This window comes from Scomber japonicus, chromosome 24 (genome assembly GCF_027409825.1).
Source record: "Scomber japonicus isolate fScoJap1 chromosome 24, fScoJap1.pri, whole genome shotgun sequence".
In the NCBI taxonomy this organism is placed as follows: Eukaryota; Metazoa; Chordata; class Actinopteri; order Scombriformes; family Scombridae; genus Scomber; species Scomber japonicus.
This window is the reverse complement of record NC_070601.1, coordinates 13,789,964-13,860,991: the sequence shown is the minus strand read 5'-3', so window position 1 is coordinate 13,860,991 and position 71,028 is coordinate 13,789,964. Positions and strand designations below refer to the sequence as shown.

At 40.5% G+C, this 71,028-nt stretch overlaps 6 protein-coding genes across 6 annotated transcripts in view; 3 read left to right on the top strand and 3 right to left on the bottom strand.

Annotated features, from left to right (window-relative positions):
* ical1 (islet cell autoantigen 1-like) overlaps nt 1–1,037 on the bottom strand; it is an 11,995-nt gene extending 10,958 nt beyond the window's left edge. Inside the window, exon 1 of the mRNA XM_053314323.1 lies at nt 986–1,037. The gene's annotated coding sequence lies outside the window, so the exon portion shown is untranslated. The remainder of the gene's footprint in view (nt 1–985) is intronic.
* Nucleotides 1,038–2,571: 1,534 nt separating this feature from the next.
* Nucleotides 2,572–7,766, bottom strand: wdr12 (WD repeat domain 12). Its single transcript, XM_053314310.1, has 13 exons — nt 7,625–7,766; nt 7,295–7,389; nt 6,934–7,028; nt 6,686–6,792; nt 6,197–6,312; nt 5,944–6,098; nt 5,810–5,855; nt 5,637–5,722; nt 5,411–5,551; nt 4,667–4,772; nt 4,456–4,588; nt 2,981–3,053; nt 2,572–2,882 (listed from the first exon to the last, which is right to left on the bottom strand). The coding sequence occupies exons 1-13, from the start codon at nt 7,663–7,665 to the stop codon at nt 2,805–2,807; spliced, it is 1,272 nt and encodes a 423-aa protein (XP_053170285.1). The 5' UTR covers nt 7,666–7,766; the 3' UTR covers nt 2,572–2,804.
* A 2,526-nt stretch (nt 7,767–10,292) lies between these two features.
* On the top strand, nt 10,293–12,318 carry sap18 (Sin3A-associated protein). The gene is made up of 4 exons (XM_053314319.1): nt 10,293–10,452; nt 11,569–11,678; nt 11,774–11,896; nt 11,982–12,318. The coding sequence occupies exons 1-4, from the start codon at nt 10,381–10,383 to the stop codon at nt 12,136–12,138; spliced, it is 462 nt and encodes a 153-aa protein (XP_053170294.1). The 5' UTR covers nt 10,293–10,380; the 3' UTR covers nt 12,139–12,318.
* Nucleotides 12,319–12,840: 522 nt separating this feature from the next.
* Nucleotides 12,841–16,454, top strand: rtraf (RNA transcription, translation and transport factor). Its single transcript, XM_053314315.1, has 8 exons — nt 12,841–12,985; nt 14,098–14,222; nt 14,388–14,487; nt 14,743–14,823; nt 14,953–15,041; nt 15,164–15,232; nt 15,327–15,375; nt 15,502–16,454. The coding sequence occupies exons 1-8, from the start codon at nt 12,925–12,927 to the stop codon at nt 15,654–15,656; spliced, it is 729 nt and encodes a 242-aa protein (XP_053170290.1). The 5' UTR covers nt 12,841–12,924; the 3' UTR covers nt 15,657–16,454.
* A 674-nt stretch (nt 16,455–17,128) lies between these two features.
* nid2a (nidogen 2a (osteonidogen)) lies at nt 17,129–57,983 on the bottom strand. The gene is made up of 41 exons (XM_053314321.1): nt 57,777–57,983; nt 56,063–56,248; nt 55,627–55,743; nt 44,702–44,803; nt 44,471–44,610; nt 44,265–44,397; nt 43,868–44,164; nt 43,212–43,317; nt 41,349–41,388; nt 40,832–40,941; nt 40,552–40,685; nt 40,345–40,456; nt 39,519–39,719; nt 39,195–39,425; nt 33,931–34,077; nt 32,949–33,077; nt 30,671–30,807; nt 30,472–30,577; nt 30,149–30,282; nt 29,936–30,041; nt 29,279–29,412; nt 29,058–29,163; nt 28,168–28,295; nt 27,912–28,017; nt 27,575–27,708; nt 27,393–27,498; nt 26,673–26,806; nt 26,456–26,561; nt 26,145–26,278; nt 25,954–26,059; nt 25,190–25,302; nt 24,958–25,063; nt 23,080–23,209; nt 22,881–22,981; nt 22,617–22,789; nt 22,361–22,490; nt 22,096–22,267; nt 19,935–20,092; nt 19,257–19,380; nt 19,013–19,125; nt 17,129–17,362 (listed from the first exon to the last, which is right to left on the bottom strand). Exons 1-41 carry the CDS (start codon nt 57,981–57,983, stop codon nt 17,352–17,354), a joined length of 5,400 nt encoding a protein of 1,799 aa, XP_053170296.1. The 3' UTR covers nt 17,129–17,351.
* Nucleotides 57,984–65,028: 7,045 nt separating this feature from the next.
* The window catches only part of ptger2a (prostaglandin E receptor 2a (subtype EP2)), a 9,983-nt gene continuing 3,983 nt past the window's right edge, over nt 65,029–71,028 (top strand). The window contains exon 1 of the mRNA XM_053314313.1: nt 65,029–65,868. Within this exon, the coding sequence (XP_053170288.1) occupies nt 65,029–65,868 (840 nt within the window). The remainder of the gene's footprint in view (nt 65,869–71,028) is intronic.

The following is a 71,028-nucleotide window of genomic DNA, read 5'->3' as shown; positions in this document are numbered from 1 at the left end:
GGGGACATTACACACATTAATTTCCCCTAACCTTAACAACTGACCCCAAGTAACTGGCTCTAATTTGAAATGTGTCCCCAAATATAGCTCATGAGAGACCACATACACATATATACACTCAACAATAATAATAATTATAATATTAATAATAATAATAATAATAATAATAATAGAGGAATTATAGAAAAAAATCAATAAAAAGAAAAATAGTCCAGCTACAGTACACACACTGAGGTAAGAAACCAGTCAGTCATAAGCTTGAAAAAAAACCAAAGGATTTAAGAGATGAAGAACACACAGATGAAGATTAGACAAAGGAAGAATGTGGATGAATGCATATGACCCATAAAAGTTGCATTAATGTATAAAATAAAGCAGTATGTGGTGGTAATGATTGTCTATCAGGCTGCATGTGTTTGCTTGTCAGAAAAAACATGAGGAAACAGTGAAGGCAGCAGACTGACAGGTTGAGTCTGTTATAGATAAAGCAACAGTCTCAGCGTGCAATAATGAATGAAACAAATACTACAAAGGACTGCAGATGGTTCTCCTGTTGACTTTCACTGTGATACAGTCACACAACACAACAAGAAGCCACAGCAGCGGGCTGACAGCTGTTCCCCGGTCACTTCTTATGAGGTTTAACATGAGAGACACTTGAAGCAGTCAGGACAACTGAGAGCCAGGTGTTCAGTTACAACTAACGCTACATGCTAATACGGAGGAAAAAACTACATACAGTCATTCTGACGTGTGGATAAATTCATTTGAAGGTGTATAAAAAATAGTAAGAAATAAACGTAGCGGTAGTAGAGTTGCCAGGAAACGTCAGCCAGAGGGGCTTGTGTGCTAGCAGCAGGTTTAGCTTGTAGCAAAGTGCCGTGGCTATAATATTTGAAATAGCTTTTTAAACCTTTAACCGAGCGACAGTTCGTCACGTCCGGGTTTTATCTCACAGTTGGATATTTAATACGTTAATTCAAACCTTGCTTTTGTTTTTTATCCGGCAGTCTGAGCATCTATGCAGCGCAGGTCGGCTAGCCTCCTCTCCTGATAGCCGTCATCATCTGAGTCAGAGAAACAGGATATGCAAAGCAGCTGTAGCGCTGTGTGGACACAGGGGGGCGCTGCAGCTCAGGTCACACCAAAGATCGTCTATTAAAAATGATGAGCAATCCGCAGCTGCAGAAGTAGATGTTACATAGCCTAAAATAGTGATTCCCAAACTTTCCTTAAAGGACCCCGTCAATGAGTAAACTAAGACGAGAAATTAATGAAATGCTGATATGTTAGTTTTCTTACACCCCTTAAAACCAAGAAAGCCTTGTGACTCTCTTGAGGCTTTGGTGACCTCTAGTGGGGTCATAGACTGGGAACCACTGGCCTAAACCAGCCAACTGCAAATTCAACGTGTTTCTAGAACAGAGGAATAATTTAGATTTGATGCTTATGAGGTGTTGAATATGTAAGAAATCTTTAAGAAATTTGGATACACATTACTATTGAGTCTACTGTGCATTAAATACCACCATACTTCACTCTGACATTTTTGTCACGTCAGGTTATCAACTTCACTAGTTGTATATAAAGCAGCAATACTGACATATATCAGGTTTTCCAATAAAAGTATGTCACCCCACTTGTGATGTATTGTAGTGCAAAATGAATCAAGGGTGAGAACTCTTCATTCTCAATCGTATCTGCACAAACCAGTTTGAGGAGGAACAAGTCTGTTATCCTTAAGACAACAGGTTTTTCTTTGTTATCCAAGAACATGAGGAAGTTAACCATGTGCAACAGCTGCAAATTGTAAATGCAGAATGTGACGTGCATGAGAACAAAAATGTATGGAAAAACCCAAATATGATCGCACAATACCTCATTTCTTACTTCATCACTAACCTAGCCAGCCAAACTGGCAAAGTAGCTAAACTTACTTTAATAAGACTGAATTTTCATGACTTTACTGAGTTTCTTGAATCCTTACATTACTTTATTCTTGGTTATAAAACTAAGAACCACCATCAAAATATCACAAATGTAAGGGCCATTAAAAGGACCCACACAAGCTCGTACTAGCTTTTACATCTTTATTAGCACGTCGTTGTCTTCTACTCCTGTGGAAATCAGATCGCGCCCCTTCAATCTCTCAATGGCTTCAGGATGTCATGTTTTCCCTAAAACTGGAAAAGATCAGAGATGACCCTAAAGGTAACTCTGATCAATTCTATGGGAAATGGCAGCCCTCTATAACATATGTCAACTCACTTTAAAGTCCTACCACCTGACTGATCACTTTATCCCTTTGTCCTGTATTTATTTGTCTATTGGTTTGTTTACTTATTTATCTCTGGTTAACTTTTTGCTTGTAGCTTTATTTGCTCCTTAATAGAGAGTGTTTTCTGTTAGAGACAAGGAATCAGGAGATACATGCAGTTTACTGTGGGGTGGGGGGTTAGAACAGGAAAATGAGGGGAGGTACTACATTATATGTGTGTTCTTAATACCTGCAATATCCTCAATAGAGAAATGAACATTAAAAAAAAATCACAATCACATCATGTGTCACAAAAGAGACAAAATTAATTTATATTTTCTTGGGTTACAGGAAAACAAAGACAAATATGAAAATATGTGTAAAAATTGAGGAACCAGCAGAGAATAAAGCGGGCAACTTTTTGTACAGCACAAAATTTAAAAATCACTGCAGCTGTCATCAGCCTATTAGCATGTCTGTCTGTCCGTTCTGTGTGTCTGTGGTGATGGATGTGGCTGATCTCTGCAGTCGGTGCAGCCTGGTGAGCCTATGCCCCCGCATCTGTCTGACAGGCTGAGTATTTGTAGGTGTACAACTTGTTATCTGCGCCTCCACTCAACATCAGCTGCAAATAGAGAAAACAGAAAGAGATAGTTATACACTGATTTCAAGTTTCATATGTTTGTATAGACTTAAAATCTTAGATGCTGCATCTTGTCTTACCCCGCTTTCTGTCCAGTCCACACAAAACACTTTGTCCTCATGGGCCGCCAGGTCATACAGAGGAGCCTTACAGCTGCAAGACAATACAGCAACATTCACATCTCAACTCTATTCACTGAATACCTTTAAAAACACACGTTCACCCCAAAACTGTCAGCGTGCCCAGACAGATTACGAAGAAACTGCTCCAAAGTTTGATAAACTGACAGCATTTAATTCTGACAAAGACAGGAAGTTGGTTCCAGACAGGCGTCACTGGCAGAGAGCTGTGGAGTGAACAGGATGTCCTGCTCTACATGTCTGCATGAGTGAGAATAATCCACTTTATGCTCTCATTCACAACTGAAAATTAAATAAAAGTGAACGTTTTGTTGATGCAGCAAAAACACAAAAGAAGACTTGAGTTTTATTCAGTGCAGAGTAAAGACCGACAGGTTGGTAAATACGGCATCAGCTGTCTGCTGTGAGTGAGGAACGCTGGAGAAACGCCTGCAAAAATAGCACCTGTAGTCATGGCAACCACCTGTGACAGTCACACATTTTATAGATCACACAATGCCGTTTAATGAGTGTATCTATTTCTGCCTGACATTTTGGATGACATTTCTCTCTCTCTCCCTCTCTTTTTTTTCCTCCACACATTTTACCGGTTGAAGGTGAATAGAGGCCAAAGTAAAGGTGCATATTACATATCACTGCTGCAATTACATATTTAACTAATCTACTTCTAAACTATATATTTGAATAACAATAGAACTATGACAATTTTTAAAGACAGATAGTAGTAATTATTTTTCTACATAAAGGAGAATAAGAAATACCTAAACATATGACAAAGATCACATCAATTCTGGGTTACAGTCGATACTCTTTAAAGCAATGGTCACCACACTTGCATGTATCTCCCCACTCTAACACATCTGATTCTAATTATTAGCTCGTTATCAAGATGCTGAAGCTTGTCAAGAGGTTTGATAACAAGTTAATGATTACAATCAGGTGTGTAAAAATGAGGAGCTACCTAAAACATGCAGGGTAGTAGCTCTCCAGCAGCAGAGTTGGTGAACACTGCTTTAAACAATGAGTCTGATGATATTCTATATTTTTCTTATTGTTAGCAAATAATAAAAAGACTCAAAGCAACATGTTCTGAACTACACTGACCAGCTGTATTACTGAGCCTGTTAAAATTATTCAAAAGATTTGTGAGCACATACTTGTTTTATGGTATTTTGGGGAAAATTATTGGCAATATTAATATAGAAAAACATAGAAAAGAGTGTGATTTGGGTCACGACGATATATAGACGATAGAGCCAAATATGAAACACTAGACGTTTTTCTTGCATCATGTGATATTTATGGTCATATTGCATAGCTCTGATTTAAATCTCAGTTGGAATGTGAGCCTGACTCTGACTTGGAACACAACTTGCGCATAATATCCACCAGTGCCAATTAAGAGCTTTACAAACCTTCTGGTGTCCCACAATTTGACCAGGTTGTCAAGGGAACCGGAGACCAGCTGGTGATCATGTGAAGGCGCCCACTTGACGGCGGTGACCCAGCCCTGGTGGGAGGTCAGAGACAGCAGCACCAGAGACCCGTCTGCAGAGCGAAAGAAGGTTTTATTAGAGATCTGATGTGAAGACGTTTATGTGTGTGGTATTTAGAGCTCAGCGGTACCTTTGGTGCGAGGGTCCCACAGTCTGATGTGTCTGTCGGTGCTGCCTGAGGCCAGCCGTCGACACAGAGGTGAGTAGGAAATACAGTTAAACACCTTACTGCCGGTCTGTAGAGAGGAAAAAGACCACACACACACAATTGCTGACAATTTTACTGTTGTTGTTGACTGATGTTGGAGATTAAAGGCATTTTAGAGGACTCAAAAGCAGAGCATTCATGAAAATACTTATATAATACTGTTTCTCCACAGAAATGAGGATAGTCCAGATGTTTTTTTCCACAGCAAAGGATGGTAAGGTAAATTAATGTGTGCTGGCTCTTACAAACCCACCTAACATCTCACTGTGGCTGTTTCAGTTTGTACTATTTTCTCCTATAGAATATTTAAAATTGATCTTATTAACATATAATGCAAAAGATCAACACTTCCTCTGCTTTTATTGAAAGCATCAGTGCCAATAAAGTTCTCCTACACACACATTGCATTTCCTACAGTTTGCTTCACTATAAAAGCCTTGTGGTGGCTTGCAGGCAGGAATTATAGAGGCAGCAGGAAATGTTGCAGTACATTACAGTACAAATTTAAACTTATTTTCACCCAGATTTGTGAACCAATTTCCATCCTCTTACTTCAGAGAACTCAGTGTCCTAATATCCTTAATGGACATAAGAACATGATGTCATAATAAGCAAAAAAAAGTCAATTTCAGAGCACAGTTTTTGCCCAACTACAGTCTATCTCACCAGTGTAGTCTTCATCTCTCCAGTCTCGATGTCCCACATGCGGATGGTGTGGTCCCATGATGCACTGCAAACCTCCTCGCTGTCGCTCCACAGGACGGAGGACACTGCCTCGTTGTGTCCAGATAACGTCATCAGCGGAGTCTGTGTTGGGTGTAAGAACATGGATGTTTTGATATGCTTAAGATGTGAACTTTGACTAATGAGCCGAGCCATACTCTGCACTCACTCTGGTCAGGCCCAGCTGTTGAGTCTTCTGTTTCTTCCTCGGTCTGTCGGCAGGCTCCTCCACCTCGTCCGCCTCATCTGTGGGCACTGACAGCACAACAGAACGTTACATTTAAAGAGACAAGCTTTGTTTATAGTGCTTAAACATCCTTCTATCACTCAGTGGGAACATACCTGCTGACCAAATCTTCAACATTTTGTCCCAGGAGCCGCTGCAGAACTGAAAGGAAGCAACACGAACATTTTAACACAAATTAAAGCTTGTTTGTTATTCTTCTACACTTTTTTAAAATTCCCTCTAACTGTACCTTTGTGCCTGTGGGGTCTGTAGAAAGAGTGTCCACGCTCCCTGTGTGTCCCCTACAGCAATGTCTGGCTTTCACCTTGTTCCTCTCAGAGTTCCACTCCCACAGCAGGATGGTTTGGTCCAGAGAGGCAGTCAGAAGTAGTGAGGTCAGACCATCTGCACACACACACACACAAAAAAAAAAAAAAAAAATCACACTCACAGGTTTTAAGAAAGCGTGAGGTTATGAATGACAGACATTTTGTTTTGCTTACCTCTTTTGGCCCAGACTGCATCTTTGACCACATCAGTGTGTCCTGCCACCGTCATCACTGCCTTTCCCTCCACAGACCAGATCCTGGCTGTCTTGTCATATGATCCTGTCAGGATCCTGCAAAAATACAGGACCAAAACAAGGTTGAAGGGAGGCTGTAGAGTGTCTGAAGCTCCCAATAAGACCAAAAACCTAACCCTAACCCTTAAAATAAAGGCATTTTATTTTTTCCAAGATGAGTGCTTTGGTGTTTTCCTATTTTTTTTTTTTTTTGTTTCAGCCCTTAGCCAAAGAGCACCATCTTTACAATTTATTTAATAGTACCAGGTAGCACTCCTACTCTTCTGTTTTTGAAAATCAAAACTGTGTGGTATATTTCCAGTACAGAGATACAGATGTTAGAAATTGTTAATCAGACACAGAAGAAAAAAAGATCTAGGTGGCAAAATAACATCCTTTGTGTAGCTGGGAAATAACAGCAGTATCTTACCATTCAGCATCTGCATTTATGGAGCTAATCCAGTCATCATGCATCATACACTCCTCGGGCTCTGGGGCTGTGATTCTTTCCACATATTCTATTTCCACAACTTCTTCCTGAAACACACACACACACACACACACACACGAATAAATATCAAATGATGTCCCCATTCATCCCCCATGTCCTTGTATCATCTGCACACAAACATGTACACAGTGTATGTCTTCAGGTATCAGAACTGAGGCCAGTCATACCGTTGATATGCCTTCTGTCTCCATGTGAGTGGACAGCGCAGACCGCAGGAACTGACCCCTGACCAGGAAGTCAAACTCCACTTGGGTGTGAGATGCTGTGGAAACAACATAAGCATTCAAATATTGTGATCAATTGATATAAACAATTAAAAACAGACAGTATATAGAAAATAAGCCAACATGCTTCAAGCTGTAAGTATGAGGTTTTTTTAATACCAACTGCATTTTTTCCCACAACATGATTCTTCAAAAAAAAAGTAGGTTTTTACAGCCTAACTACAAATGATGAACTTATTGGAAAGTGCATTTGCTAGCAGTAGTAAAACATGCTTGATAATGTTTCTAATATCACATATTTTACCATTTTTGGCCTCCAGCAGCTTGTTGATGACATTGCTGAGGTCCTGCACTTCAGAGCCAGCTGGGATGGAGAAGGGGACATCATCTACAACATACCTGCACACACATGGATACTTCATTAATATCATATGTTAGCCCAAACAACCAAATACACACCGATATGATATATATTTAATACATTCACGTGTCATTGTGTTGTATAATAGGTATACAGATATTGAAGAAAGCGGGACCATTTCACATAGTTACTCAATAAGCTACAAGCAGCCTGCTAGCTATTCTTGTCCTCTTTAGTTCTCTTGTGTTTCGTTAAAGTGACTCATGTTCTTACCTTTTGTCCTCTGTGAAGAACCTCGCCTGTAACTGCGACATGTTTATAAAGTGTGTATTTCTCTTACAGACTTTTATCTGTAGGTATTTAACACGTAGCTGTAAAGTTAATCTGCTCCTTCATAACACATCTGACTCGTGCAATGCCATGTGGTACAAGCCCAGGCATTCCAGCGGAGCGCAGATGAAGTCGATCGATGCTCCTGAACGGTGCTCATCTAGTAATGCCTGATCCCATTTTGCCTCTGGGTTCTGTAATCTGGTTTCATTGGCTTTCATAGCAAAGACTCACTGTGTATGTAATGTTATTTTACATAAAACACAGACTAATAAAAGGCTGTGCAGATAAGATTTGAATTATGGTTGTAAGACTTGATCATATCTCTCAAAACCTCAGCGTATATTCTTAAAGCTAGAGATGAGAAGGAAATGAGGCAATTGAACATCTGTTGACTACAGCTGTGGCCACAAGGTGAAAAGTAGAGAATCTCTGTTCATTCAATGTGAAATCTGTATTTGTGACATGATAAATAAAGCAGCACAAGTAGATAGTGGTAGTAGTAGTAGCAGTAGTAGTAGTTGTTGTAGTAGTATTAGTAGCAGTAGTAGTAGCAGCTGTAGTAGCAGCAGTAGTAGTAGTAGCAGTACTAGTAAAGCAAGGCAAGGCAGTTTTATTTATATAGTGCATTTCATACACAATGGCAACTCAATGTGCTTTACATAAAATAGAAAAACATGTAATTTGAGAAACATTAAAACATACACTTAACACCCCCCCCCCCCCCCCCCTTCCCCTTCATAGAGTGCAAATGAAAGATTAAAATGTAAAGTGCTTTAAAAGAGCTCAATCATAAGCACAGGAGAAGAGAAGTGTTTTTAACCTGGATTTAAAAATGTTCACAGTTGGGGCTGATTTCAGTTCTGCTGGTAGTTTGTTCCAGTTGTGTGCAGCATAACAGCTAAAAGCTGCTTCACCATGTTTAGTTTGAACTCTGGGCTCAACTATCTGACCTGAGTCAGTAGATCTCAGAGCTCTACTGGGTTTATATTCTTCTAACATGTCATTCATGTATTCTGGACCTAAACCATTCAGTGATTTGTAGACCAGTAGCAGAACTTTACAATCTATTCTATAGCTGACTGGGAGCTAGTGTAAAGACTTTAGAACTGGAGTAATGTGCTCTGATCTCTTTGTTCTGGTTAAAACTCAAGCTGCAGCGTTCTGAATGAGCTGCAGCTGTTTAATGCTTTTTTGTGGGAGTCCAGTCAGAAGACTGTTACAGTAGTCGAGTCTACTCGAGATGAAAGCATGAATCAACTTCTCCTGGTCTGTTTGAGACATAAAACCCTTCACTCTGGATATGTTCTTAAGCTGATAGAAGGCTGTTTTGGTGATTGATTTGATATGACTGCTGAAAGTCAGATCTGAGTATCAGCACGCCAAGGTTTCGGACTTGGTCCCTAGTTTTTAGAGAGAGTGACTCGAGATGTTTACTGACAGCAATCCTCTTCTCTTTATTGCCAAAAACAATGACCTCAGTTTTGTCCTGATTTAACTGAAGGAAATGTTGGTTCATCCAATTAGTTACTTGCTCTAAACAGTGACACAATGACTGTATTGGACTGTAGTCATCTGGAGACAGTGCTAGGTATATCTGCGTGTCATCTACATAACTGTGATAGTCTACATTAGAGTTCTGCAGGATTTGACTCAAGGGCAGCATATATACACTGAACAGAAGGGGTCCAAGAACTGACCCCTGAGGAACTCCACATGTCATAGCCACTCGATCAGATTCATAACTTCCAATGGTCACAAAATAGCTCTGCACTTCCAAGTAGGACCTGAACCAGTCTAGGACTGTTCTGCTGAGTAGCAGTAGTAGTAGGAGTAGTAGCAGTAGTAGTAGTAGTAGTAGTAGTTGTAGTAGCAGTAGTAGTAGTAGTAGCAGTAATAGTAGTAGTAGTAGTAGTAGTAGTTGTAGTAGTAGCAGTAATAGTAGTAGTAGTAGTAGCAGTAGTAGTAGTAGTAGTAGTAGTTGTAGTAGCAGTAGTAGTAGTAGTAGCAGTAATAGTAGTAGTAGTAGTAGTAGTAGTTGTAGTAGTAGCAGTAATAGTAGTAGTAGTAGTAGCAGTAGTAGTAGTAGTAGTAGTAATAGTAGCAGTAATAGTAAGGCCTACTACTACTGCTACTACTACTACTACTACTGCTACTGCTACTACTACTACTACTAATACTACTACTGCTACTACTACAACTACTACTACTAATACTATAACTACTGCTACTACTACTGCTACAACTACTACTACTACTTCTACTACTACTACTAGGCTAATCCTGCTACTTCTACTAATAATAATGATACATTTCATTTGTAACGCACTTAACATCTGAAAACAAATCTTAAAGTGCTACAAAATATCATAAAACAAAAAACAAAATACAATGTTACCCAACTATTATTATTATTATTATTATTATTAGTAGTAGTAGTAGTAGTAGTAGTATTAGTATTATTATTACAAAAAGTATCAAACAATGAATAATGTACATATCATTAGTGAATGAGTCGCTTTCTGTGTAAAATAAATGCAGAGTGACTCCGGAGCAGCAGGGGGCGATAAAATACCGCTCAGTCAGAGAAAAGGAAACGGAAACCGTCTCAGTTTATGCTGCTGTAGCTACGAGAAAGTATCCAGACAAGGTGGTGCAAGCTGCTACCAAACTGCTCCATATATCACTGAAATATAACAATGGCTCTCGAATCACGGATCACACAGGAAGAAATCAAGAAGGAGCCAGAGAAGCCCATTGACAGAGAAAAGGTAGATACAGCATGCTCTAACTGTTTACCTGTTAGCACCAAGCTAACCTGTTAGCTAACAGTTAGCCTCTTTTCAAGAGAAACGCAGTGATGTTATTTGCAACACTGGTTGCTCAGTTTAGTCATTTAAGTTGTTTTTATGGTGCTACTGTTGAAGCTGATGGTAATTTACATTTTGCATGAATCAAAAAGACGACGGGAAGCAACGTTAGTTTCTCAAACGAGCTAGTGCTAGCCAGCCTGCTAATCATCAATCAGACTTGATTTATATTACACATTTTATACAAGTCAGTGCAACTCAATAGATTAATTAAAAACAACAATAATAATATTATAATAATAAAAACTACAAAAAAGTCGACTAACAGACAAAAAAGCGTTTCTAAATGTGATATAACTATATTATATACATGTATACATATTATTCATATTTGTACTAACATGACTAATAATCCCTTATAACACGTCTAATGATAACAGTAATAAGTCATCAGTATTAATATCAACAGTTTATATTTCAGGTTTGGTATTTTATTATCATTCTATGAACTCATCTTTTGCATTTCATTAGTTTCTATATGTGGTTTTTTATTTTAAAATTCACTTACTTTATATGAGTTTGTCTTTAATCTGCATTTAACTTTTTATATGAGCTTATTTCTTTTGTTTTGCACTTTTATCTATTTCATGTGTTTAATGTATGGGCTCAGTGTTGCTTGATATTATTCCTCATTCTTTAATGTCATAATGAATCTGGAAAGCGCTTTATTCTTAAGCTTGAAAAGGAAAGTACTATATAAATAAAAGTATTATTATTAGCAGCATATTTGCAATTAAAAAATGTCAGATTGTAATTACCCGACGTGGCCCCTAGATGGCAGTGATGGTCCAACTCCACTACTGTATCTTCTCCTCAAATTAAACATTAAAAAAAACAGTATGGATGTGACCTCATTTATTTGTAGGTCTGTGTGTAAGATAGCAGTCTAACATTATAAAACACACTCTATAAACTATACATAAAATATAAAATGCATTGCCACAAAATTTAATTATCAGTATGTGTTGCTGTTTGTCCTTGTTATTTATCTCTATATTGATGATATTTGTGTTGCAGACCTGCCCCCTCCTGCTGCGAGTATTCACCACCAACAGTGGCCGACACCACAGAGCAGATGAGTTCGCCCGCGGCAACGTTCCCTCCAGTGAACTGCAGATATACACATGGTGAGATCATGTTGTGTTATAAGTGAGTGGACAAGGCAACAAAAAGCAGCTGTGAATGTGTGTTCTGATCCTGTGTGTGTGTTTGTCTGTTTCAGGATGGATGCTACTCTGAAGGAGCTGACCAGCCTGGTGAAGGAGGTGTATCCAGAAGCCAGGAAAAAGGGGACCCACTTCAGCTTTGCCATCGTCTACCCTGACCCCCGAGGGAAAGTGTACAGGTTGGTATCGCACACAGTGAGTGTGTGTGTGTGTGTGTGTGTGTGCGCGCGCACCGATATTGACACATGTCGTTTTCTTCTCCAGGTTGAAAGACATCGGCAGCACCATATCTGGCAGGAAGGGCGCAGATGATTCCATGACGCTGCAGTCTCAGCGCTTCCAGATCGGAGACTATCTAGATATCGCCATCACACCACCAAACAGAGCCCCGCCCATTAACACACGCATGAGGCCTTTCTAAACACACAGATACACACACACACACACACACATACGAACACACACACATACATACCAACATGCACACATAAACTAAAACATTGTGAACTGAAGTTTTTTGTTTGTTGTTTTGCATCATCTTGAATGGTTTTTGCCTCATTTTATAAAACGTGAAGTGTAATAAAGTTGTCGGTTTTTCCAAAGTTTTCGCCTCTTTGTGTTTTTTAATAGTAGGTGATGCGTGAGAATTCATTCTTAATCTGTCAGTTTTTCTGTGTGTGTATATATATATATATATATATATATATATATATATATATATATATATATATGTATTAGTATATATATGTATTAGTATTGGAGGTCCAAGTTAAACTAAATCATATTTTTTCAGTCAAAATATGAAGTTAATGTAAACTTGTATAATGCAGTGAATTGTAACTGCTCTGGGAGTCTTCAGTTCAGTAATAAGTATCATCAGATCAGCTTTTTAAATGACAGCAATGGCCATATGAGTTTAACACTAGTCAGTAATGTTATATCACATTGAATCTGGCCTCTGGAGCCATAAAACAGCAGCTTGTATTAAACAGCAGAGTTGTAAACAAGCTGTCTGCTCACATTAACACTGATCCATGTGAGCTCACTGAGGAGACATTCATGTTGATAGTTTGAACTGGAAGTTGAAACCAGTCCCGCACATGCGCAGTGCCGCACACTGACAGCTGAGCTAGCAGAAGAAGCAGCAGAGCTAGCCGACTTGTTAGCCACAGAAAGCTGTCTGTCTGCGCACAAAACACTCGTAGAAATGTTCCGGAGGAAACTAACAGCTCTGGATTATCACAATCCCAGCGGGTTCGACTGCACAGGTAAGAAACACCACGTTAAAGAGCTTTAGAGTTGGATAGTGGAGTTGAATGTGGAGCCGGTGTTTCATTTTAACTGGTGACCGTGTTAACTGGTGACGCTCACGTAGCTGTCCTCCTAAACGCCGTTACATGTACATGAATCGTTTTAAAATACATTGTGTTTAATATCTACGCTAACCAATTACGTACATTAAATAGTGCTTAGTCAGACTCATCCACCTCTTTTATCGTATCATGTAATTTGAGAAACAAACAGTAACTTATACATTGGCAGTGCAGCTGTTGCCCATCCGATTTATATAGCCTAGTTATCCACAATCAGAAAAATGTTCATATTTAACCAATTGTTTGTTTAAGAATGTTAAATTAATCATTAGACGGTCACTGTTTTGCTTCTCTATGTTTTTGACCATATTTAAAGAAATGTGGATGCTTCCTGTTGACGACAGCGTTTACTTTACACACTGCAAGACGAAAAGCACCAGACATATAGCTGAACATTCAATTTCAACATTATTTAAGGCTTTTCGACAGCCGCCGTCACCACGACAACCACGGACGCATTCGGCTGGAAAGAGTCACCAGTTAACACGGTCTCCATTTAAAGCGAAACGCCGGCTAACGTGCATGGAGACTACGCAGCCAAACTCCACTTATAAAAATACTAGTTTCTTTCTGTTTTTACTCAATAAAAAAACGTGTCTGCTTGTTAAAACACGACATAAAATCTCTTACAACCTCTTTACACAGCACATTTGTATTCGGCGCAGTTAATTTTAAGTAAACGCTCAATTTTACTACTTGCGTCCATAATGACATTTCAACAAATGAGTTAACGTCGTGCTTAAAATTGAGAAGACGCAATTGAGCAAGCATGTATATATCACAATTTGAGCAATGGCATTTTATCAGGCTCATTTGTGTGCTGTAAATATCAGTTTAACACTGTCAAACCCAGACTCCAATGCAATAAGTAGCTGAGTAACACATATGAATGTATTTATTTGTGTGTATTTGTGTATTATATATGATGTTAAATCATTGTGTCCAGCTGCAGAGATGTTTGTATTTGTACAGTGTTGTTCTCGTGTGTGTGTCTCCTCTCTGCTCAGATGAGACACAATTTAGAAACTGCATTGTGTGGCTGGAGGATCAGAAGATTCGACACTATAAGATAGAGGACAGAGGTAACCTGAGGAACATCCCCAGCTCTGACTGGCCCAAAGCCTACGAGAAGGTGAAGCCTACCAGCACACTGCTTCTTTATATGTTACTGCTGAGCTGACATGAATAGGATTTATCAAATATATCAATATTTGCTGATGCCACACATTTGTTCTATTGTTTTGGAAATGTTTGCACATGCATGAAGTGTGTTTGAGCTTCCTGTTCCTGTGTGTAGTACCTGCAGGATGTGAACAGTCCATTTGGAGTACAGGAGAAGCAGGAGGCTTTGGATTGGTTGCTGGGCCTGGCTGTAAGATATGAATATGGAGATAATGGTATGATGGCAGCACACATGCATCTGTTCTGAGTATTGTAGCTTTCATTTCATTTTAGTCTTTTTTTATCAGAACTCCAAACCAACAAAATGTGTTGTAATACCAATGATGACCAGTAGATGGAGATGTTTTCATAGGTATAATGTTTTCTGGTGTCAGCTCTCCAGTCCTCCAGGTTGTTTTTAGAGTTTTAACAGAAACGTTTCCTCCAGAGTCAAATGTGTCATTCATGATTAAAATGTGTGTCTCTTTCAGTGGAAAAGTATAAGAACTGTCAGCCGCTAGCAGCCTCGGGCAACAGCGACAAGGCGGTGGACCCTCTCGTCAACCTTGACAGTGAGTCCAAACACGCTCGTCCTTGCACTTTGCTTCTTCATGTTCTTTCTTCTCTCCTTTCTTTTTCATCTTCTCATCTCAGAAGAAAGGAGGCAATTATGACATGTTTTTTTTTTTTTTTTTTTTTAGGTAATTCACCAGATTTCAAAGCAGGAGTGATGGCTCTGTCTAACATCCTCAAGATACAACGGCATGACGACTACCTGGTGATGCTCAAGGTGAGAGTGAGGACATACTGACATACATGACTGACTGTTTATACTTTATGTAATGCTTATTTATTACGTCAACTTTACTTATTTAGGAGAGAATTGTTAATCGGTTTGTTTATTCCTGTCAGGGTATTCGTATTCTCATCCAAGACAGACTTTCTCCAGAAGCTATTACTAAAGCCAGCCAGAACAAAGAGGTAAGATGAAGATACACACATGCACATGGATTTGAATAGTTCAGTAGTTCTCATATTGTGTCTAAGCTGTATATGTTTTCCTCTTGTTCTCCAGGGTATCCCAGTAGCTTTAGATAAGCACATCTTGGGTTTTGATACTGGAGGTGAGTGCTGCTTTTTTCCAACATCATGCTGTAGAACGTACAGGAAGTGCAACTGATGCAGGACGGTTTGTTTGGATGTTTTCAGCAAAGTAGAATTAAATTTGTCTCTCTGTCTACTCTACTCAGACGCCACTCTGAACGAAGCGGCTCAGATCCTGCGCCTGCTCCACATCGAGGAGCTGAGGGAGCTGCAGACAAAGATCAACGAGGCCATCGTAGCCGTTCAGGCCATCATTGCCGACCCCAAGACCGACCACAGGCTGGGCAAGGTCGGCAGATGAGAGCGAGGACGGAGAGGAGGATGAGGAGGACGAGGAGTGGCGGCAGAAGAAAGGGAAAGACTGAACGGCGGGAGATTTTACGTTGATTTTGGAGAAGAAAAAGCCAGTTTTTTGTTTTGAGTTGAACAGAAATGAGTTTTTTTTTCTCTTTGTTGCATGACATCAGACTGTGTTCAAATTGGGAGTTTGGTGCCAAAATGAGCTGATGCCAGATTTTCAGTAGCTTTTTCAAATTTTTGTACAATGGGAAGGTTAACTTAAGCACTATTATGTTTCTGGCCATGTTGTAATAGTTTTCGGTCACATGTTAAATCATTTATTTTTTCAGAGTGTGAGGTCGAACCTTCTGATAAACTCCTGGTTCACCATCTGCCTCAATAGAAACCACAAAGAAGCTCCTGTAATATTCAAACTGACAGTTCTATCTCTACTTTTTGGACCTTTTTTTTTTTTTTTTTTCCTGTTGAAAGACAGAGCGGGTTTGAGAAGGTTGAAAGTGAAGCTGTATGAGGAAGTCCATAAATACAGTTGAACAGACTTTTGGCTCCTGTGCTGTGATCATTTTTCATGTGAAGCAATAACCTCCAAACAATCTGTCAAGTACCAAATCACATTTTTTATTGTTATAAATATCACATCTTATAAAAAGATAAAAAGATTTCAAAAAGTAGTAGTAGTGAAAATATTTGGCAAAAAAAAGAAAGAAAGAATGTAACGTCATTTTCATCACTGTGTGACATCCAGATTAGTAGTGCAGAGAAATGAAGCAGGACTGTAGATTCTGTGTTGTGACCATGGTTCTGACTCTGGCTCACAGGGCGGAGGGAGGGAGGGAGGGTGACACATTATTACACAATAACACTCATGTTCCACTTCATTTTATGGAGTGTGTTATCCAACATGTAAAATCCATTTCTAATCCAGTAAACAATGATCAGTAAACAGAAATTAATCCTCAGTAACAACTATTCCAGATGTTTAATTTCTTCAAATTCTTGTAAATGTCATATTCTCAGTCAAGTTTCTTCAGTTGTGTTGTATTTAAAGGAAGAGTCTGAAAAATTCTTATTCACTTTCTTACCAAAAATTAGATGAAAACGTGTAGATGAGCTCAGTTTAGATTCAGCTTATATCTGAGTTTTTATTCTAGTATTGCCCTCAGATGGAGCTCTCAGCAGGAGAGTGAATATTTCCCAAAAAGTCCAACTATCCCTTTAAAAACTCTATGTATTTCTGGACTGGTGAAACAGAATTTAAAAGCCTCTGTGGCCAGATGACCATAATAATAAAAAAATATTAAAGCTGATGCTCAGTTTCACGACAGGACTTTGGCTCCAACGTTTCAACGTCTTAAAGCTCTTTGTGTCATTCTTCTTTGGCTTTAAAAGAACAGAAAACCTACGCTCACATACATTAAAAAAAAAAATCTGATTTCATTGTTCGGTAGCTTTAAAAATCGATGGATAGAAAAAAACAAACAAAAATACAGTAGAAAAAAAACTAAAAATGAGGTATAAAACAAATTTACAAAACATTAATTTTTGGGGTTATATCTTTAAGGTGAGATAAGGGGGGGGGGGGGGGTTGGGTTGTAAATTTGCTCTGACGCTGGGTAGGGTGGTCCTGCCCTCTGTTCAGGAGTCGCCCCAGAACTTTTAGCACCAAAAGGACCCTCCTGCGGCTGCCTCTCCGTCGTTAGTGGCTCCCTGTGAGACACAAACCACAAAAGTAGCACATAAATGTCACTTCTTTATCACGTATTTCGCCCTCTTGTGAAAGTTAAAAAAAACCTTCTGTTTTTCTCTGGAGGTGGAAATGAAGGGTTCAAGGTCTGATTTTCACTTCCTGTATGAGCTTTAGTGCTGCGGACTAATGACAGAACAAACAGAGACCTGCACTTAACAACCTGCTCTGACTGGGAATTATCTCCATGTTCACGTATTCAACAATAACAGCTTTTAAGCCTCTCGCCGCTCTTAACAAGTGTGTTTTAGAGCTGTCATCATGCTCACAATTACTACACACGCTGACGTCTTTGAAGGCAGCGGCTGTTATTTAAGTCCGAGGCTTTAGAGAGTGTGAGAGGACGTTCACAGCAACACACACACATACACACATACACACACACACACTGGTGTCATCATTCAGACTTTTTAAAGAGTCGCACACACACTGACAGCATTGTGTTGCGTGACTTCCAAACTACTCTATCATGACCAGATTTGACACTCAGCAGATGTGTGTGTGTGTGTGTGTGTGTTTGTGTGTGTGTGCAGCTTTGACAATGACAAGGTGCTACTTTAGGGATTATCCTGTGTTTAGTGGACTACTTTGTACTTTAAAGGCATTTAACATGACGGCTTTAGAGGGGACCTGAAGCCATCTGCAGACATCAAACATGACACACACACACACACACACACACACACACATACACATACACACACAAAATACAGGTAGAGGGTCTTACACAGCTGTGTAATCATTGTTCTTTGGTCTCATCTACACACACACACACACACACACACACACACACACACACACACACACACACACACAGGTCACAAGAAGAGGGTTGCGAACAGCTGTGTAATCATTCTTCTTGTGTCTATTTCATGGGTGTGTGTGAAGTCACCACACACACACACACACACACACACACACACACACACAGAAATGTACTGTATGTGTGGAGTAGAGGGTCTAAGCCAGTTGTGTGATGACTGTTTTCTGTGTAAAGGGTGATGAAACACAAATCTGGGTTTCTCCATGGTGCGTTTACCTCACCTGGAAATAATCAGTATTTTTCAGATTCTATTCCTTATCGTCATAATCAGGCTTGTAATACCTCATCTGCTTAAGTTGTTATTAGTGTCAAATAGATCATATACAGTGACATCTTTGAGGTTGGTGAGAACAGACTCAAACATGCTATTGTGTATTTATTGTATTATTCATGAAAAGGTCCTTTTTCTCCAGTGTGAACACTTGTTTTACTCAGTTATGGTTTTAAAACACATACAAATACGTCAACTAGTGTTTGAGGAAATTATTTTGTACGTTATTTAAAATGTTCTGATATATCTGAATAATGACTTGACATCACTACACTCCACCTCAGTGCAGAGTTAACTGTGTCTTGTGTCTCAGTGTAAAAGCAGCCTGCAGGGTTGAAGTGACAGCTGGAGGGAGCTGACTGATGTGATGACATCACTGCACACAAACCAATGAGCTCACTATCTGTGACCTTGAAGTCAGTGTGTGTGTGTGTGTGTGTGTGTGTGTGTGTGTGTGTGTGTGTGTGTGTGTGGTGGTTGGTTGTTATAGCACAGGACATGTCTGAACAAAGAACTCACCTGATAGACAGTGGGATGTTGCTATGGCGATGCCGTAGAGGTGAGAGCGTTGGTCAGGCAGGTATTCATCAGTGAATTGACTGCTGCCTTTGCTCACTGCGATCACTCCGTCTCTGTGAGGGCACACACAGAGAGAGAGAGGGACTGATGATGCTCGTCTGGCTTCATGCTGATCAGCTTATTGATTAGTGATCAATAAAAACATAAAAACAAGTAAAACAGAAAGATGAATAGAGAGGCGTACCTCCTCCAGTCAGTGTAGTAGAAGTGGTTCCTGTAGTAGACCATGCTGAACGGGTAGTTGAGCGTGGGGTGGATCACTTTTCGACCAGAACCATCCGGAGATATACACTCTAAACGCTTTGTACCTGACACACAGAAACACACACACACACACACACACACACAGAGGAGAAAAAGTGATCATTATTATCATTATTATCTTTAACATGATCCATTGTTTGTTTAAGCTGAGTGGAGAGCATGTATCATGAGCTCAGCTGCTACCACTGTTAAACTAATAACAGTCATTTAAGCAGCAATGACAGCGTGTATATTAGGTGTATAGATAGTAATTAACAGCTATGTAATAGTAACATTAGCAGCTACAGAGGCTCCTCAACAAAAAATAAGGATGCTGCATTTATATACATGTATTTCAATAACTTTTTATTATGGGTTTCAATAATAATGGTAGCAACAGTAGTCTCCTCTTCCTGCTTACAGCTCCAACTACCTCCACTAGCTAAATTACAACAATCTGTATGAAACCTGAAGAATGAACCTGCAGACTAAAGATTAGAGTTGTATCTCATCTGGATTATGGCAACTGAGAGTAAAATCAAACTGAAAAGCAAAAGTGTGATTTTGACCACTAGCTACATTGACAGTGGTAATATAGTACAGCATTAAGAGTTTCTACCTGCGTCAGCCCAGCAGATTTGTCCAGATGAAGAGTCGTATGTTAAAGCGTTTGGCAGACCGATCCCATCAGACACCACCACTCTGCGGTTCTGACCGTCCACTGATGAACACTCGATCTTTGGAGCCTCTCGGTTCCAGTCTGTCCAGTACAGAGTGCTACAGAGAGGAACACATGTTGTAGACACACGGTGTAAAGTTTATTTCACTCGGACTCTGTTATGCAAATCATTTCATTTGATCTCGTCTGGATTTATTTCATTTGTTCCCAGACAGATGGATATGTACTGTGTTTCTTCTGCTGTGAGAGTCTGAGTGGCTTGTTTTGGTGCTGGGAGCTGAGATCTGTCTAATGTAACCAGACAAGAGGAAAACCACACACACAAGCATGCATACAGCCACACAGACACATGAGAGCGGGCACACAGGGTACGAGAGCGCCGGGGCTCCGGGGACCATCTGTCTCACACTGATGAGGTCACGGTCAGGTTACTCTGAGCAGCGTGCCACCTTTGACCCCAGCCCCTCCACCCTCCCACCACCACCACCACCACCACCACCAACACTCCTCTAGTGTTTTTTTTTTGGGGGGGAGGTGTAACATCAGAAAATATGGACACAAATAGACACATCTGATCTGATCTGATTTCCAGCTTGTTCCTTCATATTACTCCTGATGTGTTTTTGTGATGAATTGAATTATATTTTATTGTTTGGTTCAGCACAATCATAACAGAGCTTCAGGCAGAGTGTGTGTGGGCTGGTTTTCATCTGTGGATGATGGTGTACATGTGGGGCAGTCCACTGGGAACTACAGGTAATACACACCATATGAGCAATCAGGCTACACACACACACACACACACGCACGCGCAGACACACAGACTGTGTTTATGATTGTTAATCATTTTGTTGAATCTATGGGTGAGCAGATGTTCGTGTATGTGATGCTCACACATATTGTCATAATGTGTGTGGATGTGATTTCACTGTCTGCTTCACTGTGTGTGGTTATGTTTCTCTAAGTGTGTGTGTGTGTGTGTGTGTGTGTGTGTGTGTGTGTGTAAGGGCGACATGTGTAGGCTCAGAAATCACAGAGCACATGCTTAATCATAAGTGTACCCATGTAAAGCAGTAATTACCTTTAGGACTTGGCTTTCTGTCAGAACACACACTGGTACTCTCTCTTTCTCACACACACACACACACACACACACACACGCACACACACACACACTTGGCTTTCAGTCAGAAAATAAATGGTCAAACCAAAAATGTGAAACACACACTCGAAGTTCTATGATTTGGGATATTTCTGATATGTTTGTATCATTATATCATCATTTTTATCAACTACATGAACACACACACACGCACACACACACACACACACACATCCCTGTTGATTATGTGATTAGTTGCAATGATGTAAAGCAGATGTTATTCCTTGAGAGCTGACTGATGACGGCCTCTTGCTTCGTGTGTGTGCGTGTGTTTGTGTATACGCTTGTGTGTGTGTGTGTGTGTGTGTGTGTGTGTGTGTGTGTGTGTGACTGTCCAGGATTAATAGCATCAGTAAATCCAGTGTAGTTTTCTTGGCTTGGTTCAGTATAACTCCCACATAGAAAGCACTAAAAGTCACTTCAATAAAAAGAATGGTCAAACATGCGTTATTTAAAGGGACGTTCCACCCTTAAAAACCCAAATCACATCGATTCTCCTATCCCTCTGGTGTAGACAGCAGACTCAACATGGATTGGTTGCACCGTATTAATGATTAGACACAGGCGGAGTTGACTCATTGTCTGTCTGAGGACTTAACCAACTGTGATGTGAACCATCTGTGCCCTCTTCAGGGGCAGAATGTCTGTGGACATGGTGACGGCTGCATCTCATTCTGCCTCAGTGAAGCATCTCTGGGATGTTACACTTGACCGCTAAGAGAGAGAGAGAGAGAGCGTGCGTGCGTGCGGGCGGGCGCTTGTTTGGTTCTTGCTCAAGGGGCAGAGGTTTGTGTGTGCTTGTAAAATCTAGATTAGACTGTTTCAAGCCTTAAAGAAGCTGGATGAGTTTTATGTAAGTGGATTTTTAAGTGTTTTTTTTAAATAAGTCGAAAAACAAAAAAAAAAGAGAAAAAAAGAAAAAGATAGAAGCAGCTTTACCCGGTGGAGGAGACCACTATGATGGCTCGGGGGTTGACCAAATCTGTGTCGAACAGCGTCCTCCTCCCGCTGCCGTCCAGGTTGGCGGTTTCAATCAGGTCCGGGTTTGAGTCCACCCAGAACATCTTCCTACGCTTGACGTCCACCGCCAAACCTTCTGGACTGACCAGGTCTACAGGAAGTACACACACACACATTTAGAACATAATCCAGCATTTATTATAGAAATGAAAGCCCAAACACATGTGAGAGAGTGTGTTCTTACTCGTGTTAATGAGTATCTCAGGCTCGGCTCCAGGTGCCATTGATGCTCTATTGATGGTCCTTGCAGACAAATCTGTCCAATAGACGTGGTTGTCTTTGCAGTCGTATGCTAAACCAACAACTATGGAACCCTGGACACACATTAATATAAAATGATGACATATAGTGATGTGATTACAGCCACATCAGTACAACAGCTGTCCTATGCTATCATAGAGTTAGATATTGAATATGTGATCTATGTAATTATATCTTACATGTAGAGTCAGTAGTGTTTTGGAGCGGCTTGCGTCCAGTCTGGTCCCGTTCAGAGGAAGCGCTCCTATTTTCTGTCCCTGAGCGTACAGCAGTGTGACGTCAGTGTTAGTGGGAGGGGTCACGTCTGGGCGAGGGAGTGGATGTACGGTGGGAGGGGCCACTGAGGGAAGACCTGACATCAAAATTGGATGGAATAAAGAAAATAAATTAGCCGTGAAAAACCAGCACATGTCGTTTTGAACATAGTGGAAGAAAACACTCACATGCGGGTTTGACGACGTCATGTGATCGGGTGCCAGGAACCTCTCGCCCGTCCTGGTCCACACACCAACAGTAGGTGGTCTCACTGTAACACTGGACTGGACTGAGAGGGCAGAACAATCAGAATTAGATTCACTCTCTAGTAATTTGGCTTTAAAAACCCATTTCAACCCGTGTGTGTGTGTGTGTGTGTGTGTGTACCTGAACTGTCCATCCTGCTCACACTGAGGCAGGTATTGTTGCGGCTCTGGTTTCCCGCCGTAGTGCTCAATCAAACTGGCCCTCCACCGCTCGCACACGCTCTCGGGGCGCTGGGTGGGACCCACAGGGACTGCAGGAGGAAGGAATCAAACAAACCCATTCTTAAAAGTTAATATTATCCTACAATTAAGATGCCACTCTGTACTCCATATACTTCATCTTTGTCTTTTCTATTATATTCTCGGGGTGTTTTCTGGCTCGCTGAGTTTATATCAGAGTGATGGGTGGAGTGCTTGATTAATGGTGTAAGGGAGGCCCTGTGTTTAAAGAGGCGCACACATCTTGCTTTTGTCAAAACTGTTTACCTTGTAAAATCCCTTTAATAAGTCACTTTATAGGAGAGCTTTAAAACCAAACCCGAAACCACTTTAGGCTTCTGCTAATGTTTATACTGGACTCCCCCTCTCTCTTATTTTAGCTGTGTACAGTTCTAATATTGAGACTTCACAGTTTGTGGATAAAGAAGGAGCTGAGGATAATATTTGATGGGAGGGTGAGAAGAGAATAGAAATAGAGTGACAAATCAGTAAGGTGAAGAGAAACAAAGAATAATGATTAAACAATCAAATGGATGTTCTGTAGTTAGTTTTTCCAGCAGGATTTATTGCAGACGTGGTTAGCATGACGGAATCCAGTCTCATAATTCACTTGGCTTTACTACTATTTACTCTACCGCATGGCTGTTTGAGTTTAGTGGTTCAAATGTCTCTGACGTCCTTTTCCAGAATTCAGCAGCATGCGGATTGTCCACTAAACTGATGATATTTTAATCCACAGGCCAGCAATTAACTGTATTACTCATGTGGGTGCACCTAAATACAGGCTAACTGCAGCCAGTGCACACATTTTTAAAAGTCTAGCTGCTAAATTGCTAAATTTGGGACAAATTTCATTCATAAATACAAGTGAAATGGACAAATAGTGGGTTTAAAGCCACACAAATAATGCATTTTTCTTTTCTCGGCTCTTAATTTGGACGGGTGGAGTTTCAATCCAAACCAAAAATGAGCAGGAAATGCTTTTACTTCCCTCATCTTGAACTATTACTGAGAAATCTCTGAATAAGGCTTCAGTGCAGCGGCCACCAGAAGAAAAAAAAGAGAAGAGTGTGGTTGTACTGGAGTGCTTCCATGAATGAATAAGTGCAACTAAATATGAGTCAAGATGGTGATGAATCAAAACTCCATTTGGATAAGTTTTTTAAAAAGCAGAGCAAACATCTACAAGCATGTCTGCAACATTACATTACAAAGCCTGCATACATGTGTGTGTCTGTGGAGCTTCTGTAGGCTGGGTGTAACACTGTGCTGTCAGTCAGCTGGTTGGGCAACTCATCTTGTTTTGGTTTGGTTGCCCTGGCAACAGCTGGCAGCTCATCTCAGCATGAAAATGACCACTTCAGATGTTTGGACAGACAGTCATAAATGGAATTTATAGCAAGACCTGAATTTATAGAACGGCCTCTATGTGTATGTTAGAGTGTGGGTGAGAGGAAGAGAGAGGCAAAGAATCAAGTGATGCTTTTTGCCACAAGGACATTAAATGTTCAATTTCTGATGTACATAATATTCTGTTACTCTACTGCTGCACCTGCCCTGACAGCTAATTATCACATGATGTCATATTATGTGGTATGGATATTACAAATGTACTAAATTAAAGTACACAGATGTTCCCTGTTGCTCAGATCTCATTAACCTGTCTACAACATATTTAGTTCAGTATGTCACACAAAATAACAGCCTGGATTCACAAATCACTGGCTGAATCCACACATATGAAACTCCAGGTGTGTCAAGCAGTGATGAAGAACCTCACCTGGTCTGTCACAGTCTACAGGTGTTACACCAGCTGGAGTTCTGGTTCCTGCTTTCTCCTGACCATGCTTTTCCACGCACCAACAATGTCCAGTGGAACCGTGACACTAAAAATACATATGATTAAAAACAAAATTATTAGTAAGAAGAAGAGGTACTACAAAAAACAAGAAACATACAAACAACAACAACAACAAGGATCTACCTCTGTATGAAGAGAAATAACATTTTACCTGTCGAGATAGGTACTGGCCATCTACATCACACTGAGGTACATATGCTCCAGCTATAGCTCGTACGTTGTCTCTGTGGTGCTCACATTGAGTTTTGGGATGATGAGGTTCATCTGAAGAAAAACACAAGGGTTGTTGGCAAAACTATATATGTAAGTCTTTGGCTGATTGCTATAGGTACTTATCCAGTCCTATCAACTCTATGCTGATGATACTCAACTTTCCTTTGTCTTCTTTCTTGATAATCCTAATCTGCTGAATATTTGTGTCACTCTCCCAGAAATGATGGGTTAAGATGTAGCACCCCTGCTGCTTAGTTGAGATGTTAACACCACCTTGGTATAGCCACTGTAATAGTTTGGACTTTGGGTGGCATTAAACAAGTCTCACCTGGTTTGTCACAGTCGTTAAGTGGTGTACCAGGTGGTGTCCTGGTACTGGGGTTCAACATGGTTTAGTACTGATCCCCTTGCTAATTCTTTCCACAATAGATGTCTCAGCTATGTGGACACAACTCTTAACCTTCCTGCTGCTGCCACCCTTGACTTTTTAAAGCTCTACTAAGTGCTGCATGGACTACTATAAATCCCATCTGGATGGCCTCCTGAGGTATTCTCTTAAGTCTCAACAGCTTATTTTTATACTCAATAACTTTTTGGTTTATCCGCCTTAAATAATATCATTCTGGATTTCTGGATATTCTTGGAAATCCTAGGCTCAGTACTCATCTGTTTAACCTCTTAGCCTATTAGAAACAGACTCACCTGGTTTGTCACAGTCTTTGGGTGTTGTACCAGGTGGTGTCCTAGTTCCTGATCTCTCCTGCCCGCTGCTGTCCACACACCAACAATGTCCACTGGAACCATGACACTGGAACATACATACATAGTGTAAGGAGGACGCATATAGAGTAAAAATGTACAGTAAAACTAATTTACAAAACAATCAGTGATACCTGCTGAGATGTATACTGTCCATTAGTGTCACACTGAGGTACAAACACTCCTGGGATGGGATATCCTTCTGGACTGCTGGTCTGTACGCTGTCTCTGCGCTGCTCACAGTGGGTTTTAGGACGCACTGGTTCATCTGAGAATTAAAGATTATTGTTTATAACTAGTTTTTAGTTCAGTAAATACATGGTCAGTCCACAGTATAGATGCACCCTTGTTTGATGTCTTTTTATTCTGTCTGGAGCCTACGTGTAAAATACTGTATATATATAAAGACATATGAAAGCACACTGAGCAGGACTTTTCCCCTCACCTGGTTTGTCACAGTCTGTGGGTGTTGCACCAGGTGGAGTCCTGGTTCCTGCTCTCTCCTGCCCCCTATTGTCGACACACCAGCAATAGCCGGTGGAGCTGTGGCACTGAAGCAATAATGACACGCTTTTAATGTTTATAATTATGTTCAAGTTACTCAAAGTAATATAAAACCACAAGTAAATCACAGTTAAATGAGTCTGTCACCACATTCTAACCTGTAATTGTATGTACTGTCCATCAGCATCACACTGTGGTACATAGGCTCCAACAAGAGGATACCCATCTGCACTGGTGGTCTGTGATCGGTCTCTGTGGTGCTCACAGTGAGTTTTAGGACGCTCTGGTTCATCTGGGTAAGAAACATGTCATTAGTAGATGTTAATATCTTTAAAGTCCACTTGAGCACATAAGCAGTTTTAAGGTTCAACTTGTAAGACCTCACTTCTTGTTTTTGCTGAGTGACCCTACAGTGTTGGAGTATTCTCACTCTCTCTCTCTCTTCAGGTCCTGTCCTCTTAGACCTTTTAGATATTTCCAACTTTAAAGGCATTCGGTCTTCTTCCTGACTGGCTACACTTATTTGGGGAGGTACATGGTGTTTTCAGCAGATATCTTCATTACTGGGGTTCAACATGGTTTAGTACTGATCCCCCTGCTAATTCTTTCCACAATAGATGTCTCAGCTATGTGGGCACAAGTCTTAACCTTCCTTCTGCTGCCGCCCTTGACTTCTTAAAGCTGCATGGACTACTATAAATCCCATCTGGATGGCCTCCTGAGGTATTCTCTTAAGTCTCAACGGCTTATTTTTATACTCAATAACTTTTTGGTTTATCCGCCTTAAATAATATCATTCTGGATTTCTGGATATTCTTGGAAATCCTAGGCTCAGTACTCATCTGTTTAACCTCTTAGCCTATTAGAAACAGACTCACCTGGTTTGTCACAGTCTTTGGGTGTTGTACCAGGTGGTGTCCTAGTTCCTGGTCTCTCCTCTCCCCTATTGTCCACACACCAACAATGTCCGGAGGAACCATGACACTGAAATACACAATAATTAGAGTAACCATAATGATAGAGTAAACACATTACACCTTACATTTAAACCAGCTTTTACCTGTTGAGATCTATACTGTCCATTAGCATCACACTGAGGTACAAACGCTCCTGGTATAGGATACCCCTCTGGACTGGTGGTCTGTACGCTGTCTCTGTGGTGCTCACAGTGAGTTTTAGGACGCTCTGGTTCATCTGAGGATTTCATTGTATAGATTAGAAAATGCGAACATTAGCAAAATATGCTTGGTTGGATCATAAAACAATAAAAATCGCTTCACAAAAGGAGTTGATTCCAGTGTGAACATACTTCTTTTGTTTTTACTTAGGTCATGACTTGTTATGTTAAATCATGAAGAACACAAATATATATTTTAATGGGAGACTCTTTTCCTCACCTGGTCTGTCACAGTCTTTTGGCGCTGTACCAGGTGCCATCCTGGTTCCTGGTCTCTCGTGCCCCCTATTGTCCACACACCAGCAATATCCATTGGAGCCGTGGCACTGACATAAAAAATTAATTATTATGACTTTAAACCATAAATCAAGCCATTTTAATTAGTTTTTCACTAAGTGCTCACCAAGAGCTAAGTATGAAAAAAAAGTTTTCTGTTAATTGTGGATGATATAAAAATCCCTTCATTTCTCACAAACCTGCAGTGGTGTGTACTGCCCACTAGTATCACATTGGGGTACATAGGCTCCAGGATACCCCTCTGGACTGGTGGTCTGTACTCTGTCTCTGTGGTGCTCACACTGAGTTTTGTGACGCTCTGGTTCATCTGGTTGAGAGGGAGGGACAATAACAGGATCAGTTTGTATCCGTAATGATTGTAACTGAAGGTATAAAATGTGTGGACTCCCAGTTCATTTTGTATTATAATTACATTAACCTTTACTGCTTGTATTGCTATTTTTAGGTTAGTACTAAATGTGGACTGGTCTATGTTTCTGTGTACAAATGCACTTTAACAAGACACTTTTTACAGAGATGACTGAGGTAATGTTTCTTCTAACTGACACTCACAGGTTTAAAAATCTCATAAAATCCATTCATAAGTGTGTATAGCCAATAAATGTGTCAACCTTTAGTTCACATGAGAAAAAAATGGCAAACTTGCAGCAAAATAGACACCAAATGTACTTTCTTTTACCTCATATTTTTTTGGTTTCGCATTACTCTTTCACTCTGTCATCCTATACTTTCAACTTCCCACCACACACACACACACACACCCTCTCGCTGTGATATCACCTGTTTTTCCAGGCATTCCAAGGCTATGACCCAATGACCTTAATAGTACACCACTTACAAGGTTAGACACACACTCACGTAAATGTGCTGTCTGTTTGACTTGTCATTGAGTTGAGGAATTAGGGGGTTCAGGGGTCAATGTTGAGCTAGAAAGCCTTGGAGAGCCATGACATAATACACCTGCTGATGCTGATACTGTTACTGCCGATAACAAAACAGTTTTAAGCGCTCATGGAAAGCTTCATAGAGGGAGAGATCTGTCTTTCTATGTATATGTTTCTTGTCTCACCTGGTTTATCACAGTCTTTAGGTGGTGCACCAGGTGAAGTCCTGGTTCCTGGTCTTTCCTCTCCACTATTGCTTACACACCAGCAATGTCCAGTGGAGCCATGGCACTAAAATAAATATGTTTTAATTACTTTAATGCAGATTTTTTTTATGTTATTGTAAATTAAATACAAAAATAAAATAATAGTCTTTCAGTTCATTGATCAATAATCAGCTGCTGACCTGCAGTGGTGTGTACTGTCCATTAGCATCGCACTGTGGTACATAGACTCCCATAATAGGATACCCGTCTGGGCTGGTGGTCTGTATGCTGGCTTTGTGGTGCTCACAGCGAGTTTTAGGCCGCTCTGGTTCATCTATGGAGAAAGATGAACCAGATGAAAATTGTGAATTCAATAAGCAGTACAACAAAGTGATGTGTCCCCAGTGGCTGATAATACATAAAAACAACCACAAACAAGAATAATGTTTGATTTCCCTGTTGTGCATATTCTTCAAATATATATACACTATTTTATTCCATCATATTGTCTACATATAGCAGGTGTAAAGCTGATTTGTCCGTTGCATAATTAGCATTTAAAAAGTGGAAACTGGTGTCCAATCCATTCACTAAGGCTAAGTTGGTGATGTGGTACCAGCAAGGACCAGGATTGTGTCATCTGCATATATGAACATTTTATGTGGTTGGGAAAGATTAGATGACTGAAGTACCCCTTTATTGTAAATGGTTTTAGCCTCAAATCAAAGTGTACCAAGATAACATTTTGTCATTGTGCAAAATCTGACCTAATTGATTGTTAAATAACTCAGAAATCAGTACACACACATCATTGCATTTTAGGTTGCACTGGACTGACAGGAATGCATTTTCCTCACCTGGTCTGTCACAGTCTTTGGGTGCTGTACCAGGTAGAGTCCTGGTTCCTGGTCTCTCCTGCCCGCTACTGTGCACACACCAACATTGTCCCGTGGAACCATGGCACTGCAATTAATAACATTAGCAATAATAATTACAACAATATATTTTATAAGTATTGAACAAAATCAGTTTTCTTTTAGTTGTGGATGATTTAAAAGACTTTTCCAAACCTGCAGTGGTGTGTACTGTCCATTATCATCACACTGTGGTACATACACTCCAAGAATAGGATACCCCTCTGGGCTGGTGGTCTGTATGCTGTCTCTGTGTTCCTGACACTGAGTTCTGAAACGATCTGGTTCAACTGAGGAGATAAAGATGAAATATTTCATATTTTTACATATACAATCATCTAAACCTTTCTTTGATGACCAACTTCTAGGGACCAAGGTAATACCTTTGACACATGCCGCCTATCAAGTATGACGCCTCATTTCATATTTGTGATACAAGCTGTCATGGCAGTGTTTGTGTTAGTCATTGTATTCCTCACCTGGTCTGTCACAGTCTGTAGGTGCTGTACCAGGTGGAGTCCTGGTTCCTGCTCTCTCCTGCCCGCTATTGTCAACACACCAACAATGTCCAGTGGAGCCGTGGCACTGCGACGAATCATTCAGCGTTTCAAAATCAGTACATCGCCTGAACTCAAGTTATCAGTCACACACTTTACTGCTCTGTGAGTCAGTGCCTACCTGCAGTGATCTGTATCGCCCGTCAGAGTCACACTGAGGGATGAAGGCTCCAATATTTGGTCGCCCACCATGCTCCGCTCCACTCTGCAGACTATCTCTGTGCTGCTCACACTGAGTCTTTGGTCGATTTGTTGGTCCTGTAGACACATACAAATGAAAAATGTATATATATATATATATTCTATTGTTTTCCACCCATACCTTCTATTTTACATATGTATTGCTGTTAATACTGAATATCTGCAATTAAGGTCAACTTTTATTTGAAATGAATTTAACTGGACAAACAATATTGACCCTTTACTGTATAAAACAGTATCCAAGTAGGACTGATAGTTACAACCCAAAGAGATATTTCTGTGTTTATATAGAGTATATTAGAGTCCTACTGCAACAATAGTCATAGTCATGCACCAGTATAATCACTGTATACATTTTATACAACAATTTCATTCAAGTTTCTTTTGTCTTTCAATAACCTAGTTTCAATCTAGCTTTTATTTAACTTTGTCTTTTACTGAGTTTTACTTTTGTTTTGTCCTTTTAATCTATTTTAACCTAGTTTTTTACTTTAACTTTTACATTTTATCTTATCGTCTATTATTGTATTATTTAGTTTAATTTGTTCTTTGTTTCTGTTTCCTGATTTTTATTCCTTTTCTTTATTTTGTCACTTGTTTGGTCTTATTATCAGCTTGTCTGCTGTAAAGCACTTTGAACTACATCAACCTGTATGATAGCTGCTGTATAAATAAAGTTTGATTTATTGATAGAGTATAATGGTGATTTCAATAACTTCCTGTTGGGAAAAATTGAAACCATCTCCATAAAAGCCAGGCTGGCACTGACACTGGAAAGATACCAGTCTATTTATACACCTGGTATTGACATGACATGGAGAGGAGCTGCACTCATCTATATCTATGAAAGAAGAGAAGAGAAATAAACTGTGTAGAGATAAGTCCTCAAATTGAAAATATATATAAACTCTGCAAATGTATGGCGATATGTGAAATGATATGCGGCTGCTGGCTTGAAATAATTCAGTTCAGCCGTATTTAGTTTGTGGTTTTGGATCATTTCAAGACTTTACATTATATTAGCAGTGAAGGAGGGAGGTAGGGAGGGTTTTAGATAAGTTCATCAAAAGTTCAGACTGATGGGTGAAAGGAGGACACACACACACACTGGCACTGGCAGGACTTCTCTCCTACACACATTCCAAAACACACATTGTGTCATTACTCTATTTGTCTCTCACTTTCACCCCCTCTCCTGTCTAATCTCGCCCCTCTCTTTCTCACATTAGTGCTCTCATTCCACCTCGCGTTCTCACATTTGTCACCCATACTCCCCTCTTGCTGTGTTTCCTAGGTCTTGCAGCTGTGCGTTACTGTTGTGGAGGAGAAGTTATGCCTGCGCTTGGACAAATATGTGGGTCTCTTCCAAATATTCGGCTCATTTTTGGAACGTGCGGCGCTACATGCTCCAGAACATCCCTTTTGTGATCAACAAGTGGAACTGACAACCAACCCATTAATGAAAAAAAAATGTGACGATGATGAAGATGGGAGCATGACACATTGTAAAAAAAAAAAAAAGAGGACTACACAGGAAGCTGCATGTTTTGTAGTTTTTGTAGCCAGTATCTTTAGTGGCTTTGGTAAATAACTTTGTTGACATAGATTTGGAGCTCAGTGTAATATGAGAGACTGCTACAGCTGGCTTGTCATTAATTTTAGAAAATAATTAACAGGTGTTGAAATGTGTTGAAACCATTTCAACAAACAGATGGGGGTTGGGTGATCCTGCTCAGGGGGATTTAACAGTTGTCTTACTGGGAACAGACTGATGGCAATGTTGGCACTTTGTTCCAGACTGAAATATCTCAATAACTATTGGATGGATCCCTATGGAATTCTGGTCAGACATTTTTTAGTGCACAGATGATGAAGCCTAATGACTCTAGCAATCTCTTGACTTTTCTTCTAGTGCTACCATGATGATATTTGTGGTTTTTTAGTGAAAAGGGCAAATGATAAATTTAGTGTGATTAGTCCAGTACTTTGGTTTATGATCAAATACCTGCATATCGAATAACATTCCTATCAGTCTCAGCTGTACTACATCAGCATGCACACATACTCAGCCAAGATAGTGAATATGATAAACTATACTGGAGCTAAATGGTAACAGTGAGCGGTAAACTCAAACCCCTGTAGTCATGCAGATGTGTGTAGAGTCTTGTCTTTAGTGCTTTCTACTCGTTGTAACTTACCAACACAGGTACGACCGTCGTAGCCAAACTCGTAACCGCTCTGGCACTGACAGCGATGACTACCAGGTAGGTTCACACACTGAGAATGAGCACCACATGTGTTCACGTTCTCAGCACACTCATCTATGTCTGCAGTGAGAGAAGGAGAGAGAGGATTAGTGAACTTATAAGCCTGTAAAGCAGGAATCCCTCATCAACATGTAACATGTTGCATGTGTGTATACGAGTATAAAGGCTGTAATTAAGGGTCATTACTGGTGCTTTTAGTGCATGTACATTGTATGTGTGCCTGACTCCACACCTGGACCCTAAGACTGCATTCTTAAGTGTATGCTGCATCACAAAAAGGACAAAACCACACGCAGATTACGTGACCAGAGAAAGAGACACTGAGGCCCGGGCATGGGAACAGAGAGCCGAGCCCGGGGCTTTCCTAGTGGAGTCAGCAGGAGAGACAGACATGCTGCTGGGCTAATGACAGGCTACGCACCAGCTTCAAGCCCTGGAAGACCCTGTTAACTAAGAGAATTAAGTTGAAGGAGGTGGGTGAGGCAGGGTGGGATACGAGAGAGGGCTGAAGGAGGTGGGTGAGGCAGGGTGGGATACGAGAGAGGGCTGAGAAGAGAAGAGAAAAAAGAGGAGAAGACAGATGATTCCTTCCATCCAGCCTGTACTTGACCCCTCTGCACTGGACGGACACATGTTGATGAAACACAGACACACTGCCTTGAACTGTCTTTAACACTGTCTGCACGCGTGTATGTGTGTGTGTATGTGTGTGTGGGTGTGTGAGAGAGAGAGACACAGCATTAGACTAAGCAAAGCTCTCTTTTATGTACATACACTGTCATAATGCTGCTCAGTGTATACGGAAAGCCTTTTCTGTATAACACAGCAATATATGTATACACACATGTCCATATAAAGTATAACCCAGTTGGGGGAAAAAGACAGAAAGAGACACACAGACGGATAAAGATACCATAACAGTTGCGTCCATCTCCTCTATAACCGGTAGCACACTGGCAGTTGAAGGCCTGGCCCTCCAGTGGGATACACTGAGCCGTGGTGTCACAGTCGTGGTTTCCAGCATAACAGGGGTTGACCAACTCCGGCTCTGTGGGCTCAACTACAGACAGGAGGAGAGAGATTGAAAAGACATGAGGGAGGACTATGGTATACGGTGTGTTTCATTTATATCACTTTTTTTGTCGTGAAGCTCTTTGTAAATTGTATAATATGTTAGTGCCGGTGCTGAAAGGAGGATATAACACCACACATAATGATGAAAAAACAACAAGAGATTTAAAAACAAACCTACACAGGAAGAAACACAGAATCATGTCGCACGGCAAGAAAAATAAACTCCACCGCTGCACAGCACAGACTCTACAGCACTCAAAATGTCCTGAATTAAGATTAATTGAGCTCTGGATTATTCAACATTAAAAGGACATGATTACAGCGGTGATTACAGGACAGCGTAACCAAACACACATGTACAAATCACTCCAGACAAATTCCCATAGGAGGGTTTCCTCTTAGGAAGTGACTCCCTTCATGTTCTCAATATTCAACATATGGATAAAGTTAGACACACATATTCACGACAGACAGAGAGAGAAGGAGGGAGAGGGAGAGAGACGGAGAGAGAGAGAGAGGGGGCGACACACAGACAGAGATGAGTGAGCGGATGTGTGTTCAGGGTTTTTCCTCATACCGCTATTTCAAAAACAATCCTCAGACTAATTTCTGGAAAATTAGAGAGGGAAAAAAAAACAGCACGGTAAAGTAAAGTAAAGTAAAGCACTGGAAATAATTATAAAAGAATGTGAGAGACTTCAAATATGTTAATGACAAAGTAACACACGGCTCGTCTCCACCTCAAAATTTACACTCTGCTGAAATTATGTTTACAGTTTTTAATTGAATTTCAATGTGCGAGTGCTTTTCTGAAGGGCGGTTTAAATAATGCTGTAAATACGTCTAATTATTGTTGGCTTGGAGGGGAAATTACAGTTCTACATCATTCCAATGGGGTTTTTTTTTACTTTAAATTCAAGGAAAATTCTGGTGTCATATTAACTGTTCCTTAAATATAAAAAAATATATAATATGCTTTAAATATATCGCCAAAAACACAACATTAGTATGGTTTTATTGGAGAACCCACACAACACCATCTCTGGCACACTGTCTGTAGAGTCTGCATTACATCTATTTAAGGAATTAGATAATAATGCCTGCATGTAGTCAGTTATCCACAATGACATAATCTACCATTAGAAACAACTACGCATCAGTATTATCTGTTCTTAATGATGTTTAAAGTGTTTTAGGATGGGCTTTTTCTTCACCATCAGGGGTATCTTCCCACAAACAACAACAACACACACTTATACCTAAACAAAATCTAACACACAGACATTAAGCACAGCTTGCTTCCATCTCCTGAGGCCAGAGACCAATTTTGGCTCATTATCAGAGAGAGAGAGAGAGAGAGAGACAGAGAGAGAGAGAGAGAGAGAGAGACAGAGAGACAGAGAGAGAGAGAGAGTCTTCAAAGTCCCGAATGTGGCCGGGAAGAAGGGGAGATGAGAGGGCGAGATACTCATGGATGGGAGAAAAAGACTGAGGGATAATTAGAGAGAGCGGGAGAGAGAGAGAGGAGGAAAGAAGGAGAGAGGGGTGGAGAACACACACACACACACACACACACACACACACATATATATATACCATCAAAGCGATGAGTGCAGTTTCCCACCTGTTGCTTTTTATAACCCCCCCCCACACACACACACACACACACACAGAGTTTACAGGGGTGTAACTATATAACAGTAATGTCTAAAGGTGCACTGCCTACTCATGAAATCCAACGACCCTCGCTTAATGCAACATTATCTATCATCACTGACTTTTACCAACACATTGAAATAACCTGACATTTAATAGTAATGTAGTGTTTAAAGCAATGAAAGCAGTTAGTTAGCAGACTGTGGGGGGCTTATCTTCAGATTTTGCAATTCTAAAAAAAAAATCGAAGAGCAGAAATCTAAGAGCAAACATTTCAAGTGCACATAAGCAGCCAGGGTGTGAGGAGAAAGTCTGAAGCTGTGCAAACAACTATGAGACATTTGACTGCAAGGGGTAGAAGGACCAAAATCTGCAATCGATAAATCACGCTCTTAAATTGAAAGACCGCACCCAATAAAGATGGAAAAAATACGCCCTATAGTAGAAAACAAAATAGGAGGAGCACTTAACAAGAAAGACCCTAACCATAACCCTAACCCTTAACAGACAGGGAAGGTTTAATAAAAGATACTATTACTTTGCATTATAGGAAACATAGGATCCAGCCTCTTGGGTTAGGGACTTTTACTTTGAAAAATAAAAAAATAAAAAAATAAAAAATAAAAAGACTCCCTCAGCTTTGGGCATTCAGGTAAGCCAAATGGTTAAAGATGCATACCGCATACCTGCAATGTTCCACTCTCACCCCTCATTTCCTGTCTACCATCCTACAAAAAGGAGATAAAGCAAAAAGAGAGAACAACCTCCTAGCTTCATATGGGTGTAATACTACATAGTTTCACTACTCCTTTAAACTCCACTACTCCTACTCCTACTCCTTTAAATACGGTGATATGATAAATTATAATAGATAGAAGTGATCTACAATAAAGTAAAGATTTGATTTCACGTCTAACACTGAATCTGAAGGCCTGAAAGTTAATTAAAGTGAAATGAATGAGAGCAGGGCTGCACTGTAGGAAGCAATAAAGACTGAATGTAACTTTAATCACCCCCATGTGGAAATGAGGCGATAATAGGATACAGCAAACAACACATACTCAAGTCTGGTAAATTATCTCTTTTTTTCTCTGTGTCTATCACTCTCTCTCTCTCTCTCTCTCTCTTTTTTTTCTGCTATCAGTTCAATGATTCTCATGACATCACGGAGCAACAATTCTGCCCAGCAACCCCCCCCTTCCTTGAAAATCTGTCATTGGCTTGGATATTATTTCCCAGAAAGTGTAAGACCCCTGATGAACACACACACACACATACACACACACACACACACACACACACACAACTTAACCCATGTTTACAAAACCCCTGATCCCCGAAAGCTCTTCCAGCTGTGCTCTGGGTGTACCAGTGTGTGTATGTGCATGCGTGTGTGTGTGTGTGTGTCCGTGTGCACGTGCGAGACATGTCATCATGACGTTTTTAATCAACGTGTTGACATCTAAATGACAGAAACTTGGTCTGGATTCAAAAAACTGGAAGAAAGGAGAAAAAAAATCCAATCCAATCCTCAATCTCCTTCTTTCCTCTCCATCTTTTGAGGTATTCTGTCAATTTTCAGTTCAATTCAAAGAGGCTTTATTGGCGTAAAGGTTTTAAGAGAAAAGTTGCCAAAGGATCAAAGTTGAATTTGTCCAAATATTTGGACAGTACACAGGTACTGTCTGGTTTCCATCATCAGGAACAAGAAGGGAGTAGAGTAAAGAAAGCATTAACGCTGCGTGTTGACAGAAAAAGAACACGACACATGTTCATGCTGTATATCTACACACATCCACATGTTTGGATAAGTTTTCCTTATTTCTGCTGGTAGCTGCATGAGAAGTTCAAAATGAAGGAAAAGAAGGAAAAAAAGGGACAGAAAACTGATCTAATAGAATAGAATAATAGAATTAAAAAGAAAGCCGTGTCATTGGCTTAACTGACTGTCAGCTGACTGGGATCCAACTGATTCTCTTTCTGGCTGAAACTGGCTCAAGTGCTGGATTTAACACTCACATGGGGGCAATAAAGATTTAACTACCACAGAGACATAAATGGATGGAGAAAAGGATTCCATATACCTGTCAACCACACACACACACACACACACACACACTTACAGTATATGATGTACATAATTGTCTCTATAATGTGTGAAAATCAATTGATACTTCTATTTTGTTAATACTGTGGTTTCTTTAGTTCTGGTACCACTAAACCCAAAAGAGCAGAAGTATTAGAAGTGAAGATTCTTCTTTCTTCACGCTCCTGTTATCTGTTTATTTGTCCTCAAGCTCACATCTCACTGCCTGCTTGTCCAGCTCATTTTACAGGACAGTTCCAACATCTGTATGAACGAGCCAAACTTGTGCATATTTAGTCGAGTACTCAAACACAGCTGGTTGGAATGATCCGTAACGTGGTGAGTCAGGAGCTTTTTGGGGTAGACGGTGGACCCAGAGGTAACAGGCAGACATTTGAACATTCTTTTCTAGGGGTTTGCAGTGGATATGTAGCCCCCCAGCATGCAGCGTGTGTGTCTGAAGCGGTGCTGTCCAACTCTCCGACTCAGGGCCGTGGTTTGGCTGAGGTTTCTGTGGCAGTGTTGCAACAATTACTATGGAGGTCTGGTCTGGTTGCTAGATGGGGGGGCTCTGGGAGGAGAAAACCTCACGTTCTCACCGCCTCTGATGTGTTCACAGGGTCATGATTGACAGTGATGGGCTGGAGTGGATTTTGGCAGGCGCTCTGAGACCCTCCTCTTAATATAATGAGGCTGCTGTTGGCTGTTTGTAAAGCAAGACATCAGCCTGTCAGTATTGTGTGTATTGTCTAACCCTCACACAAGATTGCAGTCATGTGTTTTAAACATATTGTACATTCATTTCAGATGTGACCTGTTTGTTTTTTGAATTTCAAGGATGATTAATGTACTTATATTGAATATTTTAGCATTTCTCAAATTGGTTTTGAACTGTGGTGTAAATTCTTCTGAAGTCCACATGTTCTTATTCAGAGCTCTGTTTTTATTTAATATAGTTGTTATTTCTTTTGTTGTAATATGACTGTGTTTCTGTCCCCTGTGCGTGTTTTTCAGTATGATGTATTTTTATTACAGGGGACTTAAAAGCGGACTGACATTCGGGAATGATTAACTTTGGTCTTCCATCACAGTTTTGCTCTCCTGGAAGTGGAAAAGCTTCTGAAACAACATTCAGATCAATTTGAAGGAGTGCACATTACATTATAAATCCCGTTATTTTAGATAAATGATACCATATTTTTAAATACTTACACAGAATCCTAATCAGGCAAAGAGATTAAGATTGCAGTATTGATGAGTTCCACAGTAACTATCATTTCCAGTGACTGGAACACATCTGGTTTGTAATAAAAGCCAAACATCTGCAGGCGGTGTATCCGTCTAACCTCGCTTTGACTCACCTCCGACTGGGCTGATCTTGTTGGTGATGGCGTATCTCAGGATCCGCTCCTCTTTGACGTACATCACAAACACCCTCTCCATGGTGATCTGCAGCGTCTCCACGGTGGGGGCGTGGTTGTCGTGTCGACAGTCGCGATACGTGATGTTCTGCTTCAGCTGGAATGAGAAGGACTCGGACCCTCGCTCTGCTGAGACGACTAGAAACTCCCTCACTGAGGTGGAGGTGGCAACTGCAGACAGAAACAGGAAGAGGTTGTAGGCAATCAAGGGCCACCAAAATTACATATCTACAATGTAAGAAATCTTGCGGTTGTTATGGTTACCAGATGGGTAGTATTGGTAGATCTCCTTAAAGGGTTCCATGGTAACTTCAGCTCCAGGGGGGATGAAAGGCACGTTGCCGCTGACTTGCGTATCCACGGTGAGGTGATTGTGGTCGTCGAGGCCACGGCCTGTCTGGATGACTGACAGGCGCTCGTTGCCGGGGTAAAAGATCACTTCTGCATGGCGAGTGAACTCTGCACCTGGTAACACAATTACACAACTCATCAAACCTTCAATCCATCAATCAGTACGTCATTTGTTCATGGATTGTTTTCAATACACATTATTACAGACAGAACAACAGTGAAGCAGTTACATATAAAAAAGGGAATGACTGCAGTCCTTACATGGGTAACACACACACACACACACACACACACACACACACACACACACACACACAGCTGCTTCCTATTATAAAGGGGAGGTGGAAGCTTGATATCACATCACATCCCTGTAGACAATACAGCTGGCTGGGAGACTAGTCACACACACACACACACACACACACATACACACACACACACACACACACACACACACACACACACACACACACACACACACACAACATGTTCTTGCCATAGAGGAGTTCCCTCATCTCGCTACAGATGTGCTCAAGAGTCAAAATGTACAAGCCAACACACTGAACCAAACACACACACACACACACACACACACACACGTTTCCATCACTTTAGAGGACATTAACTTCGGTACATTTTTAATCTGCCCTTAACTTTAAACCATGATTTACACTATGCAAATGTGTAAACAGATTTTGTCCCCACAACATGAGGTGTGTGAGGCACACACACTTTTTACCTGTGATTTTGAATCCTGCTTGGCTGTTGGGCAGCTCCAGAGCAAACAGCCATCCAAACAGCTCTCCTATTGGTGCGACCGGCATCAGAGCCCAGCCCACTGGCTCAGGTACCTGACCAATCAGAATCAGAGATATAATAAGTTGGTTATCGTAGATTTGTACATTTCATATAAGCATAAATATGTGGACATTTTTCAGACTCCTACCTCGCTGATGGCAGTGTACGCTCTCCCATCTCCCACCACGATGTAGGCATGGAGATCAATGTTGTTCAGCTCCACTGGAGTGGATCCTACAGTCAGGGTACCGCTCACTTTACCACTAACACGCTGGGGGGCACCTGAAGACCAGGACAGGGATTACACAAGAAACCACCTCAGTGTTGTATAATGAAATTACATTTTAGCATTTGAAGAAAAAAAGGTTTTACTAGAATCAAAAATCTGACAAGAATATGAAAGAGTGAGTTGAGGGTGATGTTCTAACCATCAGGTAGACAGTGGCGTCCATTTCCATAAAAGCCGGCCTGGCAGTGACAGCAGTAGCCTGTGGGGTAGTCTGAGCAAAATGCATTCTGGGAGCACTGCTGTTGGAATCTGCAACAAGAGAGATCAGAGAGAACATGTGGGTGGAATAAATCCACTTTTTCAACAAACGTTACTATTAATATCCTTTAGGAGTGGTAAGGGACTAAGAAAATGATTAGGGAGGGGAGCATCATTTTATAATGGTGCCTTACTTTTATCAAATGCATGTCTCGATGGTGCACATTGTTAAAATTTATGTTTTGTTAAGATACTGAATGTTTAAATTTGTCATGCTTTGTTATTACAGTATGATATGTTGGGCAGGGTTGCAGTTCTGCTCTGGGTCAAAGGGCTCAAAATAAATATGGAAAATTCTTCCTTTTTTGGAAAATAAAAAAGGCTCAGCCCTCCGCCCCATCCAAATCATTTTCATACAGTCCCTAATCAAGTCATGAGTCATGTTAGTCTTCACATACCTGGCACATGTTTCCTTGTTCTCTGTAGTGTAGTGAATCACTGAGAGAGAGAGAGAGAGAGAGAGAGAGAGAGAGAGAGAGAGAGAGAGAGAGAGAGAGAGAGAGAGAGAGAGTGTGTGTGAGAGAGAGAGAGAGAGAGAGAGAGAGAGAGAGAGAGAGAGAGAGAGAGAGAGAGAGAGAGAGAGGAAATGAGAGAGAGAGGAAATAAGGATATTGTTATTCCCCTGCATCATAATCATAATACAATGAATGCATGATTGTTTTCTACATTGTTCTTGATTTCATATGATCTCGATGACTCTTATCTTCTCTCTTCCCTCAAATGAAAGGTCAGTTTAATTGGAAAGAAGAAATGGAAAAATATCAGAGAGACAGTATTAACTGTTTCCATATAAGGATGGATGGACAAGCAGTTCTTGGAAAGATACCAGCTGTTATAGTGCTGCCTCCCACAACCACTGATCCCCCCCATCACTCACTCTCTCTCTCACACACACTGATAAAGTAAAATTCTGTGACATTTATTAAAAAAAAGCACAGCAGCATGTAACACAGTGATTCTATCTACAGTCAATGTAGCAAATAAAAGCTTCTACGTGTGCTGTGTTTTAAACACTTGGTCGACTTTTTCCTTAAAATATCCTCTGACACACAGGAAGTGATGCGCTCTGTTGCTGATTTGTAACAAACAGAAAAAGAACTGCAGAGTCAGCATGGAAAATGGCAGTCACTATTGCTGAACAAAGTATGAATTACATGTTGTCTCTCCCAACTTTTCTCAAACTGCTGAAACTACGACGTCTCACAAGCAATATCATTTTTAGAGAATGGAGCGTTTCATGTAAATGCAAAGCACACTCTGAAACCTGGATCTGTTACTGTAACTTGTCAAAATCCTGATTGCAGTCATTTTTACTGGACTCAAAACACCATGTAGAACTTATATAACTACCAAATGAGTGCTTTGCTCTCTCCAGTTTCTCTGCTTGTGTCTCACTGTGTGTTTTTGGCAAATAGCTGATCTGGGATTAAAATGCAGCATTCTATCATCCTACAGGGGCATCACACACACACACAAACACACACTCTCTCTCACACATACACACAGGATGTCAGTATATTTTCTCAACAACTGCACACACACACACACACAAATGCAAACACACAAGAGACAAGTCACTGTACTTTTTTAAACACACCCACAAACACACATGTGCCAATGGTGTGGTGGGAAAATCACATACCAATATCACAAAGTGTATTTCTGTCCTGTCCAACATTCATAAACATTCAATCCACGACAGCAACTGAAAAATTGAGCTGTGTACATTGGAATATGATGCCTTTTTCTTCTTCTGTTCTTGATATTTTCACACACACACACACGCACACACACACACACACACACACACACACACACACACACACACACACACACACCCTAAAAACAGGCAAAGATAATTGAATGACTGAGAGACTTGCCTTAAACAAAACATTTTCACATTCAATTTCTGAAAATCATTAAAACATACTTCCTTGAATGTTTTAATTAAAAAAACTGTATTTCATCACTCTAAATTCAGCTAAATGGCCATTTTCTGCACACACAGACTTATGTAACTAGGCAAACTGACTGAGAACACACTCTAATTTACGGCATGAGCCTGAGGGAGTAGCTGCAGGGGAGGGAGTGTTGGACACACACACCTGGGAGCTACCCAGCACAACGGCAGTATTGTGCTGCCAGCTGCTGAGCAGCTTCGCTGCAGAGGGCGAGGTAGGGTTACCCTGCTGTTCCTCCGAGCAGCCGTCCTTTTCATAAGTTTTTAAGATAACGACATATATAAAAGGTTCGTCTCTTACCTCCTCCTGTGTCAAAATCAACGTCGTCTTCATCCACGTCGACCACGTGACCTCTCTGGGGTTCATTTCTGTGAGGGGGGTAGATATCCACCACTTCCAGAGGAAGCTACACAGGGAGATACAGGGCACTGTGTTTAGCTTCCAATATGTTTTTCCTGTTGTCATCGAGAGCCAAGCTGAGATTTTTTAACTGTCTCCAGATGCTATAAACTAGATGATTGGCGCATATCTTAAAGATTGTATACAGTATGTAGGTGTCATGATTTGTCATGGCAGCATGTTGTTGACATACTGATTTCCAAACAGCGTTCCATTATAACCACAGGACTGACAGGAAGCTACTAAAATTTCAAAATGATTACAAAAGTCTGACAGTCCTGACAGCATACCACTGTTTTTTTCCAGTAACCACTGCAGTAAATGAAGCTTTCAGAGAATTTGAACACATTGCCACACAGCGCTGCTCTCTCCATCAATTGCATGAACTAGTGTCACATAACACAAAAAGACAGGTTTGAAATATTTTGTAGCTTAGCAACAGCATCACAAATACCAGTAAAACCCAGATTCTGGCTCAGTAACATACACTTGAGTTATCCAATAGTTTGCTTGTCTAGCATGATGATTTAATATGCAGGGAAACATTCCAGTGTTACCTGTTCTTCCTGGGGCTGCTGAGTATCTCTCTCTGGGTGGGTCTCTTGAGGATTATGGGGAGCGTACTGCCTCTCTGCTGGCTCTAAGTTGTACCTGGGTTCAGAGGTCTGAGGTACGTCTTCGCTGCCGTACGGTGCCTGACGACCTGAATCCTCTGGAAGAGAAGAAGGAGGGTCAGGGCTTGGATGGAATGCGGGCTCCCCACCTGTCAGGGGGTAGTCATCATCTTCTTCCTCTTGGTTATTGGGGTCGAAGCCGTTGTCTGTATAGTCATCGTACTCAGGGGTGGTGGTTTCCTGGGAGGAGAAACCAAAGAGTTAGAGGAATTTTCTGCAATGAAACAACTACTGACTGTAAACTGCTGTTAATTGGAACCACGTAGAAAAACAACATTACCAGGGAGATGCCGTACTCTCCGTGGGGCGGAGTAGCAAGGAGGCCCCCGATGGATGCGGGAACAATATTGTCGAAAGAGTAACGCCTCCCAGTGTGGAAAAGCCAGACACCTGGAATTCCTGTATTACCGACCCTGGAGAGGAGCAAAGCAATGAGTGTACGCCCAGATATAGTTTTTATGATACTAGAGAAGGTGGTTTACTTACTGGTAGAGGTTTTTAACACTCTGTTCATCGCTGGTGACGCTGTAGTATGGTCCCTCCGTTCGGGAGAAGATCAGATATGTGATTTCTCCTCTGCTGAAACCAACTCTAGCAGGAAGCTCTATCTCAACATTATAAGACTCCTAGAAGCAGAAAACATATATATAACATATATAAATATATTTTTTTGGGACTTACATATATATACAGAGGACTTGTTTCTAACCAGTCTACCTTTGGTCTCGTCCCAAAGAAGTTCAGGCCATCTTTAGGGTAGAGGAAGAGAACGTATGAGTCGGTTTCGTCGTAACCAATGACTGCCTGGAAGGTGTTGAGCTAAAGAAGAAGAGAGGAGAAACAGTGTTAGTCTGATCCAGAGTAAAAATGCAGTACACCTGTCCTCGCATAAATATATTCAAAGGAGTATAAGGAGAGAAATGGAAGTCTTAAAAGTCTGTTTTGGGGATTTCTGACTGAAAAGAAATGTGCCTTTCTTAGTTTATGGTGGCTTATGTTACCAACCTTTAGATAATGTAGATATTAATGTGTAACTGATAGAACTGAGTCAGTTTTAGGCTGTAAAACTCTTCTTATTCTAATGCTACTTTCAGTTTTAAACATTTCAATTGTTTTATCACAAAGTTTGCTTATATAGTGTTTTAATGTCTTAGTGGACAAAGCTCGGTCACATCTGGACTCTACCTTCTAAAATAGTAAAGCAAATAGTTAACACATCAGCGTGTAATATGTTGTTTCCTGCATGTGGTTGCATTCCCCTCGCTCTCAGTCAGCTCAGCTAATGTCTGTTATGCAATTGTCTTAAGTGCCACAATTATGTAATTACTGCTTGTGGCCACAGGGGCCGCTGTTTCACCAAACTTGCATCGTCTTTAAAAGTTAAAGATCTTTTTATTTAAGCGAGTTACACCTGAAAAGTTGTATCTTCTCAAGTAAATGTTAGAAAGTTTCGCAGCTATCTAGTATTTAAATGCTGCTCAATGATTAATGTCTGGGTTTCTAGTGTCAGTGTCCTCAACCAAAGTGAGTAAGCATCAAATTATTTTAACACTCACTCCTCATATTTAAACTTCACACCTCTCCTCACACCTCCTCTCTGTGTCTCCTCCCCCTTCCTCTCTCATCTCTCGCTCTGCTGGGGATTCATGTTTAGACTCCTCACTCACTCTTCACACCCTTCCCCTCGCCCTCTCGCCCTTTATTGACATACTGACCTTAATCTGGGTTTTCCAAACACGCACAATATGATGAGTTAAAATAGAATAGCTGAATAGAGCTTTTATGTTGAATTGATGAATCGAGGAGGGGGGGGACGGGGTTCTACTGTTTTCTAAACATAAATGAAGTATGTGGAGGCGTCCGGCCCACTCTGCCTCCCAAACCACAGTTAAAAAAACACAGATTTAGTGAATGAAGGGAAGGCTGTGAGTGATCCCATGTTGTTTTCCTTTGGGACAGAATCATATTATCTGTGAACACACACACACACACACACACACACACACACACACACACACACACACACCTCGGTCTCTCAACCCCCAGCCCAGATGTTGATCTCCACAGCTGTCTTCCTGTGTGTCTGGACATCTTTCATGACGATGTTACAACATTGCAAACCAGACATCATTACAATGTGAGACACACACACACACACACACACACAGACACACACACATACACACTTATACAAGCATACAAGCAGATGTCCCTCCACATATATTAATCTCATGTGAATGTATGTATGTGTATGTGTGTGTGTGTTCCTAATTGTTTACATCAACATCTTTAAACTATCTTCTTGTTTGTGGGTGTGGAGGTCTTTGTAGCCTGTGGGCTCTGTGTAATTGGTGAGGAGGGAGTCTTTCTTTCTCTCCCCCCACCCCTCTCTCTCTCTTCAGGGAAGGAGGAAAAGAAGCTGGAGCAAGAAGGAATCTGCTTTTGCTTTGTCTTTAACACCACATCTATACGTCTTCTCTCCTGCTTATCCCTCCATTGAGAGGAGGAGGAGGAGGAGGAAGGAAGAAGATGACATATTTATGTACAAATATGAGAAATAAGGTTTTTCTTACGTCATTAGTTAGCATTTAAGCAATAACCATATTTCCCAAAATGTCAAACTATGTCGTGATGTGTTCTCGTCTCCAATGCTCTTCTCTCTGTGTGGTCATTTGCTGAGTGTGTGTGTGTGTACGTGTGTGTGGGTGTGTGTGTGTGTGTGTGTTAGCAACATAGTGTTGGTGTGCTTTACAGACTCACAGCTGGTAGACAACAAATTGCAGCCAACACACATCAAAGACTTTCAGACAGTATGTAGCTCAGTATGCATGTGAGTGTGTGCTTTGACAATCCCCCCCTCCCGTCCCCATCCACACCACCCACACCACCCTCACCACCCACCCCTCTACAACCCTCGACCTCCCCGCAGGCATTTTGTCACACCTTTTTTTTTTTTTTTTAAAGGAGTGTCACATACACACATGCTGACCAGACACAGGCATAAATCCTTGTTGGGGGGGAGTCCTTAGAGTCTGAAAATACACGACAGGATGAAAAGACATTGCTGGTGTGCTGGACATTGTGTATAAGTGCTTTCTTTTTGTTGACTTTTGAGGCTATTTTACAAGCCCCCTGACTAGCCTGCTGGATGTGTGTGATTACAGTGTAAAAGTCTCAGCCTGTTAAACCTCAGCTTTGTCCCCTCCTGCTCTCTGTGACCACCGTTACTTTGCTTTAATAGAGCACAATTCCCTATTCATTTGTCTCTTTCACATATTCTTCTGTATATGGAACTATTTTAAATATCCTTTGCTGTCTACAAGTCTTTCCAAATCTTAATTAAAACATTTAAAATGAGTGATCAAGGACACAAAAAGTTGCCTTCGTAAAGTTGGATCGTGGAACTTTTTCTCAGTGAGAGTAATTACAAAAACACTCTCGACACGAGCTTACTCCATTGCTACTTTTGTAAAATGGTGAATACATTGGTTTAAGTGTCACATAACCCAAACGAAATGACTGAATATTTGATCCATTTGGTTTGCTAACGTTTGGAAAGTCTACAAGGACCGCACGATTAAATTATTTAATTCACATTCAAGTTAGCAGAGAGCTTAGCCGTTTGACTGGCGGAAAATCTGCATTCATGTATTTATCCGGCCAGTGCGGGAATGTAAAACCCAAGATTAAAACCTCTGTATACACATTGAGCAGGCATGTCCAAACTATTCCAAAAAGGACCGTGTACCTGCAGGTTTTTGTTCCAAACAATCAAGAGCATACTATTCGACCAATCAACCGTCTGAAGACTGACATCAGTTGATTAATTGAGTCAAGCCTGGTGTGTTCCTTATTGATTGGAATGAAAACCTGCAGCCACATGAACCTTTATGGAATATTTCAGACATCCCTGACATAGAGATTTGTTTGGTGGTGATAGGCCTAATAAGCAATGTGTGAACTCCTTTGGTAAGTGGGTTAAATGTACTGCACGTAAAGTTCCACATTGCAGGTTTAAATGTGTCAGTACAGCCAGGCGGCAGTATTAGTCGGATGGTCGAACAGCTTCAGAGACCCTCTCCATTAACACCTTTCCAATGTCAAAACTGAGAAACCAACAATCTGACATCCACCGCCACTTCACAGAGCCACTGACAGTAGTGTTGTGTCGTTCGCGAACGTGTCGTTCGAACGAACGAATCTTTTGAGTGAACGAAGTGAACTGAATCACCTCATGAACTGATTCGTTCCTGTCTCAGTTCAGTTCAGTTGAGCTCAGCCGCGAGCATGGCTGCCGGTCGGGAGTGGAACTGCCGCGACTCACTCACTCGTTCACTGCGAACGAATCACTCAGTGAACGACAACACTTTGACTGACTCTGAGTGATTCTGTTTCCCCTTCGCGGGGATACGCTTTCATGCCAATAGCATCAATTTCTCCAAGCTAACGGCTAACGAAAACAAACACACACACACGCCCCCATCCCCATTATCGTAATGGACTTAGGCACACATAAAGTAATGAGAGGAGAGGAGAGGATGATGTTAGCGGTACAGGTACTGAATGTCCCTTAGTCAGTGAGTGACTGACACAGCGCCACTTTCAGCACAGTACGTGAACGAGATTCATGTCCTCAGCATGTCGTTCAATGATTCGTTCGCGAACGTGATTCGCCGTCATTCAGTTCATGATTCAGCCCACTTTCAGCACAGTACGTGAACGAGATTCACGTCCTCAGCATGTCGTTCAATGAATCGTTCGCGAACGAATCACGTTCGCGAACTGCTGAAAGTGGCGCTGTGTCAGTCACTCACTGACTCAGGGCACTGAGGGCTGAGGAGTTGATTCACGTTCAGTACATGTACTGCTAACATTAGCGCTGTGTTGCTAACATCAGTGTAGCATCATGTTATGTTATTTTACTGTGCACAGAGGACACTTTCACTGTGTAATATTTTTAGTGCATGTATAAGCAGCACTGCGTCTCCCGCGAATGATTGTATAATATAGTCCTTGAACGCACCGTCCCTCAGTAAGTGAACGTGAACCTCAGGGCTGAATCATGAACTGAATGACGGATTATTTGGCTGTTTATCAGTTCAGGGAGTTGGAGAGCACTGAACGATTCGGTGAACGAATCTTTTGAACGAATCATTTTAATGAACGGATTCTAAAGATTCAGTACAGTAAAAAGAACTGCCGTTCCCATCACTAACTGACAGAGTGTGTGAAGCTGAAAGTAAGCAGGGTATGAATATCTCTCATTATCCTTGTGTTGAAACACATATCATCAAGCTTTTCATTCTGTGTTTGACTGTGGCCATTCAAGACGTCTACAAACTTTTTGCCTTGAAGTACTTCATTTCAAGCACTGACCAGCCCTAACTCTACTGCCTCACAACCCCCCCACCTTAATTTATATGGAGGAAATATATAGTGTAGGTTTATGGACTTCATGGCAAATAGTTAATATTTTCACAGTAAACTCAAAAGGAAGCTATTGAAGGTCTTTATCTTAGCGTTCCAACTTTTTGCCACAAACCAGGCTGTTCACAAGCTGATATCTTTGTTGGCTTCATTATATCTCTTGTGTGCTCTACAGCAGTTGCAAACATGTATAGTGGGGAGAACAAGTATTTGATACGCTGCCAATTTTGCAGGTTTTCCCGCTTACAAAGCATGTAGCTGTCTGTAATTTTTTTCATAGGTACTCTTCAACTGTGAGTGACGGAATCTAAAACCAAAATCCAGAAAATCACATTGTATGATTTTTAAGTAATGAATTTGCATTGTATTGCATGACATAAGTATTTGATACATCAGAAAAACAGAACTTAATATTTGGTACAGAAACCTTTGTTTGCAATTACAGAGATCAGACGTTTCCTGTAGTTCTTGACCAGGTTTGCACACACTGCAGCAGGGATTTTGGCCCACTCCTCCATACAGATCTTCTCCAGATCCTTCAGGTTTCGGGGCTGTCGCTGGGCAATATGAACTTTCAGCTCCCTCCAAAGATTTTCTATTGGGTTCAGGTCTGGAGACTGGCTAGGCCACTCCAGGACCTTGAAATGCTTCTTACAGAGCCACTCCTTAGTTGCCCTGGCTGTGTGTTTTGGGTCGTTGTCATACTGGAAGACCCAGCCACGACCCATCTTCAATGCTCTTACTGAGGGAAGGAGGTTGTTGGCCAAGATCTCGTGATACATGGCCCCATCCATCCTCCCCTCAACACGGTGCAGTCGTTCTGTCCCCTTTGCAGAAAAGCATCCTCAAAGAATGATGTTTCCACCTCCACGCTTCACGGTTGGGATGGTGTTCTTGGGGTTGTACTCATCCTTCTTCTTCCTCCAAACACGGCGAGTGGAGTTTAGACCAAAAAGCTCTATTCTTGTCTCATCAGACCACATGACCTTCTCCCATTCCTCCTCTGGATCATCCAGATGATCCATCCAGTCACTGGCAAACTTCAGACGGGCCTGGACATGCGCTGGCTTGAGCAGGGGGACCTTGCGTGTGCTGCAGGATTTTAATCCATGACGGCGTAGTGTGTTACTAATGGTTTTCTTTGAGACTGTGGTCCCAGCTCTCTTCAGGTCACTGACCAGGTCCTGCCGTGTAGTTCTGGGCTGATCCCTCACCTTCATCATGATCATTGATGCCCCACCAGTGAGATCTTGCATGGAGCCCCAGACCGAGGGAGATTGACCGTCATCTTGAACTTCTTCCATTTTCTGATAATTGCACCAACAGTTGTTGCCTTCTCACCAAGCTGCTTGCCTATTGTCCTGTAGCCCATCCCAGCCTTGTGCAGGTCTACAATTTTATTCCTGATGTCCTTACACATCTCTCTGGTCTTGGCCACTGTGGAGAGGTTGGAGTCTGTTTGATTGAGTGTGTGGATGGGTGTCTTTTATACAGGTAACGAGTTCAAACAGGTTCAGTTAATACAGGAGAGCCGGAATTCTTACTGGTCGGTATGTGATCAAATACTTATGTCATGCAATAAAATGCAAATTAATTATTTAAAAATCATACAATGTGATTTTCTGGATTTTTATTTTTGTTACAGACTTGTACATGCTTTGTAAGTGGGAAAACCTGCAAAATCAGCAGTGTATCAAATACTTGTTCTCCTCACTGTATCAGGTGTTGTGTGAAATTAATTATGTGTAACCAAAGAGTTTTATTTCTAAATAATCACACATAAGTATCTATAGTATCAATGTATCTGTTAGGTTTGCTGTCTCTTTCAGTTTACTCTGCACATGTGTCAGTGTTGTTTGGCCTTGTTAAGTATTTGTTTATTTATTAGTCTGGTTTACTCTGTCATAATGTAGTTTAGTCTACTTTGTAATACATAACTTCAGCTGGAGATACTTAAATTCACTTCACATCACATCTGGGTTTTGAATAAATCAACACACTGTAACAAATCTTCTGAATCATGTTGTAATTATCTCGAGCTGGGCAGCCTCAGACATCCAGAGGAAGACAGAGACATGGGGGTGGGCACAAAGAGGGATGTTAGGGTAAATGTGCTACACTTGTTTGTTGGTTGCTGGTTATTCAGTTTGTCGGCCACAGCACAGCTGCAAACAAGCAGAGAGAGACAGAGAGCAGCTGCAGTCCAGTTGCCAGTCTCACCAGAGTGATACAAACGGAACTGCCTACAGCGTGGGAACTGGCACACACACACAAACACGCACACACATACAGGCTTGTGGCCAGGAACAGTCAGCATTTCGCTGCTGTCATATGAAAATCCCTGCTCCATTTTTTTTTTACTTTCCTGTTATAACTTCAGCTGCACATAAACGGATTCCCTGCCCTTCTAAAGCTGGAGGAAATTGTACAACTTGAGGGTGTATGAGACCTTTTTGATCAAGATCTAGAGCACATGATGAGTAAAACCATAACCCTTTCTTAGATCCTGAAAGGTTTGTGAACATGAAAATCTTTTCCACCAGAAATAAAAACCCTATGACAAGTTAACTTCATGTATACTCAGTTTCTGAGTTTCAGAAAAGTCACATTCATTTTAATGGAGCTGTATATCTATATAGTAAGGTACACCCTTTTGTTTCTGCTAGAGGCATAGACTATTGGCTCAATGGTCACTGGATTCACATATTATGAAAGCTGAAGTTCAATAACAGTCTGCTTTGAACCGGGATGAACATATTTCAAGGGGTGCCCTCTGTGTCACTGCAAGGGGGCCCCTAGAAACAACAAATAACACTAAAAGAAACAATAGTTCCTATTGTGAGACAGATAAAAAGAAGAGAAGAGCAGAACAGACATATATAGAGAAGAGGCCAGAGGAAGAGAAGGTAAAAATGAAAATGAAAGGCAAAGACCAAATCCAATTAATTTACTCATTCAGCCCTCATCTGACCTCGTCCAGAAAATCACAGTGGACATGTAACAAAAAGTATTGTTCATCATACACTTTCATTTTTACACATGTAGCTTTCAAGAGAGCCTGAACACAAAACAGATACAACTGGTCTACTGTGGACACATGTAAAATCCCATTCTGGAGCCAAATCCACTACAGTAACTCTTTCAGGAAGGGATTTAAGGACAAATGCATAATTTAGTATAGATTTCTTAATACTAGCTGAAGGTCAGAAAAGAAGAGAATTATATTACAGAGCCAGGTTAGCTGTTTCCTCCTGTTTTCAGTATTTATGCTATACTAAGCAAATCAGCTGCTGGGTTTAGATTCATATTTAGCATTTTGTAATACTGAACAGTTTGATTAATATCAGATTAGAACTCCAGAACAAATATTTTGACATTTTGGAAAGCACGCTTATTTGCTTTCTTGATGAGAATTAGATGAGAAAATTGATACCACTCTCATTTCTATAAGGTTAATACAAAACTAGAGCCAGTAGTTTATTAGCTTTGTTAGCATGAAGACGTTCCAGTTTGGGGGGATTAAACAAACAAGATATATTGTTTAAAGTTGTGAGTATGTGGAATTTTTTAACTTTGGAGTGAGCCAAGCTAGCTGCCAGTCAGCTAAGCTAACGTCACCTTTAGCACAGAGACATGAAAGTGTATTTATTTCCTCACTGAGCACCCAGAAAGAAAGGAAATGTGTTTATTTCCCAAAATGTCAAACTCTGTGAATATGAACAACCTCATTGAAAAGCCAGAAACCAAAAAATTAAGATTTAAATCCTGTGATAGTATCAGCTATTACAACTTCTATATATACACGTAGCATAAAAGGCAAGAAGCTCATGCAGCGTTGTGCAGATAGGGAGTTGACTTCAACTACTTAAGATAATGACTTTCATAATAGGTGAAGATAAACTGTGTGAAAGCACTCCCCAAAATGACAGGTTTCCTTGTGTTATTACTAACATGAGGCTCAAAGTAAAGCCTGGTCAAAACATGTTAAAACATCAACATACAGAAGGCCAGAGTCTTTCTATAAATGGCTCTGGTCATTAGCAGACTGAGCTCCATGGTGGTAGATACAACAGAGTTTGTGTTTTAGCTTTAAAGTGAAGCAATTACTTTCCAATTATGATAATACCCACTTCAATTTCTTGAAAACACAAGCCCACTTATTAGGTTGTTAACCATCTCTGCTTTTTCTCCGGTGCTCTTCCCATCTCCATATCCGACCCCCAAACATCACAAATACCCCTCCCCCCAAAAACGCTACTCCACCCCCCACCCCCCGCACCCCCCCAATACACATCCTGACAAACACACACCTCAAGTTAATCAGTTCACACACACATACCACACTCTACCCCCAGCGCACCCCACCCAGCACCTCTGGCTAATCACTTCAAAGGAAGATGCTATCAGGCTGAAGAGAGACCCACTGAAGCAAGTCCCAGCTGAGACCCAGACCGCTCCAATCTGACAAGCCAGACCCCTTAAATAACAAAAAACAAACCCCCTCTTGGTACATGTAAAGAATATTTTGGAAGAAGTAGGCACCAGGATCTAATCAGCATTTCATCAAAAGTGTACACTTGGAGAGCTAATTCCAATATTTGAAGCTCAGAGAAGATGCAATTGCAGCTCTGTCCAATTGGCCGCAGTGCAATCAAAATGAGATGTAGGTATTCCAAAATGATGCAAGAAATGATTATTTAGTTTTTGATCAATCAGTAAGATTTAAGGAAAGTCTAAAGCAAACCAGACCATGAGAGGAAGCAAGGAACAAGGACAAACACAGATGAGAAGGAGGAAGAGGCTGAGATCCCCTGGGTTTTTTCCGTAAATCTCCAACTCCCATCATCCCTCCATCGCATATGCTATAAACAAAGTACAACAAAGCGCCGTCTGATTGATAAGTTCAGTAAGCTTTACTTGGCAACAGATAAAACTGTAGGTTTTCTGAGAGACCTCTTCCTAGAAATTGTTCAGAAGCAGTTGAGTATGATCTTCTGAGGTTCTCCGAAGTTTGAGAAAAATAAACCCGGTGATGTCATAGTGATGTCAGCAGGGTTATCTCAACATATGTTTTCAACAGAAAGCCTTGAGGTTTGGGGTTTGAAAGAAATGGCCACTTAGTGGACAAGGAGTATCTGACATAAGATACAAATGAGCTGCATTGTTTTAAATGTAGTATCCAGTGTTGTTGGAGATTCACTCATACTAGGGACTAAAAACCAGGATGTTTCAGTCTTTGATGCTTGGATTTCCTTCTTCAGTCTGTCTCTTGTGAGTTCCCCAACTTTATGGAAGAGCAATACTAAATTTCTGGAGTACCCCTTTAATTATTTCCAATTACTTGCTTGTCTAACCTGAAGAGTTGGTTGGCACTGTAGGCAAGCTGAATATGCAAAAATGTGAAATGTGTCTACAGGCTCAACAAATATGTAGAGTAATGTTTCTAATATATTAGAAATAGATATTTGGGTTGGGTTTAAGTGGAGCTTCTTTTTAAATAAATCTTTTTAATAAAATTCTTATTTGTCCAATAATTAGTGCCTCAGTACAAACTTCTTTCTGGGTAACTTGTAGGGAAATTATGTGGAAATTGCAGTCAAGTGTAAAACCTGTTTTACTGTATGTATATTGAAAATCTACCATAGCTCTCTTGGTACTTGGCCCTTGTTCTTCCAAACTTATGTTTAAATTAGAAAGGCAGTATGTAAGTGATACATTTGTGAGAAACTGTGAATGATCTTCACAGTGAAATTGGGTTGCTGGAGCTGAGTACTTCAATGGTAAACCAAGTTATTAACTGGTAACGGGCTAACAAACAAGGGGAGGAAGTAATATCCAACCGAGCTTGACAGCATGAGTGGTCAAGGCATGTTTGTGTCTACCTGTGTGTGAACTGAAGGAGGGGGATAACGAGTTGGGAGGAGGGGGGTGTGCACTTTGATGACCCTTAAAGATGACCTCCGACCCCTTAAAAAGGTTAAGAGGCAGATTAGGAGGGGAATGGGAATTACAAATAGACCCCCCACCCCAGGCTGATTACAAGTGATGCACAACCTCCAGGAATTTGGGATTTCTCCCAAGAACCAAAAAGTACTGAGAGATATGCAGTCAACGTTTCTTCAAGAGATAAAAACAAATTGTGATAACATATGTTAATAATTACATACTTTCATTATTCTGTCAAGGCTGAGCCAACATCTATCCATTTATCTTACCCTGCTTGAAGGTCCAGTGGTTCGAGTATGTTCTTCATACGCCGCAACGTTCTCCCATGTTGCCACCACAGCATGTGTGGGTGTGAATTTTGCATCTGGGAACCCTCGATGTACTTCCTGGGTGAGTAGATGAATGAATGAATGCATGAATGAGGGAGGGAAAGAAGGAGGAAAGAAAAATAGAAGGTGGGAGAGTGTACAATGGATTGAACTAATGAATGAAAAAAAGGGAGAATCCAGATGTGTAGTTAAGTACAGTGGAACGTGTACTTATCTAAAGTATGTGAAACAGTGATACTGCATTGGAAACTATTTTGACTGACCTTCAACTCAACTGCCACAAGAATACCCTTTCTTTCTTCACAGAAGTGATAACAGAGTGTCACATTTTTCATCATTCAAGCTTGATTTCACATGTTTCATTGGACAGACAGACCTGGGCAATTCTGTTGAGTACACTGGGTGTTTCGGTCACCCGGTAGTAAATCTGTCCTTGCCCTCCGCTTGTGTCAATGTCAGCCAGGAATGGGGCGACCACCGGGAAATCTGTGGGGAAGCCATCATCAACGTATTGCTTTTCCATCGGCAGGTCCTGGGCTGATATTATACCATTGGTGGCCACCTAGAGAGAGTCAGAGTCACAAATCAAGAATGAGCCCAGCAGCTCAATGATGGCTACCACTGGTGTTCCTGTAGACCACTTAAGACCTCCTGAATACTTCAAAACCCATCATAAATACCTGGAATCCTCTAAGAAATATCTGAACACCATCACAAACCCATGGAACCTTCTAATGAACCCGTATCCCCTCATAAACCACTGGAACCTCCCTGGGCACTGCTGGAACCCCCTCATGGACCCCAGGAACCACATAATGAACCCCTAGATTCTCCTCATAAACCACAGGAACCTCCTCAAGGACATTTGGGGCTCCAACAAGCAACCCCAGGCTTGTTCTCTGATTATATGTTAAAAAACATTCAAACCACATTTGATTGTCACTGGCTTTCCTCTTGATATATTACTCTGGATAATAGTCTGTGACACCTTTGGGTCAAATCTTAATGTAAAGCAATTCTTGTTTTAAATAAACTCACAACTCTACACACTGATAAGCCTTCAAGAAATTTACTATGAACAAAAAAGCTGGTAGCTGATCAGCAGCAGGACTTCAGGATCAGCTGTATTTATCTATTATAGGCTTTTTATAAGTGCATTTTTAATAGATTTAATCAGTGTTGGAAAGCACCTCAAAATTGAACCGTTTCTTAACTTTAATTTTGAGGTACTGGAGTATTTTCAGTTTATGGTACTTTATATCTTGACTCTACATTTCCGAAGGACATATTGAACTTTTCAGGTACAACTTTACAACCAAAAATATGATCTGCTAATAAAATATGATGCACAATGTGAAAGTACAGCTTACATGACTTTTACTCGTAATTGAATATTTTTATAGTGTAGTATTGCAACTTTTACTGAAGTAAATGATCAGAATCTATTTTACACTGCTGGATTTAGGAAAGCTAAAAGTTATTACCACCATAATTTATTCTTAATTGCAAGCCTTTGTTGACTTTCAACATCTGCTGAGTGCCGCAAAATAGATTTTTTACTGATATGCTGCGATTTATTTTCTTCGAAATTAAACATTCTCTGAATGTTTATATTCATATATTACTGTATATTGAAAGTGTGTTTATGTTGGAGCATTTGGAGCACAATCTACTGAAATCTAATACAAACATGAAAGGAATCACTTGCAGTCACTTCACACAATGTTGTACAAGAGACACAAACAGATCATAATGAACCAAGTGGCCTCTGTGGTTAGTGTCCTGTTTGGATTCTCTCCATTCATTTGGCACCAATGCTGTGGAACATATTCAACAGCTGCACACATCACCTGCAAAATGTTAGTGTAAGAAAACAATCTTATGCTTTCAAAATCATGAACTCCTGTGTGAGAATTAAATACCACTCCCTGCATAAATATTCACTTTCCTATTTTCAGCACTGCCCTGAATCACATTCACATTGTCAGCACTTGAAAGCCTGTAAATAACTGTGAATCATACATGTGAACAGTTCTGACCTTTAACATCAATAAGAAGCATGCAAATAAAATCATTAAAGTTGGACTTACATAAAGCTGTGAGAACGAGGAGTCGTAGAAGTAGAGGGGTCTGGGCAGGGACAGCACTCTGGAGGTTTCATCGTCACCCTCTGCCAAAATTAAATCTCCACTTAAAGTGCCATAAGGAAACATATCAGCCCTCTGAATGGCTGTAACTACACACACACTGCAGCACCAGCTCAGCAGATACACAGCCAATATTCCTCCTCTCTCCATTGTAGAGCTGGGGTGAGTCAGCAGCTCTGCACTAAGAGAGACCAGAAGGAGAGAGGTACAGATGGAGTCAGAGAGAGAAACAGAAAGAGGGAGAAGTCCGACACACTCTTCCTCTCCACTCCACTGAAGCTCTGATACTCTGGAGAGAGGGAGGGAGGAGTTTAGGGGGGAGTTTAGGTCCACTCTGATTGGTCAGAGGCAGGTTGAGTGACAGCAGGCCAGTGCTCGAGGTAACATCTGGCTTGAATTAAAGAAAAGACAAATAGAGCATTTTAAATCCGGATGTAACTCTATCTGTTTCACAACAATGAAAAAGATACGTTCTGCAACACACACACACACACACACACACACACACACACACACACACACACACACACACACACACACACACACACACACACACACACACACACACAAGCGAAAAACCAGAATTCTTCAAAAGTTCGAATTTGACTGAAAGATTTTAATATAGATGGTGAACTCCATATGAATAATTGCTTATTATTACTAAAAGTGTCCACAAGTCAAATATCTGGTTAATATTTGCATTAAATAGTCTATGTCTAAAAGCTTTACTATGAGCTTTTTATTATGGGTATGTTTTAACAGTTTTTCCAGTACCATTTACATAGTATATATTTATGGTTATTTTATGTTATTTCATTGTATATATTGTATTTGAGTGGATCATTCACTCATTGAAAGCATGAATGAAACCGTAAAATAAAAGCTTGTGTGCCACCTGCTGGCAATACCAGCATATTGCATTTTTTTTTTTACAGCATACACAGTGTACTCCTGCATTTTGGATCTGAAATAACAGAAACAATGAGTCAATTAATTGATTCTCTTGATCAACAGAAATATGCAGCTGTTTTGCCAATCATTTCACTGATGTTTCAAGCAAAAATGCCAAATCATTCTCTGGTTGAGATCCTGATTTTCCTTTTTTCATATTTTGTTTTGTTTTGTATGATTATAAATTAAATATCTTTGACTTTTGGACCGCTGATTTTTTTAATTAAAAAAACAACAACATATTATCTCCTTATTGGGAAAGCAACTGACAAATTAATCAATAATGAATAATATAAAGTTGTTTATAAGTTTAAAGTGTATCTGCATCAAGGATGTTTTGGGTGCTCACATCCAAATTGAGCAAGCAGTGTACAATTCAGAGCACTTTATATACAAAGTACCACATTTTTGGGGCAATTCTCAACATCCTTTTTTTGTGTGTGTGTGGGGGGGGGGGGGGGGGGGGGGAAAGCCCACACAGCTGCAGTACAGGCCTGGCAGAGCATTAAATGATAAGACTCACTAAGTCTACTCTAAGCCTTACACAGTGTATAGAGTACTACAATGACATGAGTTGGCTTCATAAACAATTAATTTACAACTGTTTTAGTAGTACTACAGTGTATGTGATAAAAACATCACCAAAGTGCAAACATCACGATTTGTAGGGACTGTATAAAAATGATCAGGAGGGAAGGGAAAGTCAGAAAATGGAGGATTATATATCTTTTTCTTTTTCTGCAAGGGACTGGTGATCAGTCCAGGATGTACCACACCTCTCACCCAATGTGAGCTGAGACAGACAGCAGTCCCCTGCAAACCTGCAAATGGTAAAGTGGGTATATATAATGAATGAATGGATGGATTAGAGTATAGATTGATAAAATACGGTACAAGCAAACATTTTAGTGCTTTGGTTTAGACAAAAAGGGGAAAACATCACTCCCAAAAACTCAATTCTAGTCTAGTGGTCACTCAAGAGAGCATTTTCACCAATATATTATTTTGACACATTTGTAGGGGGTTACTAAGTCCAAAGTCCAAAAGGAAATAATAACACAGAGGAGGGCATTGCTTAAAAAACCCTAAAACGAAATGTATAATATAACCCTCCCTTCCAACAAAAACTAGAATATGTGCTCTAGTGTTGATCAGTCAGTTCAGTTCATCTACAGTCCATGTTGCACTTACCCAGAAGAACCTGTAGGTGGAGACAAGGACAAGGCTAAGATAATAAAGCACACAGCACATCGCAACAAAATAGGATGTAGTAGTTATGTTAAGACTAAACTGAGATATGACTGCTGTCTACTATGTGTTCCCTGATTCCTTATATTACAATCATTAATTCAACTAGACTAGACAAAACTCCCTCATGTAATCTGATTACTTTTGTATTTGTATTAATTGTGCTTTCAACAAATCATGGCATATACATGTAAGAACAGTGCTGATAGTAGTTCACACCTTTCATTTAAAGAGTTTGATCGTGACCGTGTACTCAACAACTGTCAGATCATGTGTGTCATTGGGTTCAGTCTTCCAGTGTGTAATTACAGGTTGCCGAGTGACATCAGATATTCAACTCAATCAATGAACTCATCAATGATTCAGACAAGGAGCATTAGTAGACTGGAAAACACACACACACACACAAAAAAAAGTTTGTTGTTGTTGTTTTGCTTTCTTGTATTAAGGAGTGATGTCAGAAATGAAAGCTCGCAGTGTTTTTGTGGATAGAGAGGGGGGGGGGACTAACAATACATACAGCACTTGTCAGCACTATAACTCACACTGGGCCCTTGACAAAGGCTGTTTACTAGCAGAGCGACTATAGGATTTGTGGATTAAGCATTTAATCAATAACTGAATGGCCTCTATATAAAGAGCTCAGGCAGACAGTGAGGATCACCACTTAAGATGCCCACCCTTGTATTCCCAATCATCACCGGGATCAATATAAACTCCAGTGTGAGATAGATTGATGGATCTTTATATTTGATAAAGGTGAATTTAAAATAAAACTCTTTATCGTTACTCAGATATAATATAATAAAGCTTTGACCAACTGCATGAAAGTTATGGAAACAATTCTCTAAGAACTTTCCATTTGGTATTATTGATAGGAAAGGAATGGAAAAGGGAGCAAAGAGCAGGAAAAAAGGAAGGAAGGAAATGAAAGGATGACAAGGTGAGAAAAAGTTAGCGGAGCAAAGGAAAGGGGGAAGGAAGGAACGGTATTTTGATGTCAGCGGTGGCAGAGCAGAAGATCAGAGTGGGCCCCTGCTGCAAAAGGAAACACGTATAGAGGAAAGGTAAAAGGAGAAATGAAGGGAGAGACTGACTTTGGGAAAACAGACAGAGAAAGACAGAGGAGGGATAGAAAGAAGCAGTAGAAGTGCATAAGAATACTTGATTGATGAGTGCTGTCAAAACTAAAAATAACCTCCAGAGCTTGAAGAGTCAGGTTGTAGAATGTAACCTTTGTCTTATATACTGCTGGGTGTTTATGTATGTGATGTTTATAGCACCAATTCTAAACTTGAGTCCCGTTAAAACATGTGGAGGTTGTACAGGAGGGGGACAGAGCTGGATGTAAAGAGAGACTGGTGTAGGAGTGAGACAGAGGAAGGAGGAAGCGGTGATGGTATAATGGCCATACGTCACAATTACGTCCACCTTAATGGCCTTGATGCATTCGAGCTCTGTTATCATTTCAGGGCTTTCAGGCTGCATCACGACTCATTTTAGGATCCATTTATTCTGCTGAAATGGTGGAAATAGTGTGATTAGGATAATATTTCAATGCATGGTGGAATCCTTGAAAGCTATTTTGCAAAGTGCAATTGAAGATGTTTTGCTCCTAAAACAAAATCATTATCAATTGAGCTGTCACAACTCTGAAACAAGACAATAAAAATGTGATGTAGTGATGCAGCTGTTGATGAGATGTTTCCTGATCCCCCCCCCCCCCCCCCCCCCCCCCCCCCCCCCCCTGCTGTCTCAAGTGAATTGGAGGGAGTGGGTTTAAGGCGGAGAAACATACCGGATATGTCACTGGTTCATCAGGGGCAAAGCAGATATTGTAGAAGGGCAAATATTCACTTTCAGCCCGCTGGGAAATTTGAGCTTCAAATCCGTGTGATAGTGGGAGGAAACCCGGGGGAACAGCATGTTATCTCCTCTCATAAAGAGACAATGAACACTATAGAGTCAACACACATACTTTGAATGTTCTGGCGTTATGTTCAAAAGAAGACACAGAGGGCTTCATGATTTTCCTAAAAATATCAAAATAAGTGGTTATTTTTGGGGGATGACATTTGCAGGTTAGGACATCAGCACGAGGACATGGACATCTGGAGGACCAATTCCCAGTTGTTTGTTTAAAAGCAGGGACTGAATGTTTCTTTTCTGTTAGGGAGACTGTCTCAGTCAGCCTGCTCTATGGGCTGTATAGTTAAGGTGAGCATCTGATTCACCTCATTAGATACAAAACGCCAATACACAATGTTACCAGCAGGAGAAAAGTAAATGTCTGCTGTATGTGGAAAACAACACACTAGTTTCTCTAAAAAAACACACAACAAAAACTAAGGAAAAGCCCTCTGTTTAACTCCACCCATCATGAATATGTCTTGTTGGATGGAGTAAAATAATGACACTGTGTTAGTGCTGAAACAATTAGTATTAGTGTTGTTTAAGACATTTATTAATGAAAAATGCCAAATATTTGCTTGTTCCGCTTCTCCACTGTGAATATTTCCTGTTTTATATCGTCTTTAATAAAATATTTATGGCTTTTGGTCTGTTGGTTGGACAAAATAATTTAATAATTTTTGACATTTTATAGAATAAATGATTGTTCAAAAAATATCTACAGATTAACTAATAAAGAAAATGATTGTTACACATTATCATACTTTAAATGATTTAGGAGTCTTATTGTGAAGGTGCAGAATGACTCAATTGATTCCTATTTGAGAATATATTGACGCTTTTATTTCGTTTTTTTTTTTTTTTTTTTTTTTTTTTACATTTACAAGTTTTGCTCTTCCACGCCAGTTTAAAAAAAAGGAGGGAAAAAGTTACAATAAATATTTGACTTCAGGTTGTTTCAGCTGTTGTTCAGTGATAAAGGAAGATGAAGCTTGCAGTTATCTCTTAGCTCCAGCCTGTATTCAGAGGGTGGGTGTGCATATATATATATTTAAGTGTCTATGGGTGGGTGTAACCATGCCGTGTGACGTCAGCGCATCATTCCCTGTACCCCCAGCTCTCCTCATGTCTGCTTCATCACACTGCCACTCCTCACCTCCACACGGAGCAGTCCCCATAACTGAAAGGAAAAGCAAGTCTCTGCTGCGGGACTAACTGTGGACTTTAACCGCGGAGACACACGTACAAATAGCACGCGGAGCAGCTCGTGAGAAAAAAAAAAGGTGAGAAGTTGATTGTTTTGGATGCGTCTCGCGGCTGTGAAGTCCACGCGGCTGTTTTCTAATTTCGGCGCGAATTTAAAACTAAACTCCATAAAGAAATAAAGCTGTGTGTTAAGTTTCAGTGCTGACTGACAAACTGTAAAGCTGCTTTTCTCCTAATTAAGTTCCTTTAATTCAACTTTACTCTTGCATGTTGCGTTCACTGTCAACAATTGCGCGCTGTGTGTATCAGTTCATAACACTGTATCTAACTGTAAGGGTTTTAGTTATGTTGTATTCTTAAAAGGAAATACGCTTTTAATTTGTAAAACTAGGGGTTGTATCTCTCAAAACGAAAAAAAACACTCCGACCCGTAATTTTCTTACTGGTGTAATTTTCAGATTTATCCAGAATTAGTCTAAAACAACAACTGGTAGAATAACAAGCAGCTGTCCATAGACCCAACACCTGGACACATCTGTTAAAAGTCGCCCCTGTGTTTTTTTGGGAGCAGACAGCGGACATATTCACAATGGACACGTCGTTGTGCGCTGGACAGAGCATTAGGTGAGTCAATTATCTGGTTGTTACACACCCAGTGAAAGTAAGGGGTACTCATCCGCAAACAAAGTCATACAAATGGAACAGATGTGTGGAGACCTATTTTTACCAGTTAGTAAATACACACACACACACACACACACACACACACACACACACACACACACACACAGAGAGAGAGAGAGAGAGAGGAGGCATTCCACGTTTTTCTGAGTAATGCAAGAGCTGCATAGATTTTCTCATTCACACACGCAGCTGGTAATTTGAGCAGGAAAATCCAGTGTGAGAGGTTCAAGGGCCATTATTGAACTTTCAGTCTGTCAGCTGATATGTGTTAACTAAAGAAACACCAGGAACTACTTTGGGATTTCACAACTCTAAAATTACTGGAGCAGAGTTCAAGCACTTCAGTATGTGTAGATTGCTCCTTATATAAGAGGTAGTGCATGTTCTCCTCTTTTTGTGGATCAGTAAAATTAGACAAAGACTTTTGGGGGTTTGATGCAAACATGAAATTACAGTGATGAGTGTATTCAGTGTTGTTGACATTGAGTTAAAACAGTCTCAAAATAAAGGGAGACTAGTAAACATCCTCTGTAAATGATGCTGAATATGCTGAACCACTGAGCGGCAATATAGTAAACAAATGTTGTTGCCAATTAGCTCTGTTTGAAAATGCACTCCCACGAAGACTTTCCTGAAGTTCAGCTCAGAATCAAGTGATCTGTTCATCAGAGATCTTGTGTCGTCACACAAGGACACAGGACAGTCAGCTGATAGCAGTCCAGGAGCAGCTCCGGGGAATGCTTTAGTTCTTCCAAACATGTGATGATTCCGATATTAGTGGTTTGTTTTTTATTGTGTTGTGTTAGTTCACTTAATTTCCATATATAATACATTTTACCCATGCACTCTGTAATTATCGCATTAATTGCATCTCTTTGTCCATAAACTATTGATTTTCCTTTGCTGCTCATTTAAAGATTCATTGACTGTACTGTATGTTAAAGTGGAAATTGGCTGTGACTGCAAGATTGTTAACATAGATTTTTAAATAGGCTTTTAACTCTATCCTAGTAAGCAATAATACTAGTTTAGATATTTGTTCATTTTTCACCCAGCATAGTACACCTGTTGAAGTGTATCCTCTCTCTCTCTGTTAAACCAGGATGGCTGCGGACAACTTCCTAAGGACATCTTTTTGACGCTTTTTTTGGAAGCAGAGAGATATTTTTAACGTAAAGCCGGACAATTTACAACCATGTCGGCTCTGGCTGACGACCCGTGCCACAGCAAGCATCACATCGACGCCAGTAAGGGCCCGACGGTCAGCGCCATCATGTTCGCAGCGGGCATCTTTGGCAACGTTGCCGCCCTGGTGATCCTGGAGATCCGGCGGCGTAGAGACATGAGGTCCGGGGGCACTCGGCGGCGTTCCATGTTTCACGTCCTCATCACATCGCTGGTGATCACGGACCTTGCTGGGACCTGCCTGATCAGCCCAATTGTGCAGCTGTCATATGCACAGAACACTACCTTGGTGGGGTTAGGGGAAGGGTTAGGGTCTCCTAATTCTACGCTGGTGTGTTCCTACTTTGGGGTCAGCATGACTTTCTTCAGCCTGGCCACCATGTTCCTCCTTTTCGCTACAGCACTAGAGAGATGCATTGCGATCGGGTACCCCTACCTGTACAACCGGCATGTCACCAAAAAATGTGCCTACATCACAATCCCCATAGTGTTTTTATTATGTACTTTATTCTGTCTCCTGCCTTTTGCGGAATTTGGTAGATATGTACAATACTGCCCTGGCACATGGTGCTTCATTGACATGAACCCTGATAAGATCAGTGACCAGGTCTACGCCAACCTGTATGCCACCATTATGCTGGTGCTGGTGCTGTCCATCGTGGCATGCAATGGCTTTGTGGTGTACCAGCTGTTCAAGATGTACCAGCGTCGGAAGAGGAACGGTTCAGTGATGGTGAGCATGCGATCCCACAACGACCGCAAGATGCCGTCCATTGCCGAGGAGGTGGAGCATCTCATCCTGCTGGTGTTTATGACCATCATCTTCATCATCTGCACGCTTCCCCTGGTGGTAAGATCCCAGACTCACTAACATATACACTGTGCTTACTCTTACACTCCTCTTTGAAGCAGAGACACACACTTCTGTCGTTTTTCAGGTGAGTAAAGGTGATGACCAGACAAACATTCACTGTCAAAAAGCAGTTGACCTTTTTGAGGTAAATTGACTGTAAGGGTTAACTGCATGCAACAACAGTTAAAAGATGAAGCTGGGGTTAATTAGTTCAACAGCAGGTCAGCTGCTCAATAGAGTTACAGCAAAAATTGATTAAGTTCCACGATGCTGTGAGTCAGCAGGTCTTGTGAGGCTGCTGTTGGTTCACTTGGTTCACCACATTTCTTCATCTTTCAAAAAGTAACTACTGTAAAAAAACGCTGTATAAGTCGCAGTTTATTTTTGGGCAGATGCTGGGTACCAGTAGAATTCATTTACTGTGTGTCGGGTTAATGATTAATGGTTAATGGTCCGGTAATGATTTGCTTAACTGAACTGAACCACTATATTAAGCCAGACTGGGTTCAGGGTTAGGCTGAGTTTCAATTAAACCTTTTAAAACAACACAGTAACTTTACATATGTGATACAGTGCTAGTCCCAAAAACGTAATCCGAGCTGTCATCACTGTTCACTGTTCCCAGCCTCTGTGTCAGTCCAAGAGTCAAACAAAGCATCATCCTCTGTCCCATCCAGTGGAAAAACAACAACGTTAGTGAATCTTCTAGGCCTCAGATCTGTGCTCATACTGGGCGTCTCTGCCACAGTTCAATAAAACCTACTCATCTGTGCGCTTTTACACATGGCGCTTCAACATCTGCTGCTGTCAGTCAGGTCGGTTTGGTCTGTAAATTCTGAAACGTCACAGAAACTATCGTTATCTTTATAGTTCTAGTTATTGTTCTTAGTGTGGAGCTTTTTCCATACCTATAATCATATCCAGATCCAACCTCTCTCTTCATTTTACTGCTGTATAGGACACACCAGTGTATAAGACGTACCTCACTTATAATACTATAATACTAGTTGTGTTAAAGGTGCATCTTATACACCAGGGAAAATACTTTAAACTACTTAAAACAGACTTTGCTACTCAAGCACTGTATAGTTAAATGTCATTCTTTTTTTTTAGTCATGTTTTATCTTTTTTCCTTTCATTTGTCTTTTCTTTCTTCATGGAGCAATGAGGTTCTGAGACACAGTGGCACTTACAAAAATCAATAGTTGATGTCATGTACTTTAAGGATGGGTACTGGTGCTTTCAGTAAAATATCACCATTTAACTCTAATGCAGTCATTATGAAAAAAAGAAAAGGCAATATCTGAGCTACATCACATAAGACATATGTTTTTTTGTCATTGTGCAACTGTAGACAGCATAACAACGAAATTAAGTTGGTGAGTTGGTAAATAAATAAGTACACAATAGAAACACTAAATATATTCACATGTTAAGGTGCAGTATGCAGTGTGTATTGCACAGTTACAGCTTGGGGGAAGAGGATGTTCACAGTTCTCCAAATAACAGCGAAGCATTAGTTTCAGTTTCAGCTTAATTTATCAAGTCTCATAAACGTATGTGTAAAAGCTAGCTACGCGATCTATACTATGTGGTTTGTTATTCACTATATCTAATTTTAGGTTGATGAAGTTGACAATGGAATCGAACTTTGTGGCTTTGAAACAAATGTCAGACAGTCACACAAACACTTAGAAACATTTATCAGAAACATGCCAAAATGTCATGGTGAGCAGATTTAAATGTTACACAAGTGAGTCTGATATAAAAATACAGTATTTGTTTAATTGTGTCTCACTTTTGGCATTTAGTGGAAAAGCAGCTATTCATACGTAATACAATAATACAATAGACTAAGGGCAGTTCTGATGCCAAGCTGTAGACAGGAAACACTTGACTGTATCAGTGGTATTCACTTGCAGGTCTGACTCAGACACTTATTGTGATGCCACAGGTGTACAGTAAATGACTAAATATAGATATCATGGCAGTGAATTGGTAGATGTACAATGTATAGAAAAGTCCATTCAAAATGCAAATATTTAGATTATCTTCTTTTAAGGTAAAATATAAGAGGTGCTGTTTTAATGGGGTTTACAGTCCATTCTTATTGCAGTAGTCATATCTCATAAATACCAAACCTATAATTTCCTTTACTTTAATCTTATGCTGCACATTCATCTCCATTTCACTAACTTGGGTTTAAGTTTGACAGAAGATGACTTTGCATTGTGCTAGTGTGTAAATGTGTCACTAGTGGATCATAGCCACTACACAATAAACAATGTTAAAGAGAATTGAAATCAGCCATACAAACACCAGTCTTTACATTGCAGCTAATAATAGTAAATGACCTTTGGATAATGCAAGATTTGATCAGTAATGTCATCAGGAAGTCATTTGGGTAGACGCTATAATGAAAAGATGAGGGTTTCTGCCTCTGAAACCGTAATTATGAAGTTATAATAATGCACCATAGATACACAAATGATGAACTTCAATGACATTTAAGGAGACTGGCAGTGAGATTGCAGTTGAGCTGGTGAAACATTGTGTCCTGTATTAATATGTAGTACTCAAGTGGTGCGTAAAGCGATGTTATCAAACTGGTTTTGGTATTTTCGGAGTCATTTGACAACCGGTATTCATAGATGAACGAGGAGGTTGATTTTGGAACACTAGTCACAGCGTACTGAAAGACTGAAATCCAACCCACAAATGACTCCTCTAACAGTGATTACCCATAATGCCGTCTCAGTATGTCTCCTGGGCAATCTGTTCCTAACCACCTTGGTTTCGAAAGTGTCATTTTGGACTTCAGATGTTGGATCGATAACACTCCCTGCTGTATATGTTGTTGTGCACTTTATCGCTGACTGCTTTAATGAGCCATCTAGTGCGCCGGTGCATCTCAGTTATGGCTTCAAATCTGTGCAGCGATCGTATCATATTGCTTCATAGCATCCATGACGTAACAAACAGACCACAGGAAAGAAAAAGTTCTTAAAATGAGAACATTTCTGACACTTAAAAACATTCATGTGTGTCTTTTTTTTTTACCACTTTAACTCCACTAAACTTAGGCTTAAAACTGCATCTTGAAATACTTAATGGAGCCACTCTGTATAACAGATCCTACCTATTCAGGGGCTTTAATGGACTCAAGCAAGATTAAAATGCAAATTACCACTAGCTTCATTATGGTGCCAATGCTCCCCGTGTAAGTCCTTTAAATGTAAGAGGCAGATACGGTTTATTTGTTGTACTGCACCATAATGAAGACTTGACATTGGACATATCTGCAGAGCATTAACAGTACACTGAAGATAAACGTAAGGTTAGTTTTGGAAAGAGCATTAAACTGCAATCACCTGCCTGCAGTAAAACGCCTGTACGCAGGTGTTTAGGTAAAGTGAAGGACGCTGGGATCGGCTTTCTGTAGCCGCTTCCTTTCCTCCAGGCCTCAGCAGGAGGTTGAATAAAACAGATGACTCGGGTACAGTCTAGTCAAACAAGGACAGACGGTGAAAGGCGGCAGTGGCAGGGGAGAGAGAGAGGAGATTAAGAGGAAGGTAAACAAATTAGACCAGAGCAGATACTCTTTGTGCTCTCCACAGGTCTTAAGAAAGTAAACTGTGACACCAGAATTATATCATATTGATGCAGCAACGGATTTAGAAAGAGATTAGCGTAAGCCTTTTGTAATGTCTGGGAGAGTTGTGATTAAATGTGTTTGATTGTGCACAGTATGATAAAGTTCTTGCTATGCTTAGAAGGATTCAGGTTGGTTTAGTTGGATCTTGTTTTATGTGGTTTTATTAAATCACTCTTTATGTCAACTCTGGTAGTATTGAAAAGAGGGTCAGCAAAAACAACACTAAGTTACACTTCAAAGAGTAATACCTCAAATTCCATTGCTTTGTCTTTCCTACAGACTGTTAGACTGTTTTACCCTCTCTGATCAGATGTCTAATATTTCACCATTGCAGGCAGAAATAGCCATATCATTAAGTTCAGCCCTCTGTGATAATTCAGTCTTATAATGAGAATGTGTCACACCTTCAGCTAAATCACTCACAGTTATGGCTGTCACATTCTCCTCTCCTCTGTGCTCATATTTCAACAGAATGGCCAACATTAGCTAATTTGACATGTTTATGGCTAGTCCCTGTGGGAAAAGGTAGAAAACCTCTTAGCATATATCATTCAAAGCACATATTAAGTGATTAGTGGGGAGATTCATTTGTGCGGAAGCTAGTGCTAGATGTGAAGGTGAAGGAGAGTGTTAGCAGGTCTGTCCTTGCGCCCATTCTTTAAATGTGGATAAACTAATTCAGGCTTACATGGAAGCTATCAGGCTAAAATAATCCTGTTAATTTTCATAAAGCTAAGTTTGATTGTTTTAATAGAGAGTTGAAACCATGACCCGCATTTGTGATTCATGATTGGCTGACTTTTGATCATGTGATTGTGATAGATTCATCGATTTCGGTCTCCTTTTACGCGTGTTCCTACACGGTTACCGCTGTTTGAAAGGTCTCCACACTTCATCACTGTTAAACAATCAGCCGTCAGCAGTGAATGTGGTCAGACTAAGTGATGCAGCTATGAAAACCTTATTAAAACACCTCATAAAGCAGCTGTAACTGTATAAACACGCTTCAGCAGAGTGACTTATGCTGTTAATCATTTAATACAGTTTAATGTTCAATTGACGCCCATTGAAATGTCATATTAAAAGGTTTAATGTTCCAGCTCCATTCATCTGTACACAGTCAGAGTCCCTCAGCTGAGTTTATGAGGATGTCTCATTGAATTTGCATTATTTTTAAGTGTAGGTAACTCTTACACCAGCTGATCATCAATAACCTGCATTTACAATCATGATTATATCGAGAATATTTTCCTAGAAATTCAAGACAGTGATAAATTTGGATTATAAAATGAGTTCATGTTTGGACTTTACCGTAAAACATCATCATGACCCAGCTTCGGATTTAAAGACTTGTTGCCCTGACAACAGTTCCTGATGAATTTTAAGCCTAATCATCAACATATTAATAATCATAAACCAGGCAAACTTGTTCCCACAGATAGTTGTTGCTAATTGGTTATAAACTTTTGAACCTTATCGTGAAACAAATCTGCTACCGTTCG

What these genes read in the sequence shown, in the direction of transcription:
- wdr12 (XM_053314310.1), bottom strand. Translation starts at nt 7,665, where the DNA reads ATGTCGCAGTTACAGGCGAGGTTCTTCACAGAGGACAAAAG. An exon ending in AACAGCTGGGCCTGACCAGA is followed by an intron (nt 5,552 to 5,636) that starts GTGAGTGCAGAG and finishes CACCCAACACAG; the next exon opens with ACTCCGCTGATGACGTTATC. An exon ending in TGGACTGGACAGAAAGCGGG is followed by an intron (nt 2,883 to 2,980) that starts GTAAGACAAGAT and finishes CTCTATTTGCAG; the next exon opens with CTGATGTTGAGTGGAGGCGC.
- sap18 (XM_053314319.1), top strand. Translation starts at nt 10,381, where the DNA reads ATGGCTCTCGAATCACGGATCACACAGGAAGAAATCAAGAAGGAGCCA. An exon ending in GAACTGCAGATATACACATG is followed by an intron (nt 11,679 to 11,773) that starts GTGAGATCATGT and finishes TGTCTGTTTCAG; the next exon opens with GATGGATGCTACTCTGAAGG. An exon ending in CCCCGAGGGAAAGTGTACAG is followed by an intron (nt 11,897 to 11,981) that starts GTTGGTATCGCA and finishes TTTCTTCTCCAG; the next exon opens with GTTGAAAGACATCGGCAGCA.
- rtraf (XM_053314315.1), top strand. Translation starts at nt 12,925, where the DNA reads ATGTTCCGGAGGAAACTAACAGCTCTGGATTATCACAATCCCAGCGGG. An exon ending in GGCCCAAAGCCTACGAGAAG is followed by an intron (nt 14,223 to 14,387) that starts GTGAAGCCTACC and finishes TCCTGTGTGTAG; the next exon opens with TACCTGCAGGATGTGAACAG. An exon ending in ACTACCTGGTGATGCTCAAG is followed by an intron (nt 15,042 to 15,163) that starts GTGAGAGTGAGG and finishes TATTCCTGTCAG; the next exon opens with GGTATTCGTATTCTCATCCA.
- nid2a (XM_053314321.1), bottom strand. Translation starts at nt 57,983, where the DNA reads ATGGAGAGAGGAGGAATATTGGCTGTGTATCTGCTGAGCTGGTGCTGC. An exon ending in AGCAGCCCCAGGAAGAACAG is followed by an intron (nt 43,318 to 43,867) that starts GTAACACTGGAA and finishes CTCCCTGTGTAG; the next exon opens with CTTCCTCTGGAAGTGGTGGA. An exon ending in CAAAGACTGTGACAGACCAG is followed by an intron (nt 29,413 to 29,935) that starts GTGAGGAAAATG and finishes CTTTCTCCATAG; the next exon opens with ATGAACCAGAGCGGCCTAAA.